General features: G+C 47.3%; 3 protein-coding genes across 3 annotated transcripts; 1 reads left to right on the top strand and 2 right to left on the bottom strand.

The window, feature by feature from the left end:
• Positions 1 to 32192: 32192 nt before the first annotated feature.
• On the bottom strand, positions 32193 to 38093 carry LOC119465722 (sodium/nucleoside cotransporter 2). The gene is made up of 2 exons (XM_049656825.1): positions 37807 to 38093; positions 32193 to 37710 (listed from the first exon to the last, which is right to left on the bottom strand). The coding sequence occupies exon 2, from the start codon at positions 37607 to 37609 to the stop codon at positions 35690 to 35692; it is 1920 nt and encodes a 639-aa protein (XP_049512782.1). The 5' UTR covers positions 37610 to 37710; positions 37807 to 38093; the 3' UTR covers positions 32193 to 35689.
• Positions 38094 to 41474: 3381 nt separating this feature from the next.
• On the top strand, positions 41475 to 44623 carry LOC119431567 (uncharacterized). Its single transcript, XM_037726192.2, has 7 exons — positions 41475 to 41712; positions 41805 to 41930; positions 42411 to 42570; positions 42741 to 42904; positions 43159 to 43367; positions 43627 to 43996; positions 44082 to 44623. Exons 1-7 carry the CDS (start codon positions 41513 to 41515, stop codon positions 44230 to 44232), a joined length of 1380 nt encoding a protein of 459 aa, XP_037582120.2. The 5' UTR covers positions 41475 to 41512; the 3' UTR covers positions 44233 to 44623.
• Positions 44624 to 46277: 1654 nt separating this feature from the next.
• LOC119466630 (uncharacterized) lies at positions 46278 to 47039 on the bottom strand. The gene is made up of 2 exons (XM_037727148.2): positions 46569 to 47039; positions 46278 to 46492 (listed from the first exon to the last, which is right to left on the bottom strand). Exons 1-2 carry the CDS (start codon positions 46693 to 46695, stop codon positions 46311 to 46313), a joined length of 309 nt encoding a protein of 102 aa, XP_037583076.1. The 5' UTR covers positions 46696 to 47039; the 3' UTR covers positions 46278 to 46310.
• Positions 47040 to 71942: the final 24903 nt, after the last annotated feature.

The following is a 71942-nucleotide window of genomic DNA, read 5'->3' on the forward strand; positions in this document are numbered from 1 at the left end:
TTCCTAAATGCTGATGCATATATATCTGAAACGTGACCTGACCAGGATAATTTAGAAGTAAGTGTAACACCTAAATACTTATAGCTCGTAAACTTTGCTAATTCTTGGTTGCAAAGAGTATAGGAATAAGAACTAGGCTGTAATTTACGGGTAACTGTTAATAAGACTGTTTTTTGCACGTTAAGTTCCACATCAGAAGCTAGACACCACTGCTCCTGCAATAAAACATGATCACTCTCACACAATATCTCCTTGTATATAGCACAGTCATCAGCAAAAAGCTGTAAACACACTGTATCAGACAAAAATTCAATGAGATCGTTCACATAAACTAAGAAAAGCAAGGGTACGAGTTCACTGCCCTGAGGCACACCGGAAGAAACAGGGAGCATATCAGACGCACGCTCTTCCACTACAACAAATTGTTTGCTGCCATGCAAGTATTCTTCAACCCATTTCACTAGGTAGCAGGGAAGGCCGGTTAATTTCAGCTTATGTATTAGTTTCGTACGCGGCACCTTGTCAAACGCCTTGCTAAATTCTATACAGTTTCGTGACATTTGTTCGTGGGCTGTCATTCTCAAAATTCCGAGGAATAACTTTGTAAAGAATGTCAGACAGGGTGTGAGCAACTTTAGTGATGAAATGGTGTGGCAATATCATCTGCATATATCTCATGTCATTAGCAGGGCGTGGCATGTGCATATATCTAAATTTATACGGAAATTTTCACTCACGGACAACTCCGCCAACGCCGACGCCGGCACCGGATTTTCTACCACACGGGGCCCTTAGCTATCGCGTTAAGAGGAAGTTTTAGCTTGGATGCCTTTATCTAAATACATGTAAAAGGAGAATTCGTTTTTTTCGGCAACCACCGCACAAAATTTGACGAGGTTTATTGCAGTTAAATGAAAAACTTAAGCTCTGGTGACTGTTGGTTTCGAAGTTTTAATTTTGGTCGTTAATTTTTTTATTAAAAATGGACAAAAATTGCATATTTGAGAAAAAGAAACTATCAAGTTTACAACTCTGTAACTCAGAAATGAAAAATGATATCGCAATTCTGTGCATTGCATCTAATTGTACATCTAAAGCGGACAAAATTGATATGATACACATGAATCCCCCAAAAATTTAGTAATATAGAAATACAGCTTTTGCAGAATCCTGCTCCACAACGTAACAAATTCACGTAAGGTATAAATTGACATATACAATTTGTCCGCTTTCAATGATGTAATGAATGCCGCTTACATAACCGTGATAGCTCCTGTTGATGCAGGGCTATTAATTTTTATACTTCGTGCTTCTACTTTTTTCGAACTTTCCAAATTTTGAAAATTAAAAAAAATTCAGGCCCTAAATCGAAATTCCGCTTCCAGCACTCACTAGAATTTAACGTTCTCTCGCAAGTGCAACAAATTTCATTAAATTCGGTCCAGGGGTTATCTCAGAAAAGCGTTTCTGCGTTTTACATGTATTTGAATAGGCCGTGTCGGAGTTGGGCCCGGGCTAAAGCTTCCTCATAAAACCATGAAAAAAAATTCACTGAGCTTCACGCGCCTACTCACATGCTGCTTAATTCTTGCAAGCCACTGCAAGATGTCACTAACTAGTCTGCGTCCGAAAAATGGGTCGGCGATTGTAACCTGCAGTAGGCCTCCAGTGGCTGCATTTATTTGCTTAGGCTTCAATGAGTGGTCATAAGCCTGCTTCGTGTAAACCCCGCCCCCGGTAAAAATTACGAGATAAAAAAAAATTCACGAATCTTACACTAGTAAATACGGTACCTTCTCACGCTTTGTTAAAGGGACACTAAAGGGAAAAAATGATTTCTTCTGTATCAGTAGATGGCCCTTCCACAATACCGAAAACGCCACTCTTACCGCGAGAAGCTGCTTGGTAAGCCAGAAAGAAACGAAAAACGGAGAAGGTGAGTGGCGATGCCACCTTGAAGTTCCCACACCAGCTCACCGTGACGTCATGGATTTTGACAGCGTCTTCTAGGTCCCAGTTAATTCTTTCGCGGTAAAGATTGACTATACATAGTGTTCTAAAGAAGCCCAAGACTGAATATGGCAAGTTTCGCGAACTTTTACTGAGCCAACATGGCCCAAATACGACAAATTACTTTAGAAATCGTGACGTCACACTGAAGTGCTGACGTTGGGGTTTCCGCGCAAAATTCAAAACAATTAACTTTGAGCTTCATTTTCTCTTCCAAAAATTGACCTATATTGCAGTGCAGTTAACGACAGCAGAGTTTTCGAAGAATACTTTATAAGTCTAAGTTCATTTCTTGTTTTGCTTTAGGGTCCCTTTTAGCGCAAAAAACTCGAAACTAGCTGTGTTGAATCTTTGGTTTCTTTGGAAAGCTAGGCAGTCATTATTAAACGATAGACAATTAGCTAGACCCATATAGGCCTTGTCATATTGAATTGTGGGGGTTTTAACGTCCCGAATCTGCATAGAGATTAGGAAAGGTGGAGTGCTCCGGATTAATTTCGACCTCCCGGGATTCTTTAATGCGCACCCAAGTCACGGTGTGCAGCCGTTTTTGCATTTCGACCCCCATCGGTATGCAACGGCCGGAGCCGGGAAACCAACCCGCTACCTCGCGCGTAGAAGCCACTGAGACACCGCAGTGGTTGTAGACGCGGTTTACAATACAATAGAGCGAGTTTCTAATGCAAATGAAGCCGATGGTATGTAGGAAAGTCACTGTAAGATAACAGGCACCATCCGATCGTTGGCACTGAGTGATAACGCCGAGGAAAACATTGCTGGGCGGACCACTAAGGCGCTGAGCCCATGGTATATAAGGTTAATTGCCTAGAGACACAAGTGTTTTGGCCGCGATAACCCGTGTTAGCTGGTGTGGGCTACCTTCGACGTAGTCATAGTAAGAACACACTTATATGTTAAGCCACATTCAATGTTCCGTTCAGAATTCGGCTAGCAATCCGGAGCCAAACGGTGGAGCAGCCTCGTGAAAAGAATTAGAAAGTTGATCCTGGGGCTGTATGAATGGCGCCTTGAAAGGGGTGGGAGTGGGTGATGGGGAGGGGGGGCTACACATTCTCGTGTCTCGCGCACGCGAGCGTATAACCTACCCCTCGTATGTCCAGATATTACGTCATCACAGGTGTTCGCATTGCGCAAAGCAACTCCTCTCTTCTAAGTAGAACGACAGGCGAAAAAAAACTGCCCCAGGAAGAGAACGAAAGGCGGAATAACACTGGAGAAAAATACGCACGCTGCAGGTACCAGATCTGCCCCTTCCTCAATGTCCTATTCAAGAGCGCCAGAAACACAATGGGGAATTCAGGCTCGAACGCGAATAGGAAGCCGTCTTTCTCTTTCTTCATCGCGTATAGCGACGGGTAACAAAGGCGACGCACGCACGAGAACGCACACCTTACCGCGTTTTAGGGGAGACTACAGAGAACAAAACTACGCGGTGAGGTGACGTGAGGGGGAGCTAGAAGCAGACAGAAGGGCGTATGGAAACCCGGGCGTATCAAACTTCAGGTGCGCGCGCGGCCGAAGCGAGCGGGAAAGGCTTCGCAACGCCCTCCATTTTCACTTTCGCTTTCTTTCCGAAGGCGTCTACCTGGATCGCTGTTCCGAACCAAAAGAAATGAGAGAGAAAAAAAACTAAGAAGATAGAACAAGAAAGGTGTATGTATACGAAGACGATATATGGGGTGGAGGAGCGTTCCTTTCGCCCGGAGGGGAGGGTTTGTTTATCCGGGCACCCGTTTCGCTGCCGGCTGCAAGAACGCCGGGAGTTAAGGGTGAGGGAGCAGTGACCTCCGATGAACGGATATCCGCTGCCAGACATCGCCCACCGTGACATCTTTCTCTTTCACTCGGGGAGTCGTTGGTTTAGATACAACGAAGCGTCGCCACCGAAAAAAAAAAAAGAAATAAAAGGAAGCCGGGCTACCGCCTCTGTGTCGTTTGGCATTCGGCACGCGCGAGCCAAGTTCCCGCTTCTTTTTGTATATACCATTTCCTTTCGTTTTGTTTTCTAGTCTTCCTCCGCGTCCTATACGGCTCGACTAGTTCTTTCACAGCGCTCTGGTGTTTTCGTTGAGTCTATAGTTCTTTTGTTTCCATATACCTCGTCCTTCTCTTTATCCACGTGTCTCTCTCCCCCTTTTTTTATGTCTCGGTTTGCTTCGTCTCCCGCCATACGTGACTTGGGTGCCAACCTACTGCCCGTTCTCTTCCTCTCACCTCGAGGCAAGCGGCAACACCTCCGATCTACGACACGGCGAGCAAGACGCCATCAACAGCGTAGGCGAGTCTGACGGCAGAGGAGCGCTATATGCGATTGTAATGAGGTTGGACGGTTTGCGACGGTGCAGGCGAGAATACTGGCAGTTGTGACAACGACACGGACCGGTAGAATAAGTGATCGCGTATTCATTGTACGTACGCACAGGGTCAATACTCCGTGGCATTAGATTATGCCTTTGATGGACAGGAATGCCGGCTCCTCCGGGGAACGGAGTCAGTGCTGACCGCGAAATATTGCATGTCCGCAACATCCTCTATATGCGCATCATGTGATTTCTCGTCTTCCCGTGAATAATTTTCTTTCGCGCGTGCCTAATCCTCTAATCACACGCGCTTTTGCCTCTTTCGCTGGAGTGCTTGCGTTCTACAAATTCACGGGCTCAGCAACAACTCGATAATTGTCCTTGGTTTCGGAGCCGCAGATCGGCATCATTGCTGGACATGAGGCTGTAGAATAGGCGGACCATACAGTCCGAGGACAGGCATCGTCACCACCCTATACCTACAAGCGACCCCTTAGCGACACTTGCGGTCATCAGGACTAGGATCCGGACCCGCTGTTTTCGACGCATTTCGAAGTTGCCTAATTCAAGAATGAATAGTAAGCATATTCACTCATGAATATGCAGATCGTTAGAGGACATGAGTACGAACTTCAGTGAGTGCAAGTCAATGTGAGTGTGAACACGGGGTGTTTGCTGGGGGGCGGATGGGTAGGGGTGATTATGAACGTTAGTGAGTGAGTGAGTGAGTGAGTGAGTGAGTGAGTGAGTGAGTGAGTGAGTGAGTGAGTGAGTGAGTGAGTGAGTGAGTGAGTGAGTATCTGCTTACTCTGGCGACCTATATTAGTAAACGAACAGCGCAAAGGCGGGCTAAGTCGGGCTCCTGTCAACCGACTGGCTAAATCACCGATTGTAGCCCGATCAGCAAAGATAGCTGCCCTGCAAATATTTATTTTGGACGCTGCGCACTTTTTGGCTTCACAAGGCGATGCTCATTGTCAAGTGCCTATTAGAGGTCAAACTGTAAGTGTGCTATTGATATCGTCGGTGGCCTTTGGATTTTTCTGATCACGTGTATTACTGAGACAGCAGTCGAAAGCTCCAAGTTGGGTTTTCTGTATCCGGTCGTTCTTTCCGTTACGCTATCGTCTTCATCGTAAGTGAGACCACACCTTCTCATGCTGAGCCTCGTCTTCCTGTGACAAAGAACATTTATGAATTACATTAATGAAATACCGGCGGTATTTAAGTGCCAAAACCACGCTCGATTATACCCGCCGTGATTGCTTAGTGGCTATAGGTGTTGGGCTGCTAAGCACGAGGTAGCGGGATCAAATCCCGGCAACGGCGGCCCCATTTCGAGGGGGGGCGAAATGCGGAAACACCCTTGTACTTAGATTTAGGTGCACGCTAAATAACCCTAGGTGGTCCAAATTTCCGGAGTCCCTCACTACGGCGTGCCTCATTATCAGATCGTGGTTTTGGCACGTAAAACCTGCGTAATATTTTTTTCTTTCGACGTCGTATAAGCTGTCCTACCCTGACGAAACTCAAAACTATGCCTCCCATCTTCACCAGCCCAGCAGCGGCAGTCAGGTGCGCGCATGCGCCACTAGTGCGTGACGACCGCGTTGGCAAACGCGCATGAAACGCCACTGATAAAGAAGCGTCGAGTGCGCGCGCTCGTAATATTCTAATTCTCGGGTGGTGTGAACGACACTTCACGCTCCGAGTGGTCGGCAGCCGGAGTGAACGCTGACACGTATGCGAGCCTACCTCCTGGATGATGTCTGCGCATGCGTCGCGTCCACTTGCGACGCTGCTCGGCACTCTGCCTCTAATGCAACGCAGTTCGCGATTATACACGAAAGAAACGCAGTAATTCCGGAAGTACTGAGTAGAGTAAAAGGTGGTTACCTGAAACGGTGTCTAGTGAGACTGCCATGCATTAAGCATGGGAAAATGACGGGGTCTTTAGACACGTCATCGCCGGTTTGCAGCGGCAACCTAATGTGAACTCGCAAGCAGTTTGCGGAAACCCCGGTGCTTTTAGGTGAAACAGGCCGGAGTGGCCCATTCCGTAGATGCGGGACTCAATAAAGTTGTAGCAGAAGAAAAAGCGTTGAGGATTACAGGAAGTACATTTAGGTTACATAAGCTTGCCCGGAAAAAGATAAACGGTATTTTGCACAGTCTGCTCGAATGATTGGTGGCATGACACGATACCAGGACACCGTTACGACGACAATTTGACGTCTACCACATATTTAATGATTATATGGTAGCATGATGCTTGATAACGAGGCAACTTATTCACTGCACACAAAACCACACGCCTTAGTAAGGAATTGTGCAGCAGGCTATATATATATATATATATATATATATATATATATATATATATATATATATATATATATATATATATATATAGTATAAGGCAAAGGAAAGACAGGGATATTAGCCAGAGTACATCTCCGGTTGGTTACCCTATTTGGAATGGAAAAGAGGCAGGGGCCAGGTGGGGTATTCTGTAAGAGTCCACCTAGTGGACTGTCCACTTCTGCTGTCGCCGATTGGCTCCAGCAGTACGAGCGAGCAGGAGACTGGCCTGCTCCTTCTCAATTTTGCTGCTCGAGCCACTCGCGGCAGCCGAAGTGGACAGTCCACTAGGCGGACTCTAACAGAATACCCCTCCTGGGTCACGAAATGACCTGCGAGACGTAGCCGTGAGTTCCATGATCTCCGAGGCCACGCTGGTGCACTTCTAGCTCTCAATGCCGCCGTCTTGAAACGAGCGAGTTGTATACCACGGACAGGGAACAAGGACACGACAAGGCGCAAGAAGAATCCACACACGTAGCGCCACGCAGCGAACTGCCAACAATCCCACACCGCCACTCTCAAAGCCGCCAGCACTTGCCGCGTGAATTTGAATTGCCTTCTTTTTCACTTCTCACTTATATAGCTTAGTTTTGCGTTACCACTAATGGTTTGCTCTGATTTCGCTGTAATGTGGTTGCTTTGCCTGCATCATAACTATCCGCCACGGTAGTCCAGTGGCTACGGCGTTGCGCTGCTGAGCTTGACGTCGTGGGTTCGATCCCGGCCGCTGCGGCCGCATTCTGAAGGGGGCGCGACGTGTAGACGTCGTGTACTGTGCACTGAACGTTAATGAATGCCAGGTGGTCAGAATTAATCCGGTGCCCTCACTATAACGAGCCTCATAAACAGATCGCGGTTTAGGCATGTGAAACATCAGAATAATTTTTTGCAATATAATTTATTGTGTGCCTGAAACCTCTTCTATAACATTGTTACAGTTCCCGCTTTCTAAAGCTTTTCTATATATTGTCCCCGAGTCTAAACTTTTGTACTCCACTCTTGCTTGGACCTAGAATATCGTCCTGCAGTATTCTGGAAATAGAAATAAATAAAAATAGCAAAAACGTGTTTCTCCTTCCCACTTTGAAGGTCGTAGGTAGCTCACGCAGTCATAATTGACTGTACGTTCCTGAAAGAAAGAGCCTCTAAAACAACACTGACGCATTAATGCGCCGTGTAAACGTGATACACCACCTGTTTTCCCAAAGTGAAGCTCTGTTCGCCTTTTGCCCGCCGTTTGGCGTTCGTAGTCATTTCCTCGCCTAGTTTATATAAAAGCAATTTGGTCAACTTCATATGTGCCACTGCGTACGTGCCGGAGTAAGCAACTCGGGCCACTAAGTGAGGGATGACGATGCGCCACGTAGGCTCCCATTCTCAGACGTCCATTCATGGGCAATCCCCCATAACCGCGGTATGTGCCATGGTTACACAAGGGATATAGAAGCCTTATATGAATTAGTATATTCATCGTATACTTTGTGCGTACACATCTCATCAACATTCGAACCACTACATGCATCTCACATTGCCTTTGCTGCCATGGCAGAGAGAGCTGTTACATGGGCGAGGCCGTGCACGTGTCAATCGCTATCGCTGCTGCGTCGCTAATTCAAAGGAGCTTCGTTTCATTTTCAATGCGAAAGCATTATATATGTCCCATATGAGACAGAAGAGCAGGGTTGTCCGCAACGAGTGGCCGGAAAGATCATCATCAGCGTCTTGTATGTTTGTATCTCAAGATTAAAGTTAGAACAAATTAGAGTAATGTGACTTAAGGTGGAGTAAAGTGGATAAAGGTGACATGATTGAAGGTGAGCAAAAGTGGATTAAGGTGGATGAAGGTGGACTAAAGGGGATTAAGGTGGAATAAAGTGGGTTAGGGAGGATTAAGATAAACAACGGTGGATTTAGCTAGATTAAGGTGGTTGGGAACCCGTACGGGTCCCGAAATGTATCTGTGTTATGTTTACTTTGACTTGGTAAGTGACCGCAATTCTGTCATCGTTAGGGTGGATTAAGGTGGAAAAAAGGTGGATTAAGGTGGAATAAAGTATATTAAGGTAGATTAAGGTTAATTAAGGTGGATTATAGTGGCTTTCGCAGTCAAATCACGTAAGGATACGTAAGTCACTGTCAATTTTTGCATTGGATCTAAGCTTTTTTTTCCTTTACTTTTGGTTTTTGTTCGAACAGAATTTTCATAAATTGTCCATGACAGGGTAGTGCTGTGCCACTTTCTAAGATGCACTTATGGAAGAAGCGCGGCCGTTACACGCGTGACAGATGGCAATATCCGGTGAGCTCAGAACACTCACGAATTAACTTTCCCGTTATTCACTTTTCGCCACATGTTGCAATTTCGAAATTGAAGTTGACCAATAGCGAAATTACAGTTTGCTTAAAATATATATACTAAAGCTATGGGCGTCCCAACTAAGCATTTTCCCGAAAGTGCGTGTCAAGCACTTCGGTGTGAGTGTGAGGTTCATGCATTTTATAGCATAATTTAAGGTGGAATATCTCGCAAGTGGCGATAGTTTAGGTATTTCTCAAAACATCACATTACTGATCGTCAGAAACGTCAGTGATCGTAATCGGCGACGCGTGCTCAACTAGCACCATTTCCCGCGGTTTCACGGGCGCCGTGTCACGACTGGAGGCGATGCTATGAAAGAACTCGTGCCTCGCGCACCTTCTCGAGTCTGTTCCTGCTCATGGTGCTATCGCTGACCTGACACAATGGTGATAGGCGCCGCGTGCGTCGAGAAATACCCGACGTAACGGGATCGAGATACGTTCAACGCGTCAATCCCGATGGCCGATCACGTGGTTGATCGTACCGCTGGCTCTCGAAGTGGGCGGGGATGACGGGCTAAGTTGAGAGCCGACGAGACGCGCACCGAAGACGTCTTCCACGAAAGTCTCGCCAGAGATTGCGGCCGCGGTTGGCTATTGAACGGAGCACGCAGGGCGCGGAATCCTTGAAAACGCTTCTGCGTTGCCGACTGGCTTATGTAAAAGGGTGGAAAACTCAACGTCCGCGTTCCCACACTTCCCTCGAGCTGCGCACGTGTCGTCCGCACCCTCTGCGAGGATGCACTCGGCTTCTGTGTCGGTTGGTACAAGAGCGACAACTTCATCGGGCCGACTGATATGGATGCACGACAGTCTTGTTCCTGTAACTTTTCACGCCAGGACACCTAGAGCATGCTCACGCATCCAGTAGCACATTCGCTTTAGAAACCGGCAATCGACTACAGGTCCGCGCTCCATGTCTCCGATAGTGTGGGGATGTCCGTTCAAGACATCACGTGATCTGCTTCTATGTCGGGAACATGCTGCTTCTATGCCGAGGCTGTGGACAGAAGCGTTTGGTTTCCAGAGTTGCGACTGACTTCCGTACTTCGGATGCTTCTGTTGCCGCATTGTTCACTTTTTGCCTCTGGTTACCCGGGCCTCCATGACACTGCTAGAGTGGCTAGTGGCCTAGTGTGTAGTGGCCTATTGTGTAGTGTGGTAGTGGCTAGTGCGTAATGGGCTTGTGTCTACTCGTCAGGGGAGCAGCCAGGACCCGAAAGGCGCGCAAAAGAGGCAAAGAAAAAGAAGGGCTCTCAGAACAGGGGTACGCGAACAGAATCCACAGGACTTGACTAAGGCCTCTCTGGTTGACGCCAAATGCTTGCCGAAAGATACAGAAAGCCTGTAGAAAGGAATAAATTGTTCGCAGTATCAAGCAACCGAAATTTACTTCTGGCGCCGCTCGGAAACCGACTCGGGTATAATAGCGCCCTTCTCATGAGAAGGCACGACCACAAACAAAGCTCGTCCTTTGATTCACGTCACTTTGCTCGAATTCCACGCGTGTTGCGTCGTCGTCATCTCGCCCGTGCCCGGGGTTGTCATGCCTGCGCGTCTGCTAGCGTGTGCAGACGACATACATCGTCGCGTCCCTCTCAGCGGGTGGGCCGTCTCCTCCTAATGGTCCTCCATCCCCCTGCTTTTTTCTGTGTGCTCCGGCGGAAGGCATACACACGACGCCCAAACCGCGCGCGCGTTCGCATTCTTTTCCACCGGCGCGGCGCCTTTCCCGCCCGCGGTGACTTCTGTCGTCATATTTCCTTCGCCGTCTCCGTTCTTTGTTTGTCTGTGATTTCGCTATAACGAGGGCTCTTCGTATTGGCGGTTTCGTGACGTTCGTTCCTTGTTGTGTGCGTTGCTTCCTGACGAGTTCGCTTGCGCAGGATGTGCTGAGCCGGTCACGTGAAAGAAAGGCGCTATTGAAAATCGTCTCCGGCAGAAACGGCGTTTTTTTTACGCAACACTCGGAAATACGAAAGGGCGTGGTGGACACTCCGTGGCGGCCGCACCTTCCGGGCATTCTTGGGCTTCGTGATGAACATTCGGTACATTGTGGACTGACATATTCTGCAAGGTTCTTGCGTGTTGTTCAAGATTGCCCACGTTCTTGCAAATGCGTGGGCTGCATAGGAGTTTTGAGGTATACCAATTCAATCTCTTTCCTTGCAATGCTATATGACATCAAGAAGTCAACTGAACTCCTGACTGGTCTCTGGTCTTCTCCACAAAGGTTACAGTAAGTCATAAGCTCGTGATATGTATATATAAACGCAATATAATAATTAATCAAGTCAGAAAGTAAAAAAAAAGGGAAGAACTACTGTATGATGATACAAATGCATGCGAAACGGTAAGCCACAAATATGAGACCAAATTCACAAAGCTTTCCGTTCGTAAGAAATCTTTGCGTTTGGCCAGCCCTCTTCACTAATGATTTGCCCAGCATGAACGTTGTCTGAAAGTTTCTCTTACTAAGCGTAAAAGCTTTTTTTTGTGAATACAGGTCCTGGATCTTAAGCTGAGGCGGTATCTGACACTTTATTTACGCAAATAAACCTGAAGTGTGCCGCATGCAGTGAACAGAATATGCGATAAACTGCAGCGTATGACAATGAGGCATATTGCTTCTACAATATTGATTATCAAACTGTGTTGCTATGAAATAAAATATGCTATACGTAAGACACGACACTGAACTATTTAGAATATGAGTAGCTTTAACGTTGATATCACGACCTTCTCTTTGTGCTGCATAATGACTGCTGGCGGGCTTTATTGGCCTAAGGACATAATGCGGCAAACAGCGCAAACACGGACTAAGAAGAGAAGCGGACAAACACGCGCGCTGTGTTGTCAGTTTGTTCGCGCTGTTTGCAGCACTACCTCTTCCTTGTCTATTTCAAATGTACAATACCTATTTTTTTTATTAATTATATGGACACTTCAACCGGATTTCTGCCGTCGCCGTCGCCGTCGTCGTCGCCGTCGCCGTGAGGTTCCCTATAGATAAAATCTTCGCCGCGCGCCGTATGCCCGAGCGGAAGCGTGCGGGGACGCGCGCTATCACGGAGAGAGAACGCACTCAATCTCCCACGCGCAAGCAAGGAAGCGGGAAGCGAGCGCCAGAGGCAGCGGAAGGGGGGGGGGGGGGGGGCACTTCTCTGCCAACAACCGCGCTCGTCACTCGTCGCTCGCGCGCACCGTCTCTTATCTCCACACGGCTCTGACCTTTATGCGCCGTACATTCGCCCGCAGCGGCGTATGCTTGCTGCCAATGCGCCGTACATTCGCCCGCAGCGGCGTATGCTTGCTGCCACCGTTTTGACAGTCGTTGTCTGCAGTCATTCAGTGTGATCTATTCGTGTTTGTTTGTGCGCGCTCACACCACGCTTGTTCATTCAGTTAGTAATAGTCGGGCCACATTTTCCAACGCACGCTACACATGCAATGCTGCCCGGATCGGCAGTGCAGCGCTACCGGTGTGTCCCTTCGCACGCGCTGCCCACGGGAAGCGCTTCTCATCAACACCACTGTTTCACACGCGCCTTCTCGTGGTCATCCAGTCTCTCTTCATGTCGGTCTACTTACGCCGCAGCACACCTGCTTACTTAAAGCTCATGTTTACTACAATTCATATTGCTACCAAAGCCGCTCACGTTACTTCGTATGACATTCCTGTGTTGCTGTCGCATTCATTGCTTCGCCCTTAAGGCGAAACTGTGACATTTTTTTTAGGTTTTGGGCTACAGAGTTGAAACTAGTGTTGAACTATAAGTGTAGTGGCAGAAAGAAGAAGGGCAAGAAGCGGCCTTAATGGTGGTACAATCATGTCTCGTTAATATGGACGCTCGCGTTTCCCAGGAAAATGGTCTTTAATGCGAGTCATCCATAATAACAAATGGGCAAAAAATAAATAAACAATCATGAAGGTACAAGCATAAGGAAAACAACTACAGTTTATTCAGCCAAAAAATAAGTAAGCAAGGGTTTGAACTGATGACTTCGACCCTATTTTGGTGTCCAGGACGCCACAACACGTCAGCTATACTCGAAGCGCATCTTCGCGACAAAGGTGAAAAGATGGGGCGAAGTGTGGGTGGGAAGGGCCTTGTAATTGCCCTTAAAGCCCTTCTTCCTGGCCATGGTGTTGCTATCAGCAGGTACGTACTTCGTGCCCTGTTCAACTTTTCTAACGCAGACAACGATCCGTCTGCGCGTCTGTCTTCTTTCCTTCTTGTCCTCACCTATGCTCTGCTGCTATCGAAATTGTGAAGCAGTGTCCATAATAACGAGACAAAAATGCATGCATTTTCCAATTTCTTCCCCGGAAAGGCCGTCCGTATAGTTTGGACTACGAGCTTCTATGTGTTTACGGGGCAGAAATGCTTGGCCACCTGACAAGTCGTGCTGCTTTGTTTGTCAACGTTTGTCTGATTTCTGGTGGCGCGCTGTTTGCGAAGTCTGTTTCATCGTTGTTCAACGTGCTCAGTTCAAAGTAGTGGGTTGCAACCGCCAGATAATTGTTTACGTAAGCTGCCATTGTGCGACTGTGCTGGCCGACGGGCTTGGTGTCCGACGGTGCGACCAGCCCTCAAAACCCAAAGCTTTCTTCGGCCTGCGAAGAAATGATATTCTGTGAAGGGGTAAGATTTGGACACCCGTATGGCTGACGTTTTTTTGCATCGCTTATTGCGCTGAAAGCTCGAAACGCCCATAGAGCCGAATTGCGGGGCATTTGAAAATACAGCTCTAATGGTAGGCCACAAAAAACAAATTTTGTGCCTTGGAATAGGGACCCCAACCATCGTGCCTTCTTTTATTTATTTTCAATAAACGTTTTTACTCACTCACTCACCCTCTTGAACAACGAAAATGACGTCACTTCTGTTTTTAACGGAAATAGCTTCGCATTATTTTTGTTCGACCAGAAATGTCATCTCGTAACATAGATGGCGCTGAGTCCGAGGAACCACCGATGAGCCGCCATGTTTTGAACTTGTGGGCTTCTATGGAAGCTTCGCTACCAAATGTGTATAGTTACCTTGGGCGCACTGCTAAGCGGCAAACCTTATTTTACGTGCGCCCCAGTGACACGGGCCAACCACTAGCGACGAAAAACGGCCGCTTTGCCATTACGAACTTTGTAGCGGCCACTGTGGTCGCGTTTGGACGGAAGTTCAAGCGTCGGTTCAACGGAGGAGCAAAGCGCGTCGTCCTCCGTTACCAAGGCGCCTAGACAAATGCAGATTTTAAAAAGCGAAAGCCAACTGTCTCGTCGCGCATTGAACCTACTGAAACTACTGAACCTACTGAACCGGCTTTTAGTAACGTGCTAGCGCATGTGCAAGTATTAAATCCCCAGCAAGAGTCCTCATATTTCTCTCTCGCAACTCACGCATACGCACAAGGGTCAGGCATACGTGAGAAAGAAGCTCTCGTTTCATTTTGTAGTTGACTCCAATTCGTACAAAGCTATAGACATGCAATATTCTGCCAGGAGGTACTCTACTAAAGAAATCACCATCTATAAGTGTGCGCGTAAAACGCTCACTATGTTTGCGGTTTCCCCGGTTCTGCATCAGCGAAACATTAGGTCAAGGTGCGGCTTCCTACCCACAATTCTGATCCATGTGGTGAACCATGTTGCCATAAAAATTGAGCCAGCACCTCTACGCACTTGTTCTCGCTTTAATTAACTTTCTCGTTCAGCGGAAACGGTTTCTTAGGTGCAACGAGTACGTCTTATATTTTTACTATGTGATACGCTTCCGTTGCCCGTACATGACTTTCTTCGTCGACTTCACAAGCGCAGCCGTAGCTTGCACAGAGAGTGACTTGATCACACCGTTGCGGCCTACACAGATTCTGGCTATTCTGCTCAGAGGTCCGCCAGCTACTGTGCCTGAGCATTTCAAGTTCCCGCCACAGGACTGCGAAGGCATCGTATATACAAGCGTCAACGTCATCAACGCGCTTCTGGCGTATGCTCCTGAAAGATGCGGAAACATCGCAAATGTAGGACACGTTAGTCACGTATCTGCCAAGCAAGTGGGAACACACACACACGCTCAAACACATACGAGGCTGGGTGCATGGTTTTTGCCTCAAGGACATCGCGGCGGTCGTGTTGGGGGCGGTGCTATACAACCAAAACATGAAACCGCTTTACAAATATTTCGCAAACCTGCGGTGGCAGAGCCTCAAACCCTGCACGAAGGAGAGGGACAAAAAAAGAAACAAACACACGTACACAACAAGACATTCGCCTTGCTTCTTTTTTTACAACGTCGAAAGCACACACTGGGACGACCGCTGGCGTACATAGGTATGCATCTTTAGTGTCGCGTTTCTCCCCTCTGTCAGCCATGTTTTTCCTCGATGTCGAAACGTGTGTAGAGATCCTCCTCTTTTTACGGTCTTTCGCGAAGCCGCTCGCACGGTGGCTGGCTCGCTTACCTCGTAGGCATGTTATACGACTAACACGTGCCGTTGCCACACTGTCGAGAAAGCACTGAGACTACTCGGTCTGCTCCCGGACTGGGCTTTTCCGCGAACGTGGAGAGAGGGGGGCTATGCAGTCACGGTCGGGAAATCGTCGCTCGGATGCGTGTCTGTAAGACCATTTCCTTAAGTGATGTGCGTGTGGCTCGGGTCTGTTGGGCCGGTCGTAAAGGGATTGGCTCGAATGTATTGGAGCAGGAATGTTTGCCCGAGGAACGTCACCGCGAGCTTCCTCCTAACGGCCTGCTATAGCGGTTGTCTCTCCTCGTGTTTCTCTTTGTGCACGGCAAGGCGAGAAACGTTCTGCGCGCCCATCTGAGTGTATACGATAATAAGATCGGCGCGGCAGTAAACCACGTGACGCTTGCGCGCGCCGGCGGCTTTTCCAGGCTGCAACCGGCTCGAAAGGGATAAGACAGCGTCTTGCTATTCTGGTGTCAACGCGCGCGCTGCACGTGAGCGCGTGCGTTGGTCGTGTTGTCTGCACATTTCTTATAATAGGTGCCATGGTCTGTTTGCCCGCTGCCACAACTTCCTCGATTTCGAGATGCGATGCCATCTGCGAACGTACATTATCGAGTCGCTTAGCTGAGCGCCGACTGTCTCTGAGAGAGTGAAGAGAAACAAACATCGGGGAGATATTGCAGCTGTGTGCGAACATTTGAAATTTTTACTACCACTCAAGTCGACACTGCAGAACATGGGAGCGGAATACGCAGTGCACACGGAACCATCAGTAGAACGAGCCTTACCTTCCTCCCTTATTGTGCGACCGCCGCAGTTGCACCGACTATCTACGTGACAAAATCTTTGGCACATCTTTCAAATATGAAAGAACCGTGAACTGTTGCTAAAAAAATGCATCTCACCCTCCGCAAGAGAGAGAGAGAAAGAAAGAAAGGAAAGACAAGGAGGTTAGCCAGTGTAAATACCGGCTTGCTACCCTGTACTGGGTAAAGGAGTAAAGGGAATAAAAGGTGATAGAAGAAAAACAAATGAAGTAAAAAAAAATTTGCGCAATAACGCGACCCTACGCGCTACAACGTTCAAAGCCGGTCGCACAATTCACAAGCCCTTAAGAACTTCAGCAGAGCCCTTAAGGCCTTGAGTGCCGAAGCCCGTCTAGACCAGTGTCATAAAACTTTTTCCTCTGTGAGGGGGCGATTGTCCAGTTTTTCAAGCGCAGTCGCGAGCACTTTTCTTGCCACATTGTAGCGGGGACAGTCACAGAGTAGGTGCTTGATTGTCTCCTCGCGGCCACAGTTGTCGCAAGCAGGGCTGTCAGCCATTCCAATGCGGAAGGAATAGGCGTTCGTGAATGCGACGCCGAGCCACAGGCGGCACAGAAGTGTTGCTTCCGCTCATGGTAACCCTGGTGGAAGTCGGAGTTGCAGACGTGGATCCAATCTGTGGAGGCGTGCGTTGCTGAAGTCACTGGTGTTCCACAGAGTCTGCGTAAGCTCGCGTGCGAGGGAACGAAGTTTTGTGGCTGCGTCTGTTCTCGACAGTGGTATCGATACAATAGGGCCGATCGGGCAGCGTCATCCGCACTGTGATTTCCCGAAATTCCGCAGTGACCCGGTATCCACTGGTAGATGATGTTGTGCCCCTTGTTGGTAGCGTGATGGTGAAGTAGTCGGATGTCTGCGACTAATTGTGCGTCAAGTGTCCGTGGTTGAAAGGGGACAGCAGGCACTGGCCCGCCGCAAGTCTTCTAATTAAACTCATGGCAGAAAGCTGGAATAGTTGGCTGGCTTTTAATTGAAATAATGAGACAGTTATCAAAAGCCTCAGGTAACATGAAGCGAGAGGATATGGGCTGTCCTCTATAGCGACAGCCAATGACATCGCCAAGTGGTTGCAAGAGTATATTTAAATGGTTGGAATCAGCTAGCGCAAGACAGGGGTAATGGGGGATCGCAGGGAGAGACCTTTGTCCTGCAGTGGACATAAATATAAGCTGATGATGATGATGATTTCAATGGTGGTTGCCAGCGCGGCGTTGTTTGGATTGTGGAGTTGTGGCGCGCGTCGGCAGGGTACCCTCGGGTGCCTCGATGTCCTCCTCGCCCGCCGCTCCGTCACCCTAGGAAAAAGTGGTGTGGCGCCCTGTCACGAGTGACGTCACGGCCAGGACGCCGCTCGCTGCCGCTCGCTCCCTTCGGCGCGTTCATGACAGGCGTCATTTAGACCAAGTCAAGCGTGGAATTTAACTCAAGATGCATTTATGAATACGGGGCTTAGTCACAGCAGATGTTACATTTTACGCAGAACAGCAACCTTGCCATTTGGTGTGAACATTGTAAATGCGCATTTAAGACGCATACTGCCTGCAAACCTTCCAACGAGCTTCTATTGGTGTGGTGAATTGTTCTAGTAAATGCAGGCACTATATTAGTGCGTAACTGGAAGAGTTAGCACGCATTTTTTACGAATTACTTGCTACAAACGCCTCCGTTCTCCGCACATACGCTCAGAAAAAGCGTTGTTCATTGCTCTTAGTAGGTTAGCGCGTCATATACAGGGTGTTTTAACTATCATGCGCCAAGATTTAAAAAAAAGAGCAATTGCATTACTCGAGGAAAACCTAGTGCATCCAATACAGTGGCATAGCCTCCAGTAATTTTTTTGTTACCGAGATTTAATTAGGTAATTGTAATTAATTATAATATCTAACTCAAGAAGTACTGCCCTTATTATCGAGGTGTCAATGAGAAAATTCTAGAACAACATGAAAAACTTCTGATACAGCTTTTTGGTGTTTAATACGGGCTACATTAAAGTGTTTTTCCGAGCTTGAAAGAAGCCCGCGAATATACGCAAAGTGCCTCGAGCGGCCAGTCGCGCGGCAATTTTGCGTGTATTCGCGGGCTTCTTTCACGCTCGGAAAAACCCTCTTATGTAGCACGTATTGAGCAACAGAAAGCTGTATCGGGAGTTTTAACAGCGGAGAGCTGTTCTTAGTCGAGCGAGAGCCGTCGATAACGGCGCCGTCACGCAGGAGCAGAGCCGGAGAGGTCACGTGACTCGGGAGGGCTCCTCTCCTCCCGATCGCCGGGAGGAGAGAAGCCGACCAATCGGAGCGTGCGCCGGGCAGGAGGAGGAGAGCTGCCGGGGTATAATTATAGTGATCTAGATGAACCTGACACACTCTCACATACGAACGTCTTTCGTATGTACAGTACGTGCGGCAAATTACTGCACTGGGGCTCTCGCCGTACTTCATCAGCACAGTCTTCTCAACGCCGACAGTCTTTTTCTCACTGTCCAACGAAGCCAAAACAAGCCCAACACCATCATAGTTCAGAAACGTGAGCAGTGCCCAATGCTCAGTGGGTTTGGGAATTTCACTCAGCACAAAGGCGCGATTTTCAGCGCCGTCAACTATGTCCACAGTTTCACTGGTCTGCAGGTCGTCCTCTTGCAGGCACCGCCTTTTTGTCTGGTCGGCATGGAGTTGTAAGGCAGCCCTTTTCCTTGTGGGCCGTTCGCGTGATGGATTCTTCGAAAGGTACATAGGGAGATTAGGCAGAATCGTGGGCACGGCTTCTGTCGAGAGAGAGGGCTTTCCGCGTGGTGTACGTACCTCTTTACCTTCGATCACGTGTACGTAATCTCTCAGTACACACTTTCCTTCAAAATGAAGCTCGCATACGGCGTCAGTGGCATCCAGCGGCTTGTCCTTGCGGTGTAGATTCCGCTCCCATGTCAGGCGCATTTCTTCATCCTCGGGGACACTGAACAGAGACAACTTCGGGTCATCTTTCACTCTGCTGAACTCAGTCTTACAACCAGGCGCAAAGGAATAGTTCTTTCGCCGAGGTATCCCTATCTCATAATTCAGTATTTCAGTCAACTCAACGCGCACACGCCACCAACAACTACAATCACACGTCGGCGCCTGTCCGAACGCGTGCGGCGGGGATGCGGCTTCAGGTGAAAGGCGCAGTGGCGCCACCACACGGCGCACGAATATTTCCGTGTGTTTCGCCTCGCCGGCGCTGCCCCTACCCGCTCTCCCTCGACCCACTACCCCTATCTAGTTCACTATAGTATAATAGCGGGTGTTTGCGCCGCGCACTCTTCGCACGATGGATGCCGCTCGGCGCGAGCGTCCTCCACAGCGATCACAAGGTCGTGCTTGCAAAGGGCAAAAAAAAAAAAAAAAAAAAAAGAAAAGAAAAAGAAAAAAAAAAAAAAACAGCAGCCGACGTCACACCTACGAAAACCCAAGCAATGGGAGGGATTAAACAGTGAATAAAAGCGTTTTCTACCCTACCTTGATGTTAATGTCTCACTAATAAAATGCAGCCAGTTCCGCGAAGTGAAATCTGTGGAAACAGTGGAGATGTGGTCGTTCCTTCGGTCTAAAACGAAGGCTACGACAGTGAAAAAATAAATAAATAAATAAACATACGCGACAATCGCAGAAACAGAACGACCACAGCTCCGCTGTTTCGACAGATTTCACTTCGTGGAACTGGCTGCATTTTTTTCATGTTGCTCTACAATTTTCTCATTGACACTTTTCATCCAATTATACTATCTGAGAAGTTCAATAATTAATTAGGCCTAATTATGTAATTAGGCGGAACTGGAAAAAGTAATCTCAGTCGCCAGCAATGGGACGAAGTCTGCAATGCCACTGACGGCCCACTCCACAATGGCCAGACGTGGAAACTCCTCAGATACCTCCTCGATGACACTAAAAGCAAATCTCACTAGAAGGATAACCTCCAGAAACTCCTCCATAGCGAATCGGCGATAGCCGGCAGGCGCGCGGTGGCAGATACGCTCAGTGACAAGTACCTCCCTCAACGCCCGACTACCCACCACAGCGATTACACGGGGAGCGATAATCCTCAGCTAGACGAGGAGTTCAGGGATGTGCAAATCAGGAAAGCCTCACATGACCTCAACGGGAAGTCAGCCCCCTGGTCCCGACAAGGTAACCAACAAAATACTCAGGAACCTCGACGACAGCTCGATCACCAAGCTGACAAGCTACATTAACGAATGCTGAACTCGGGGCAGCATTCCCGCACAATGGAAGACATCCAAGGTGGTCCTTATCCCCAAGCCAGGCAAACAAACAAGCCTCAACAACCTACGACCGATATCTCTCACATCATGCGTCGGCAAGGTAATGAAACATGCGTTGCTCAACCGCATTAATAATCACCTTGAAGACACCGGAGCCTAACCACGCAGCATGATCGGCTTCCGGGCTCATCTGTCAACGCAGGACGCTATGCTCCAGATCAAGAACCAAGTCTTAGAAGACAGAACCAGAAACACCAAAGCTATCTTCGCCCTAAACCTGGAAAAGGCTTTTGCCATCGTCAGCTATGCTCGCCCAGATACAAAGCCTAAACCTAAGGGAGAGGTCCCACAATTATATAGGGGACTTCCTGACAAACCGCAAGGCTGCCTTAGTGGTGGGCGACAGTCGAAACTGTAGAGCGGACGCTGGGCAGTGAGGGGACTCCCCAAGGATCTGTTATCACCCCAATGCTCTTCAACCTCGTTATGCTGGGCCTTCCATCGAAACTCCAAGAAGTTGACGATATCCAGCACTCCATCTACGCGTCCGATATCACCATATGCACAACGAAGGGCAGCGACGGCTAGATAGAAACAAGACTGCAAGAAGCAATAACCAAAGTCGAGGACTACCTCAAAGACACGGATCTCCGTTGCTCACCCTGCAAATCGGAACTACTCCAATATCGTGCTACCCTGAAAGGCCGTCCGCCGAAGGGATACAACCATGGCAGACGCTACGTAGAAATCGAACTACGTACGCAAGACGGAGGAATCATTCCAAAAGTCACCAGGATTAAAGTGCTCGGAATGATTATAGAGACGAATGGTGTCAACGGGGAAACCGTCGGGAAATTAACATCCAAAGTGTTCAACGCCATGCGCCTAATCAGGAGGATCACGAACCAAACAACTGGGGTGATGGAGGAAAGCATCATCCGCCTCATACACTCTTTTGTGATCAGCCACATTGCGTATGTGGCAAGCTTCCATACCTGGACCATGGCCGAACGAAACGAGATCAACGCCCTTATACGAAAATTCTACAAGGCAGCACTGGGCCTCCCCGAGTCCGCGAGTGCGGGCCTACTGTTGCAACTGGGGGTGCACAATACCCTTGAGGAAATTGCCGAGGCCAAGATAATATCTCAATTGGAGCGACTCACTATCACCGAAGCTGGGCGAAGTATCCTCGCCAAACTAGGGTTCACTTACCACACCCAGCATGGCCCGAAAGTTCAGCTCCCGCGTCAGGTCTGGGACAGCATCCGGGTCCAGAATATACCACGAAACGTCCACCCAGCATGCAACCAAGGTCGAAGGAAAGCCAGAGCGACGGCCCGATGCGCTCTTATGACAAGGGGGAGGATGTGCGGTTCGTCGACGCCGCGGCATACCCAAATCGACAGACCTTTTCCCCCGTAGTCATAGACACTAACTATCAGATCAAAACGGCTGCATCATTAGCTCCGAATACCCGGAGGTGGCAGAGGAAGTGGCAATTGCCCTAGCCCTAGCCGACTAGAACGCTCAAATCGTCCTCAGCGACTCTCAAACAGCCATCCGGTGCTTTTGGGTTGTCTTGGTTCTTGCAAAGCAAGCATAGCGGTCTTACGAACCTCCTCCAAGAAACGCACCCATAGAAAGCCGGACGCCTGGCCGGGTTGGTGCTTGTACCCATCTTATTAGCCGGTGGGTGTCCGGCGGTTGGGATCGAGCCACACACCTCCCGCAGCCGAGCCGGGCGTCCTACTCACTCAGCCCCGGCTGCGGTGCAGCCATCCGTAATTTCGCCAAAGGCAGGATATCTGCTTCAGCGTACAACATTATCGAGGATTTAGATAGACACAAAGACCACAGCACTCTCGTATGGTTGCTCGCACACTTTACTTCGGAGGAACAAACACCCCCCAACCTCAGCGAGGTAGCGCACAATCTCGCGCGCGACATGACCGACTACGCGAATTCGGCCAACAGCGGGGGAGGACGGGCTGAGCGAGACCGTATGACTAGATGCAATGATATCACCAAAATGTATTTGAACTCGAGAAGAACGCTTCCACCACCTCACGCCGAGCTTAACAGGGCGCAGGCAGTCACTTGGCGCCAGCTACAGACGAATTCTAACCCCAACCCAGTCCAGTTAAACAGGATCTTACCAGAGGTATACACCACAAATATATGCGAGATCTGCAGATTGGCCCCGGCCACGATAAATCACATGTTAGGGGATGTTATAGGTGATAAGACAGTCACTACACCCCAGACTCTTCCGTCAAGGTGGACCGCCGTTCTGCGCAGTTCCAGCCTTGACGGCCAGCTTTGGGCCGTCCAGCAGGCCCGCGAATCTGCGCTGAGGCAAAACCTCACCGTCCCCACGGGGGAGATCTAGGCCCGATCGCGTTAAACCCTGCAGGACCAAGTAAAAGTTGTTCATCACCACCATCTCCAAGCGACGGCAAACAACATTACCTTGTTTCGGTCCATCTACGTGGCATTTGCATATTTTAAAATCTTTGTGCATGATAGTTGGGACACCCTGTATACTTCACGAATACCTGGACAGAAATCGCCACCAATAACTATTTTAAGGTTAAGAGAAAGTTTTAGACTCGGGCCAAGTCAAATTTTCCTATTCAAATACATGTAAAACGGTAAAATTCTTTCATGAGACAGCCGCTAACCTATTTGAATCAAATTTGTTGGATTTGAGAGAGAGAGTTGGAACTTTAGCAACTCTAGGAAGCATAATGTTGATTTAGGACCCGGAATGTTTTACAAAAGTGGCCGAGAATTGATAAGTAAGATTCTATCTGATCTCTATAGTTTGCCACTTTCATGTTTTGTCGTTTCTTTATTAGGTCCTTTGTTACTTGGGAGAGCTTACCTACTGGTTGCCTTGGTGCCTTACCTCCCACTTCAATTGCTGCTTCTGAGATCAGCCTAGTTACGGTTTCATTCATTATCTCTATGTTGTCTTCATCTTCCTGTTCTAAAGCTGTATATTTGTTTGCGAGCACCAGCCTGAATTGGTCTGCTTTTACCCTTACTGCGTCTAGGTTGGTCCTGTTTCTTCTTGACTAATTTTACTCGCTCTCTCTTCAAGTTGAGAGAAATCCTAGACCTCACTAACCTATGGTCACTGCACTTTACCCTACCTAACACTACCTAAACAATCTATAGATGGGCTTAAAATGCCTGAAGTAGGCACATAATGCTAATCGCATTAAAAAACATTGAGATATTGCAGCGATGTACGATTATAAGAATACGTTTTAAATAAACGCACACCTTGACGAGGTGCAAAGAGGTTTAAAAAAATTGCTGGACTGGAGATGACGTCTCAAATGTGAAGCCGGACAGCCGCCGTCTTACCATAGGCACGAAAAAGCGTTAGCGAATAGCGGGAATTATACGATGCACTTACTTCCTGTTCCATGCTATTTAGGAGGATTTAATTTTGCCATACAGATATTGTTCGGCGTGTTTCTTTCTGTCACTGGTTTCAAAACGAAGCATAAACGTCTTGCTAAAGTTTATGCTAAATCATGATATCAGTACACAACCAAAGTTAACGCTTTAACGAGAAACCCCAAGCATATATGAGGAAAGCTTGGAGGACGCTTAAGCTTCGCCTTTAAGAGTGGAACTGCTTGTCACGCTTCCCGGCAGCTGCAGCTTACATAACCGTAATGTTTACCGGGAAACAATGGCGGCGAACGCTATGCACGTAGGCGAGTTTTCTGGTAGAAACGCGGCTTCTTGCATGGGCCGATCCGGAAGGTTGTGCATAGCTGTGCAAAAAAAAAAAAACAAAAAAAAAAAAAATAGAATAAAGAAACACCAACAACATTATTTTCAGGTTTCTGTTATTGTTTCGCACTTTAGTTATTTCAGTCTGAGGAGACAACATAATATACATGCGCTGTCGGCGTTCTGTTTCATGACATTTGTTAGTGCGCTGTCAGTCTCAAAATTTCGAGGAATTACTTTGCCAAGAATGTAAGACAAGGTATGAGCAATTTCAGTGATAGAATGGTGTGGCAATTTAAACCAAATATACCGCATGTCATATAGCAAGGCGCGGCTTATACATATACCTAAGTACGGACAACGCCGCTGCTGTTTCTGCGACACGGGGCTCTTAATCGCTATCACGTTAAAATGAAATGAGCTGAGAAGCAGCTCCTAGGTTCGCAGCCCTCTTTCAGGGTAGAAGTATAGGCAAACTCTAGCTTCACCTATGCTGGCACGAAACTGCGGGGGCTGCCACTCCAGCAATCTTTTACAGCGGAGCTGTTAGAACCTCGCTATAATGATCATTCCGTCGTCCGCACCTTCGCCGAGCTGGGGGAGAGAGAGATGAGAGAGAGCGAAAGCAGAGTTTAAAAATAGCATCGCGCAGCAAGCGGATGCGAGGTGGAGAGGAGGAGTGAGGCAAGTGGTAGTGGGACGCGTAGGGCTGCTGCCGACGCCGACCGCGTTTCCCCGCGTTCGCGCCGATCGCGCCCGGAGTCCGTGACTGCAGCCGATGCCTCTGGCGTCGGCTCGGCAGGTTTCGACCAGAGAACTGGACACTCGTCGCTTTCAAAAGACTGAAGCGAGAGGTTGTTAATCTTAGAATTCTCAATCTGCACTGGCATGCCAACAAATTATGCGTGGCTCTGTTATCGCGAACACCAGTGACAAGCGGAGAGGGGGGAAGCCCAGCAGAAGTTATACCGAGTACACAGTGTGCTTTGCCACTACTTTACTAGGCTTTCCCCAGCTTCGTTGGTCTCTGGTGTTCGCGATTGCAAAACCACGCAAAATTGTTTACTGTTTTCTAATAGGCCTACACAAAGGGAAGTTTATTGGACATCTCAACTGTGCTCAAGTACTCAATTACACAGGTACTACATTACATGAATAACGTTGGATACAGAGAATACACAATACAGGGAAGCTTACAAAGACATATTTAGAAAATATAAATTTTATACAATGACTAGGATGGGGTAATAGAGTAATAGAACACATAAAACTTCGTGTTCGTAATTAATACGGAACAATTGGATAGTGTAGAGTGCCTTTTTGGACGTAAAAGAATCTAGTGTGCCACCGCCTGTGGAATTATTCCTCACCACCCTCTTCCAATACCTCAATGAGATATTTCCACGCTAGTTGTCTTATTTTTTGCAGTGCCGGATAGGCAGCCTTCACAGGTTGTCGACGCACTTCCGTCAGGCTTCTCCTTTTCCAAATAACAAACATGGTGCAAATGTAAACTAAGTGCTCAAAGGTACTCATTCGTTTCACCCTTTCTAGGCCATGAATGTGGAACGTCCTCTTAACTAATTTCCATATTGTTTTTGCCGGTGGGCATTCGAATAGAGCGTGCTGTGCTGTTTCATCAGATTTGCAATTGGGGCAGCGCTTATTTGGGACGATGCCCATCTTGTGAAGGCGGTCCCTTGTTGGAAGCGCTTTCCATCGGCGTTTCCAGTCAAAGTCCTGTACTTCCTTGGGAAGAGGATGTTGTGTCCAGTGCTTCCAGTGTTTCCGACTAGTCTTCAACATTTATTCAATGCTAAGTTGTTTAGTCGTGATCTCCTCAATAATTCTAGATACTGAGGATTCAGTGACCTGTGCGTCTGGACACTCAGCGAGAATCATTTTTAGGGTCAAAGCTGCCGTACGATAAAAGCATGCCGGTTTTTCAGAGAGCGGGCCTGTACTGTGTTTTCCTGTTAGGAACTCATAATATGTACTTGACATATATGTCAAGAGACATCTTCCTACATAGTCTGGAAGTTTAGAGAGTGATATCACTGTTTTTAACGCCAAAATTTTCCCTGAATTGGTAATGTGAGGTAGACTTAGACCTCCAGCTTTTGGTGGTAACTGGAGGAGGTGCCTCTTTATCGGTGGTGGTGCGTTCCCCCAAAGGAAGGAGTTTAGTTGCTTATTTAGCTGAGCTGCGACCTTGTTGGGCAAGATTCCAACTCTAGAAGCATAATGTGCGTATGCGCAAACTTTTGTTTTAACTGCTAGAGCCTTAGATTGTAGAGACATCTCAGTGTATTGAAGCAATTCTATAGCTGTGCTTGCTTTCTGAACAGCTAACTGCCATGTGGGATATGCCACACCATCACCATTAAAGAAAACACCTAGTATTTTAACAGTTTGCACAATTGTAATGGCACCCAGGGCTTGTGAGGGAAACGGACCAAAAAGTAAACATTTACTTTTCTGTTCGTTTATGAGAGCTCCTGATAGTGCTGCATATTCCTCAAAGATTCTTCTGAAGTAGTAAAGGCTGCTTTCGTCACGAAGGAATAGTGATATATCATCTGCATATGCAGACACTCGTACTTCTTCCTGGCCTGTCATAGGAAAACCTCTTATTTGTTTGCTAGCTATTATTTTTCTTATTAGTGGTTCCAATGAAATGATAAAAAGAACCGGTCCTAATGGGCAACCCTGACGGACCCCTTTATAGATGTTGAAGTTCGGCGTGATGCTTCCGTTGACGATTATGTCACTTGATAGATTACTATAAAGAAGCTGAATGGAATGGATGAAGTCTGGTGGCAATTTAAGTAGTTCAAGGATTTGAAAGAGGTACCTTTGTTGAACTCTGTCAAATGATTTTTCTTGGTCTAATGAAATGAACGCTCCGCCGATGCGTTTGAGTTGAGCATATTCAAAGACATCTCTGATTAGCGTGAGATTGGCAAAAATGGAACGTCCAGGGACAGCACAGGCTTGGCAGGGGGAGATTATGATCGGTAAAACTGGGCTCAGTCTAGAGTGAACAATGGTTGCTACCAGCTTATAATCTGTATTCAACAGGGTTATTGGACGCCACGATTTTGGACTACTCGGAGGAGATCCCTCCTTTAGAATGAGAGCGATTCGGCCTCTCCCGAACGACGCAGGTTTCATTCCTTCTTCGAAGAACATTTTGATCATCAAGAATAAGGATTCGCCGATTGTGTCAAAAAATATGGAGTAGAACTTGGTGGTCAAACCGTCGCAGCCAGGGGCAGTTTTTTGACTCATTTCTTTTAGACAGTGCTTAACCTCATCAATAGTGACGCCTCCATGCAAGTCAGAGAGTGACTCAACGTCTGGTTCTGGTAGGTCTTTGCATAAATCTATTACTCTCTGTGTCCAGTCATCAGAATCATCCGGATCATCTGCCTCAAATTGCCTCTTGAAGTGATTGTAAATCACTGACGCAATTTCTCCTGGGTCAGTTGTGGTGCTTCTGTTTGCTAGTTCGATTTCGAATATTCTCATTCTTCCGTTTCCAACACATGTAGGGTGATTTACGATCGCGTCTTGCAATTGGTGGTCTCTTGTTTTCCTGCTTGTTTTTTCCTGCACCAGTCTGTTGTACTTAAATTGCAAGGTTTCCAAGTATTCATTTGTGCAGGCAGTCAATGAGTCTGCCCATCGGATTATTTGAATTCTACGGAGTAACTCATTAAGTTTTGCAGAAATCCTCCGATGTCTTGCCTTTCCTTCTTCCTGTCGAATTTGCTTCCATGTGGCCTTCAAGGCATCCCAGCTGGCTGGGGTCATCTCTGAAATGCCTTCTACAGTACGTGAAAGGGCGTTTCGTATGTTCTGGATACTTTCTTCATCCTGTAGAAGCGCGTTGTCCAGCCTCCAACTTTGATCTATATGAATTCGGCCTGGATGTCCATGCATCGAGATCACTACAGGGCAATGATCCGATCTACCCTTTAGGAGGTCGGGTAGAGGCACAACCTCGCATGACAGTAGCGAGGATAAGAGTAAATCAGGAAGGTAAACTCTGTCAATTCTACTGGCTGTTCGTGATCCTATTCTAGTCGGTCCAAAAAGGTCTTTGTGGAGGAAGACCCATGCATCAGATAGAAGGAGGTGCTTTAATATTTTCTCAAGTTCTCTTGCATAATAAGTGGAGCGGCCCTGACCAGGACCCCTCACATCTCTGTTCGAGTCAATAATGCAGTTGAAGTCTCCTAAAATAACATGGGGAATAGGCTCAAGTAGACAAGGGTGCAGGTCATTGTAGAAATTATTAGTGTTTGAACGAGTTACGGGTGCATAAATCTGCGAGTTTTTCTACCGTCAATATAGAGGTCTATCATGAGCGTACGACCGTTGACACCAAATACACAGTGAGCCTTCTCCCTAAACCTTCCTGATACAAAGATTATCCCCACACCACAGGCTCTTGAATGAGTTAATGAAAAGAAGGCAGCAACGTTAAAATCTTGCTGAAAATTAGTAACCTCCAAAGGAGTTCTGAAATTGGTTTCCTGAATGAACAGGACGTCCAAGCCGAGGTGTCTCGCGAAATTGAGAATCAATTCCTGCTTTTTTTCCCCCTAAAGCCTCTTACATTAAAAGTTGCAAATTTTAAGATACTCATTTAAGCGTCATGGTGAGGGGTGGGGAGGTACACATTAGTGTGTACACTTGGAGTTAGGGGGACTACTCCTGCATGTCGCCATCACTAGATGATGACGGTTCAGTATGTTTCGGAGAACGCTTCCGTGCTTTCTTTGAGTGTTTGCGACGAGTCGCGTCGCTGTCAGTGCTGGTTTCTGGTTTTGAATGTCGGGGCTGGCTGTCATCTCGTTCTTTCTGTGAAGTGCGATCCCTTTCCAAGCTTTGTTCTCTCTCGTGTGCCCTCCTATTTGATCTCGAACGCCGCCTGTCTTTAGTTTTCTTGGGGGCATCTTCAGAAGGCCCGTCTAAGTCCGGGTTTCCACGTGGTTTCAAATAAATTGAAGATACGATTGAGCCAAAAATGACACAAGCAGTACAAGCGTGCGCGAACAGCCCCACCTCTATGCTTTATCTTGCAACCGCTGCTGTGGTACTGACTGTGGCCTGGTCAAAATTCTTGGCAAATCTTTCATATTTTACAAAAGTGTAAATTGTTACACAAGGAAAGTAACACATCGCGCCCGCCGCAAGTCTTCTAGTTGAAGTAATCAAAAACAGTAATCGTAAGCCCGGAATGACATTTCTGGGCTCATGAATCGAGAGGTTATGCAATGTTCTCCAGCGATTGCTCGTGCCATTGCGTGGGTGATGATAGGTTATACATGATGATTATTATGAAGAGCGGCACATACCGAGTGACAAATACCTAGACATGACCCATAGCCAGTGGCCCAGTGACCCAAGTTGGCGTACGAGAGGTTAGGCGCAGACGTACACACACACACACACACACACACACACACACACACACACACACACACACACACACACACACACACACGCACACGCACACGCACACGCACACGCACACACATGCATACATACATACATACATACATACATACATACATACACACACACATACGTGCCACACATACATACATACATACATACATACATACACACACATACGTGCCACACATACATACATACATACATACATACATACATACATACATACATACATACCGCAAAGTGAATGAAATTTCCAAGGAATGCTAATCGCATTAATAGATATCAAGGTTTAAGTTTGTCAGCTGCTGCGACTTCCGCGATTTAGAGATGGGATGCCGTCCGTGAACCTGCATTACTGAATCGCCTATAGCTGAACGTCGACTCTCTTTGAGAGAGCAGAAAGAATAAACGTTCAAGATATGTCGCAGCGGTGTGCGAATATTCGAATTTTCCAATCTGAATCGAGTTGCCGGTGCAATTTGATTCGTGTTGGATTTGAACATTGCAAATTCGAAATTGTAGAATATTTGTTTTCGTTCGAATATGTAGAATTAGGAGAGTTATAGGAGCCTTGAGGAAGAAATACGGATACACCGGATTATTCTGCTGCAGGATAGCTGTGGTTGCTTCATAGGGGCACCATTTTACGCGTAAGATACAGGGAGACAAATTTCGAGCCATACAGATAAGAATGTCTCGCTTTTATGCAGCCTACGATTTTGATCTAGTTTAACCGATTCAATTTACTATTTGGCCAGTCTCAGCACGCTTACACCTCTTTAAAGCTATCCGTTGGGCTCTCATATCTCACTCATCTCTGCCAATGGACACGATAATCTACCTACATCTGGAGATGGGCTGTCCCCTTCTTAGCGCCAGATGACTAAAAACACTTGTTTGATATTTGCAAGCTCTCTAATTAACCAGACGTGCAGTTGTGAACGACATTACATGCATGTAGCGAATGGAATTGAGCCTTGTTTTTTGTTTTTACTCAACGGACTCTGAGCAAGCTTTGGCCAGAAATAATAATTAAAGAAAATCGATATTTCATTAGACATCCGGAAATTGCTTTTTTTTCACAAATATTTGGGTTCGATTCGACCCGGGAATTTCCCTATTCAAACATCTCTCTTGAAAAGTATCAGGTTTAACCCGGCCTGTATTTTTTACGCACATCTAGGGGACGGGAGCGCAATAACCCAGAAGGTGGGCTTAAGATGAAGTAGAAGTGGCTGCAATGTATACACTTTCTAAGCACGCTTCGGGAACATATAAACTGCGGGCCGCCATTACCGGCACCAAGCTACATTGTAGGTTGGCGACGTTACTGTACCCGCAAGCTGGTCAGAACTGAGTGCAGTTGGGACAATGCAGCACCACTTGCAAAGGCGGGACGTTTCGAGACTAAATCAGAACGCGTAGCCTTAAGCTAGGAGAGAAGCGCCAAAAGGGGCAGTGGAACACTGTCATGCGCTGGTACCGGAACCGTGCCAAAGGAGGACAATACACGGTTTTGCACTTCTTTGTTTGTTGCAATGATCACCGTTGCCATGGGAACGTGCTCGGTTACGTACGGTCATGCACGGGCTTTCGCCTTTAAAGCGAGAAACGTGAGGTCAGTGGGCTTCTCCACAAGTAAAATCCCGCTGTGGGGAAGCCAGCGTTGACGAATGCTCTTTAGCGAGCTTCTCTTGCACGCAACCACAATCCATTGACGAGCGTCGCTGGTACTGCTCGTGGCGGTAAGGACAGCTGTCGCATGACGCCGGATGATGATGACGATGATGCTGACAGTTTAAACTTTCAATCTTTAAACTTTAACTGCTGTCACTTTCAAGGGGTTAATGGGACGACAATTTTAGGGTTCTGTTTTGACAGCCAACTGCAGTGGCAAAAACACACCCGTGAAACTACACTGGCTATTATGTGTAAAAGAATTCCAGTACTTTATAAGCTACGTCATGTCTTCCCATTACATACACTTCGGACTCTCAGTGCTAACTTCATACGTTCGCATACTACGTACGCAATTGCCATTTACGGACTCACGTACACCATCACCTTATTGCCCATTATCGTTGCGCGACATACTACGCTTCGAGCTATGCCCTACTTGAAAAGAATGGACTCGCTTATATTCGCTTACCTCATGCTTAACATATTACTTGTAAAAGATTGCATTCATCATCATGTTCTCGTTTTGCTTCGCTGGACATCTACTTTTGCAGGGCAGGGATGACAAGTCATTTCCCATGTGGCGCCCCCACCTCAATAGGTGCTTGGGGCGCCACATGGCAAATGACCACCATGGGAGCGGCCCAGACATCAGTTTTTTTCCTTGCTCACGTTGGTTTCGACGGGAATTCAGGGCGCAGGCTCCTTTCCCAAGCGCATCACCCCCGAAGAAAGCCGAACGCCAGGCCGGGGCACGCTTGTACCCATTTGAACCAGTGGGTGCCCAGCGGCGGTGGGAATCTTGTTTTCAAAACGCAATAATTCTAGTTATCTAAAGGACTGTCTGCAAGGCATTTGTCAGAAATGTAGTTTGCAATGCACAGAAGCGCACTTAGGAGAGAAAACTGTCGACAGACTACAATACCATTTCGGCGCAAGATATCGCAAAGCGTAAATGTTAGTATTTCATTCAGATAGTGTTTCAGTAGGCATCGCTGCAAAGCCGTCACATCAATAATGACGACGTCGCCTCTGTTACCCGATGGCGTTGCCTTTCAGCAGCGCTGTGTTCATTCTTGGCATATAGAGATCGAGAGAACGTATGCGCTCAGCGCACTAAGTTGTAGCTGTAAGCTAAGCTAAGCTAAGCTAAGCTAAGCTAAGCTAAGCTGGCTGTTGCGGTCAACATCTGCAGCATTCCGAGCTACAATCTTTCTCTTTCTTAAACAAGTAAGGAAAAGTTTGACCTTTGTAAGTCAAGAGGCTAGTGCGTCCGGCTGGCGATCTCACGGACCTGAGCTCGGTCGACAAAGGAGCAACTAGGCTACACTTGTTTCAAAGAGCGGCATGTGACTTTCTCAGTGAGCTCACTGCCGTTGACAAAAAGCGCGATGAATCTCAAGGAAAATAAATTACAGAAAGAACAACAAAGACAAGGACAACAATAACTTATATTCTTTTTTACATCCTTGCGACTTGAAAAGTAGCCGTCAGCATTGCATGGTGACTAAATCTCCTTGTTTTCCTGGAGTTTCCAGTTTGAGTAAACAACAACAACACGACAACGACAACAAAAATGACAACGACAATAACAGCTGCTTTCCTCTCAGTAACAAAGGCAGTATGAATTGTACAGGACAACAAAAGCCAGTGCATGACAGCCGGGAACGGTGGGAAGATACATACGAAAGTTTGTCAGAAGGGTTTGTCGGGAACATTGTTGAATCAGTTGCCGCCACGACCGTCAAACGCAAACTTTGCGATGACGTGCCGTCCACGATGTACAAGATAGTTCACGCGATTGTGGAAGATCACACACACACACGCTTTTGCGTAGGCACCATCGTAGGCAAGCCGAGGTTTCCAGCAAACGGTCGAGTATTTTCACCGGTCTCAGACATGTCTTTTGGTCATCGTCTGGTGAACGGTATCGTCAAAATGAGTGGCCCCCGCGTCGATACGATGGTCTTGATTGCGCCTGAGTCGAACAAAGCACCGAACCAGGCTACCTTGAACTGAATAGGTCTGCAATTCGCTTTGCATGACAATGTGGTCCGGCGGCCTAGACACTGTCTTTCAGTCTCTGTAGAGTGTTCGAGCTTATATTATAGGAAGCACCAACAAATGTATAAGTACTTTTTTTGGCCCCATTGCCATCTTCTTCCATATGGTCACACACTCCTATTCTTTTAAAGAGATATAGCTTTTTATTTGTTATTCATGTTATTCGCCGACAGGGCGTTATACGAAAAGATGCGGGACATATCCGTGGACGGAAGCTTATGCGCCTAGGCGAAAAATCGATATATTAATTAGATTCTGCGGTTTTACGCGCCAGAACCACGATACGATTATGAGGCACGCCGTTGTTGGGGGCTCCCGATTAATTCATGAGCAGTAACAATAAACAGAACAGCTTCGCACTACAAAGCGCACTGGTTGTAACTGTTCACAGTATGTTTGCACATAACTACACACACAAAAAAAGAAGCTAGCATTTCGTGATGCCTCATTGAGGTAAGTGCTACAATTTGCTGAACCATACCTGCATAAAACAGAAACTATGATCGTCTATACCTTCTTCGAAATGAAATAAACTAATTTTTACTCATCGTGAAGATGTCAAGATGGACGTGACGGATTACATAGATGAACATCGCACCAGGAATACCAGTAGGCACCTTGAAATGAAGCGCGTTATGCTGGGTGCAGAGTTGATATATAGGTGAGGCTCCCTCGAGAGCTTCATCATAATTTGACGCACCGGTGCATTAAGTGATAACGACATGAAATGCCTGTCCGACGCATTTTTAGCGCAGCGTCGGCGACTCAGTTTTAGGGTGAGCGATGACCGCACTGAAACTTAGGTTCGAACGGGTTCTGCGGTGTTGAAAGCGAGCGCATAACGGTGCACATGCTAGGTCACGGGAAAAAACAGCACCGTGACCTTGCGTTGGGTAACAAGGTGCTTTAGCTCGGGGCCGAACACCGATTACCCTTTTCAAGTAGATGTGAAGCGCCCAACTACTTTTGTCACACAACAGTTGGACCGCTTTCAACGAAATTCGTTGCACTTTAAGACTAACTGCAACGCAATTTTGGACCGCGTAAGCAGCCTAGATTGAAATAGCGCAGGTCTAGGTCCGCTTACCTGGAAAACTTGATGTTTCACATGTGAATCGGCACAACGTGGCGAAAACAGACGTTTTAGGCATCGAAAACAGACGACAAAAACACCGCCATTACCGCTCGCCGGAAGTGACGCAGAACCCGGAACGCTGTGAAAGTGCGCAGCGCCAGGGCATAATCTCCGAGGCCGGGGTAAATATCTCGGATGCAACTTTCTGGGATTTCTCTAATATCGCTTAACCACCAGATACCTGCATCATCGCTCATTGAGCTACTTGAAGTCCTCTAATAACGATATTAGACAACTGCCAGCCCTAGATATTTGCCATGGTTCCATCATAGCAATACTACTCATATATAGCCAATTTCACCAGTGGGAAATTTCGTAGCAGTTGACCTTTAAGGGAAAGGCTAGATCCTACCGAATGCAGCGAGAAAATTTTGATTTGGAGCCATCAGATGTATTTAAAGGTAAAAAAAAGAGAAAATTGAAAAGAAAGTACGAAGCATGTAATTTTCAATGTAGCAGCTTTGTGCCATAAACGGATATCACGATTCTGTGAACTGTATATTTCAGGACGTTCGAAGTGGTAAAATAAGTTACATTAGCTCTCAGATTACGTCTTATCTTTATATCGTTTGCGAAGGCGTTGGAACACAGGTAGTATTCCCAAATAATTAATATACTTCACAGCAGCGCAAAATGTTCACCTAATTTTTTTTGCATTAAGAGCCAGCTCACAGATGCTGCTTAGCGTCTTTGTTGCTGAGTTACACACTTGTGAACTTGACGTCACAGTCTTGAAAACTTAAAAGAATTTTTGAGCAACTTGTCAAGAAACGAACTGACGGCCTAAAAAAATTAAAAAGAAGGCCCCCTGCTATCGGCATATATTACTTTCTTTTTTTTTCAATGCAAGAAATATCACTAAAGTCTGTGCAGTAAATGTCCATTAAAACGAGTTATTCATTCAAGTGTATCTAGATGGGAGTTTCCGAGTTAAAGCTCTGAAGTCGGCCGCATAAAATACGTTAAAAATACGCTCCACGTGGTTGCTGTGTTAGGGGATGAGGCTTCCGGCCACACAGGCAGTGAGGAAGCAGGCGGCCGATCCTGCAGCCAGGGCTCGGAAGGAGAGGGCGGCCAAGTCACCCTTACGCTCAGGGGCCAAGGCGCCGAGCCCACCGATGGAGATGCCGATGGAACCGAGGTTAGAGAACCCGCACAGGGCGTACGTGGCTATCACCGTCGATCGCTCGTCGAGTTCGTGGACGACGGTGGCGAGCCGCGCGTAGGCGATGAATTCGTTCGCGAACGTCTTGATGCCGATCAGTTCGCCGACCGTGCCGCAGTCCTTCCAGGGGACGCCCATGATGAAAGCCAACGGAGTGAACACCTTGGACAGCAGCCACTCGAAGGTGAGGTAGTCCAGGGTGACGATGGAGCCGAACCACTGGAGCGTGCTGTTGAGGAAGGCCAGGAAGGCCAGGAAGCCGACCAGGTTGGCCACGATGCTGCCAATCATGGCCAGCCCCAAGGATGTCCCGTTGGAAGCCGCCTCCAAGACGTTTCGCTCTTCGCTCTTCGGCATCTCGATGTTCTCGCGCTGCGTATGGCTTTCTTCGGTCTCCGGGTACAGCAGCTTGGAGTAGGCCAACGCAGCTGGCGCGCTCATGATGGACGCCGTCATCAGGTGGGCGGGGCTGACGCCGAAACGAATGTAGGCGGCCATGACACTGCCGGCGATGGTGGCGAAGCCACCGGTCATTACGGTGTGCAGCTCCGACTGCGTCATCTTTGACAGGAACGGCCGAACCACCAGCGGAGCCTCGGTCATTCCCAGGAAGATGTTGGCGGCTGCGGTCATCGACTCGCACACGGTGGTGCCGATGGTGAATTGCAAAAAACTACCGACTATGAGTACAAGCCGCTGCATGATGCCGTAAAAGTACAGAATGTTCACGAAAAAGCTGAAGAAAAGTATCACAGGGAGCGCCTGGAACATGAAAACGCCGGGCAACGACTTGATGGTGTCGACGAGCGGCGCGGTGACGTTTGTGGCGTTGGTGACGTTTTGCGCCATGTCCTGCTTGGGTAAGGCGAAGTCTCCGAGCGCTTCGGTCAGGTTCCACCCAGAGGCGAGGTGTCCGAAGACGAAATAGGATCCGTTGTTTGTGTAGTCCAGGAAGTTCTTTACCTTGTCGGCGATGCATTGCAGCGCGTCCCTGCCGTGGGGCCAGCGTAGCACGGCGAGCCCGAGTAGGAACTGGAGGAGCAGTCCCCACATCACCTGGTACCAGTTCACCCTAAGGCGGGACTTGGAGAAGGCGAAGCCGAGTAAGATGAGCACGACGATTCCCGCGAGGGAGATGAGTCGGTGGATGTCGTTGATCGAGTCGTACACTATGAACGACAGTAGACACAGCCACAGCAACAACCACAAGCACGGCCGCAACCAGCGGCGTTTCTCCCGCGTAGTCTCGATACAGTCGCTAAGGCTCTGCCACGCGTCACGAACCACGCCGACGCTCCCCAACAGCGTGGTAGCGGCGCCCCACAGAACGAAGACGTAGACGATGACCGTGATCACCGTGAGGAACTTGACGTCGTGACAGAAGTCGGGCGTGCTGCTCCACGTCAGCGCGATGCCCGCCGCCAGGTAAGCGTGGAACAGCAAAGCCGCGGCCACCTTGGCGAAGAAAGGCAGCCGGTTCTTCCAGGAGGTCTTCTCGGAGAACGGCGCCGCCTGTCGCTGATCCGAGGGCGTTGGAGAGCCGGCAGCAGCCGAGTTCGAGCCGGGGGACACCGCGGGTTGCATTTCCGTAGCGTCCACGCAGCCTTCGTCGAAGAACGCCGGGTTGACCTCCCCCTTCGACAGTTTGGCCGGGAACAGGTCAGGCACGGGGGCTTCCGACGCCGCCAGCTTACCGCTTCTTCTGGGCGGCATGATGTCCAGGCTGCGCTGCCACGGACGGGCCATCGAAGATGGCCAGATTCCGCGGCAGCTCTTGGAAATCGCGAACGACGAAGCGCGCTGTGGCCGAAGGTACGCGTCCGATCGCTCCGCGCCTAGCTCGACGTCTGGGAGAAAGAAAAAAAGAAAGCCCGCGTTGGGAGAGTATACGCGCGACTGACGCAAACCGCTTCTTGTTTCGCACGCCTCCTGTTTCTGCGTACCTTTAGCCTCGTCTCGGGAGCAGGTTTCGAGGCACGGAGCGAGCGGTTACAGCGGAGCGGCAGTCGAGGTCGCGCGAGCGCCGAGGCAGCTGCAGGAACAGCGCAGCGTTATTGCCGTCGGGTCGTCCAACCGCGTAAGGCCCCGCGGCAACTGAAAAGGGGCACGGACGGCGGAATTCACATTCATTCCGCGCGCGTCGGCTAAGCTGAGCGGAAAGCGCGCGCGCCGACGCCGCCGTGCCCGCCGGATGAGTGAAGCACGCATGTGCGCTCACGATAGCTGCGCTGCTGGGAAGATTGCGGCCAGTTTCGAAATAGAAAATGAGGAACAATGGCAGCGATATAGCTGGCGCCATGGATACGCGTTCGTTGTATCTAGATTTATATCAGTTGGGGTCGACATTGGCAGTTGCGCGCGAACGGGGTAATATGTTACGTAAGGGTTGTTTTCGTCCGATGCCTTCCTTCCCTTATCACTTGTTCCGTTATGAGTGGCAGACCCCTGCGATAGCATCGATAGCATCGATAGCAAACCCCTTCGCTTAGGATTGCGCGGCCTCGTGGGGGCTGATGAAGAAGGACTAAAAGAATGAAAAAAAAAAAAATTGAAAGAATGTTCCAAATCGTATCTATATAAGCACTAAAGATATCGCAGTACCTTTATGCGCGAGCATTGATGTCGCCGTAACCCACTGATCTGTGTCGTAACCTCCCGCCGCTCCAATCTGCGTTCCTCTAAACCGACGTGTATTCTTGAAACCTGGACACCGCCGGTAGCGCTTACTTCTATTCTAATATCCTTCTGGGACTCTAAGACAGCCCTGAAGCGCAACTGATTTTCAAGTCGGTTCTTGCTATCGACTGCTATTCTGCGAACGCGGAAAAAACCGAATACTTTTGTTCGAAATTTGAACTGTAGAGGCCTCACATAAAAAGCTGCCATGAATGACAGCTTTACGGAGTCGTCCCCCCTTTACTTGCAGAGAGGCAGCGCAACAAAAAAGCGACAATATAGTTTCTTTATATAATATACCTAGTGCACATTATATAAAAAATACATACATAATGCATAGAACATAATAATCGAAATTGTGGGCACGCCAGCAGCGAATTACATAAATTAGCATAATAATTACATAGGTAACACAAATAAACATACACACACCACTGTGTGTATGCTGATATTGTATGTTAAGGTTCCCGTCATTACTAAATGACGCGTTTTCTTCAGCGTTCACCTGCGAAGACGTCACTACATGCCCTGACTGGTTTGTGCGATCCGACGGCAGCATGTCTGCAATTGTTATTAATGAGTCGGGCATTCTTACCTTACTGAACAGACTAAAGACTTGATCTGCCGGCTTCACCTGACGTATGAATGCAACATACTAAATGTAGAAAAAAGCAACATAAAGATTCAAGTAATACAAGTCAATCTCACACAGAGAACAGCACGAACAGCCGCGATGATAAATAAAAAAATAATTAGTACTACGCCGTATAAAAATGTAAGGGGTGGTGTGACAACACAAAATTTATGGATGTTAGAAAAGGCAGACTGTAAATGTTTATGCAGTAAATGTTGCGTATTTATCGAAAATCAATGCCTATTGTTCTGCTCCGTAACGTATTTAATTGTCTAGGAAGTACATTTTGTAGCGTTTGAATGCAGTATGGTGTTCTTAATTTTGCAACCACCCATTGTTCGACATTGCGTGTATATATATATATATATATATATATATATATATATATATATATATATATATATATATATATATATTATCTTGTAGGTTCGCGAGTTGTCGCTAAAAATGCGCTTGATTCTTTGTTTCTTGTTTAAAGACTTTGCAAAGGCGATAGTTGTACATATTGAAAACAGGCATTATATTGTGTTTAATGAAGACGTTCCGAGTATCGAAGCTTGACGGCACATTTTTTCATAGCACGTAAAAAATGTGTTTTTAAAAGTTTTGCCTAGTTTGTCTAAATTCTCTTCAGTCGTATAGCCCCATAACCGGTGGCAGTAGTTCAGCCTAAAGTTAAACAAGGCGTTGCATATTAACATAATGGCAGTACACTTTAGTATTTGACGATTTCGGTATGTTAATCCAATGATTTGTGTCAGTTTGTTTCCGGCAAGATTTGCCTGCTCATCCCACGACATGTTTTCTTAAAAGAAACCCCTAAAGTTCTTAAAAATAATTTTCCCTAAAGTTTGCAGAATTTTTTTCTGTAAGAAAAAAATACTGTAAACGTTATAAAGTAAATGAAGCTAGAATAGAGTGGAATTGTTTTTCTTCGGGGCAGAGCCTTTTCTTTGAGCTAGGACGACGGCAGCTTTCGTTTCCTTAATTTTTATGTACCGGTTATTTTTTTGTTACCACTTAAATAGTTTAATCAGCGATAAGTTAGCGCGGTCTATAATTTAGTCTGCACGTATCTCTGTGAAAAATAAGCTAGTATCGTCCGCGTAGGTTAAATATTTATCGGTAGCAGCGGTTGAAATTGTATCGTTAAGATGTATATTAAAAAAAAATTCAGAGCCCTTCCACTACTGTGAAGATGGAAGCCAGCGAAGCTGTGACGTCTGCTGTAGTGAATTTATATATTATCCTTATTGACTATATTGAGCGTCTTCGGCATGTTCGTAAAAGAGCAAGGACACCGGCGTCTTGTTCTCGCCTGGCGCGATGGCCAAGTAGTGCGTTTGCTGCAACAAGACTGCCCCATCGTCATAGACTAGCGCATGAGCCACAGCGTTCATATCCGCGGCACACTGCACGGCATCATCAGGATCCTGGAAGACGTGGTTAAACGAGCATCCGTCACATAGCGAGTTCGAGGGGCAACTACTGATAACAGCGCTATAGCGCGATCTCTACGTCACGAGACAAAGAGGCACAACGATTGGTGGGACGTGCCCCCACCGAGTATCGCGACACTTGTGAAAGAGGCATCGGTGGTGGCAAGGGGTATAACAATGGACCACCCACCATCCGTTTTGACACTTGTGCTAAGGCACAACTGGCGGGAAACCGCAACGCGCATGGAACCAAACCCCGCCGCGCATTTAGCCACAGAAATTGCTGATGATGATAGTTTTTTAACACGAAAGTGTTTTATGCCGGGGTCCACCAAGACTTTACTGACGTATTTCCGTCACGGAAATACGTCAGCACGTATTTCCGTCACGTATTTCCGACACGTATTTCCGTCACGGAAATACGGTTTCCGTCACGGAAATACGTCATAGAACATAATGCAAAGAAAGAAACCAGAAGAAAAAGTTCCACAAACATGCAAAATTTGGAAATCGAACCCACGACCTCTCGGTCCGCGACGATAGGTCGCCGAGCGTTTAACCCATTGCGCCACAAACGCATTTGCAGAGAGCTACACAGACGCGCCTTATATATCTAACCAACGCCTCCTCTAGAAAGATGCCTGCGGCGTCGCTCGCTTAAGGTACGTCCACACTAGCGACAAAAACGCGCGCGACACGCCGCGCGCGGCAAGCGCCCGCGCGGCAGACGCGCCCGGGCAAGTCCACATTCGCGTTTTGCGGCACGCGACAACGGCGCGTGGAGTCCCGCGTTGTCTCGTTCCATTCGATACTTCTCGTGACAACACGCTCTCCCTTCTGCCGATTTCGTGTCATTGAAGTGTCTGTGTTTCTTTGCGCCACTGCCGGTCACGCTCAGGCATGTCGGATACGGACGAGGAGCTACTGGTGACTGTGAACACTATAATACTTATTTGTTCTTTACTTGTGCGACGTCGACGTGCCAGACAGCGGACGAGAAAGTTTTGGGTGCGCCCTATATGGCGGTACAGGGACACTGAGAGCCAGGCGCACACTCTGCTTCCCCGCCTGCGCGCGAGAGACGAAAGATACTTCAGAGAGTAAGTGATCCGATAACTACTTCTTCATTCAATTCAGTGCTTGCAACCTGCATATCGTAGAGGCTCACAAAAGATTGTGCCGTTTCTTGTAGCTACCTGCGAATGCCGCCGAGTGTCTTCGACACTTTGCTCGGTCTCGTGCGGCCCCTGATTGAGCGGCAGGTGACACCGTTCCGCGATCCCATTTCTGGTCATGATCGACTAGCAATGACGATACGGTAAGATTTATTTAAACCCTATTTCTTTCTGTGACGCGGGAATACCGAATATCTATGCTACACTTGTACTGACACCTAAATGAAATCTTATTTACGCGCGGGAAACTTAGCGCACAGCGCATAGTTTCATTGCGAGATCGACGCACCGAAATGCCTCTGTACCGTGCATTGGTGCACGCTCAAGAACCGTAGGCGACCAAAAATGCCCCCCCCCCCCCTTTTCTGCACGCTTGCACACACTTACTTATGGCGTGCCACATTATCAGTTCGTTGTTCTAGCACGTCAAGCCCGAGTTTATCTTCATTCAGTGTTTTCGGTTGTGCAAAAATGAACAGGCCAGTCCGTAATTATTTACTTAGCTGTTTATGTTATTATTGAAACTATATTTGCATTTTTAGTGTGGAATACCCAGAAAATATTTTGTAGAGCACAGTACTGAGTGTTAATTTCAAAATAAAAGTTTAAATGATTTTTTACAGGTTCCTTGCGAATGGAGACACCTTCAGGAGCTTATCCTACAATTTTCTAACAGGGAGGTCAACAGCATGTGAAATTGTCAGACAAACAACTTCCGCCCTTTGGGACGCTCTTCAGTCAACGTATTTAAGATTTCCAGCAACTTCCCAGGAGTGGCTAAAGGTAAGCAGAGAAGCGGTGTAATTTATGTTGTCTGGAATCTGAGCAACCAAGGTATAGCAGTGCTTTCTAAGGATACCGTGCAATAGTTCAATATGACACCATTCTGTATTATGAGTTTGTGCTGGTCGAGTGCGTAATATGGGTGATAAATTTGGCTTTGCTATTTTCAGATCGCTGCAGACATGGAAGAATTTTGGCACTTTCCCAATTGCATAGGTAGCATCGACGGCAAACATGTGCACATCCAATGCCCAGACAACTCAGGATCGAGGAATTTAAATTATAAGAAAACATTCAGTGTTGTCCTCCTTGCTGTGTGTGATGCACATTACAAGTAAGTGAATTCTGTCAATGCTTTGAACTTTACTGTGTTGATTTCCTCAGCTTGCACTCAAAAGGTCTCATGTTACCACAGCAAGCTCAACTGTCAGTGTGCTCTAATTTGCAACAGACGCCTTTGCGAACTTTGTGTGTTTATTATAAACTTAGAATAACGAATGTAGTACATAATTCCGTAGACAACTGCAAAATAAATAGAGAATGTACAGGGGTGTGTTCTTCATTGTACTAATGTGTGTCTACTTCTAGGTTCACCTATGTAGACATTGGCCATTACGGCGGTGAAGGTGACAGCGGTATATTTCAGCGATCTCCTCTACTAGAAGTGCTGGAAAAGGGTTTGTTGGGCATTCCTCAGCCAAGGAGCATTGGCTCAATAGGTCCCATTCCATACCACATGGTTGGCGATGAAGCTTTTCCGCTGAAGCCATTCATGATGAGGCCCTATCCAAGACGAGGTCAGTTGGAAGTTATTTTCACTGCATATCTCTGCCTTTAACACACTATTTATGCTGCTTTTCTAGTAAATTATGGTGTTCTGCTCCTTTTTTATAATGTTAATTAAAGCTACATTGAACTCTGTATGTAAATTGCAACGCTTTCAATTGACATAAATCAATGAGATATAAGCGTACACCATAGATAACACTGGTTTAGCTACTTAGCACGTGGCCAAATGACGAATGGCCTGTGATGTACTGTTTCCCTTTTTGTCAGATCTGCAGAAGTTCAGGAATGACCCAGCTCAGCGGCAAGAGTACCTGAAAAGGGCAACGTTCAACTATCGCTTGAGCCGAGCAAGACGGTTGATTGAAAATGCCTTCGGAATCATGTCAAGCAGATGGAGAATTTTGCGGCGACCGTTTCGTGCATCGGAGGAAACGACACAAAATATTGTGAAGTCATGCGTTGTATTGCACAACTTCCTGCTGAGTTCGCCGCAATCGCGATCTGCATACAGCCCTCCGGGTTTCACTGATCATGAGGACTGGGAAGGCAACATCGTAGAAGGATCCTGGAGAGCTGGCAGTGACAGCCTGCCGGGCATGGGGGATCTCGTCACTATGTCTGGATATCATTCAGCAAGGTAAACTATCTCGCAAGTGAAAGCATGCACAATCAAGATTCCCTTGTTGGGCCGCTGATGGTGTTGCATTTTGTTGCTTTTGCAGGACAGCTATGGATATGCGCAACCACTTGGCAACCTACTTTATGAATGAAGGACGAGTGCCATGGCAGGAGAGGATAGTGACCCGCGCGGGAATAGAGGTAATGATGCAGTTTTTGAATCATTTGCTCAAAACATATGTTGCAGGCGCATAAATTCACAATAATGCTGCACAAATTGGAGTGCGTTCTTTATTGCTGGAACATAGCTCAATATACACGTATTCACTCGGGAAGCTCCATCTCGGCCTCAAAAATAAGGGAATGAATTTTAAACAGTATTTCAGAACGTTTTCTTGGCGGAAGCTTGCGCAGTTTTGTGGCCATCCAAGTGGCCGCCTCCTGGCATTCATCTGGTGGGCTTTGGGCACTGGGAACTGCAAGCTCCCTTGCGCTCTGAATTCTACTTAATGTGGTGCTGCAGCTCCCCAACGCTTCTTGAACAGCCTGTTCAAATGTGTCATTCTTTCTTCTTTTACTGTAATGACAACGCCGCAGTTTTAGTGAACAGTTACACAGACGTAAAATATTTTGCAGGAAAAATGAACAGCAGAGCTACCGAGACTGTGGTGCCACGGAAAGTCGCGCTTGGGAAGGCTGCGCTGGTGGCTTCGCTGGTGGCTGCACTCGGTTGGTGCCACTGCTGGACCTTGGTGGCGCATGAAAAGAAAATTATCATCTGTTAGGAGAGGTACAACGTAGCATACCTTGAGACAAGCTCACCCGGAAGATGCTTCAGCCTCACTCAGTGTTGGACTGAGCAAGCTGAAATACATAGAGAATGTGTTTCGATAAGACAACAGGATATGAAGCGTCCAGTATGTGGTGCACAGCATTTTACTGCCAGCAAGACAATTTATGCTATACATTATTATCCGTCTTTGTAAGTAATAAAATATTTCATTTAGCAAGTGTGTTTCATGGATGTGTGTTCTACGATTGATCATTCATAATAAATTCACAAGTACCCACCCACAGCTCTCCTCGTCGTCCGAGTGGCATATACGTGTTCTCCCGGAGCATCTGCATTAACATCAACAAATAATAAACAGAAGTACACAGACGTGTTAGATGGTAGTGCAAACAAAATGTGACAAAGCATACATTTCATCCAGCAGTTCTTCAGCAGGCGATGGGCTGGGCCAACTGCATATAAGATTTATTTATGCTGAATCAATATTTGTCAGAGTACCTCATGCAGTTCCAAGTACGTAAACAAAGAAACAAAATACCAATCGCCTGCAGCACTACTAGTTGGGAGTGCCTCTTCGGCCTGCTGCAGGTGTCTGTGAGGGCAGGAATCAGTGTGTAAACACCTAATTTAAGTCTTCAAGGACATCGTTAAATATAGGATTACTACCTACCCATTTTGTAGCAGTGGGATATTCGTGGTTAATCTGAAAAGCAACCATACATCGAGTATTGTATTCCACGATACACGCACATAGGTTAGCATTTCTCAATTATGCAGCTATATCTAAATAATAAAACCTGTTCTGCATCGTACAGTAAAACCCCCGAGCAACAAAATAAGGAAACGAAAAAATGACAGTAATTTAGTAACTGCTTCGATAATGTCGGCTATGCGAGAGCAGCGAATTAGGAGTTTGCAAGCACGGGATATCGCAGCCATCAGACGAGGGCAGGAAAATATTGAAAATTGGAGTGATAGGTAAAAATGCAGTCACTAAATGCTGCAACATGAAGAAAGGCGGCGGGCATGGCCGGCAGAAAACAAAACCGCGAGCTGTTATTCAACCGCGTTTAATATTTCTACGTGAAAATGATATGTATGAATGTGTTCTAGGATCAAAACTCCTTATTTAACGAAGAAATACAGAAATACGTCCGGCCGTGCGCTGCACGAATTCGCTTCGTGCACGGCGGGCGTCGGACACATGCCTCTTCGAAGTATTGAACAACACAGCACCATTTTTGAGCATGATAAGAGAGCGGCCGTATTCAGAAATTAATTTCGCGACTGGACTTGGTCTACAAAAGATTAAGAATCGCCTGTAATGAACATGTCCGAGAGGGTCATTTCGTTTCCTTCGGCGCGTCAGCCGTTCACGTGAGCCACGGCAAAACTAAGTCGCATTTCTGAACACGGTAGTACATGTACCCGTGCACTAGCGAGCATACATTTACGCAGGGAGCAAATATTCCAATATATGCATCAGATCAGTTCCCCGTGTGAGCGGGAACAGAGGTGAACGACACTTCACAAGTGCACCTTACTTTTCCGCGTAGTACGGTGTGCTCCGCAGGATGCTGTCGACAATATCAAAGTACGTCCACTCGGTCTTCACTTTCCCGTCCTTGCCGGGAGCACCACTCTTGCAGGCCTTCTTTTTTTCAAGGGCTATTTTGAGCCAGCGGTCGCGGAAGTTTTTAAATTTCCCCGCTGCCTGCTCGCCTGCATGGTATACACAAACACAATGACATGCTCGCACATGTTCCGCAACATTCAGAAAATTTCACCAATTACTCACCTGTCATGCCAAACTGCTGTCCAATAATGTGCCAGCGGTTGGCGCGCAGATCCTTGTCTTTAAAATCGCCGTTCGACTTGTCATACAGGCACGGATATCCCCGAACTGTTTCCAAAAAAGCCTCCATTGCCAGGCGACTTCTTCGTCGACGTCTCGATGGCGGTGTGGGAAGGCTTAACAAAAACAGCCCCCTTGACTGGAAATGGCCTCTGAGATTTTACGGCGTGTTTGTCACTGTTCGATCTCAGAGCCCATACATTATGATTCTACGCTTGTGCGACAGATGGCGCCACAACAGCGCGGCGCGCTTCTGATTGGTGCTCGTTTCGCGGCTGCCGCGAAAAAATGGGTCTCGCACCCATTCGCGCGTTTGCCGCGCGTTGCTGCCGCTTTTCGTGAATCTTGCCGCGCGCGACAGCACCGCTTGCCGCGCGCGGCGTGTCGCGCGCGTTTTTGTCGCTAGTGTGGACGTACCTTTACCCATTGTAGCCGTCGCGCCTTGAGTTGCGGTGGGTTGTCGAGAGATGGCGCCAGCATCTACCCTATCTCCGCAGGGGGTTGGGGTGGTGCGGTGTCACGGCGGTAGCGGCGTCGGCGGCCGTGCGGTGGTGTGCGCATGCGCGCATGTGTGTTGCAAGCGATCACCGCTACGATCACTAGCTTCTACCTCAAGTGGAAAGGAGGAAAATGGGAAAGGTAAGGGCAGCAGGTTTTTGGCGCACGCGGCAGGCATCTTTCTAGAGGAGGCGTTGATCTAACACTCCTCCGTGTACCCGCGCTCTTGCTCGGGGCGGTGCCGCCGCCTACGAGCAGAAAAGAGAAGTACTGCATTATGACACTAACGCGCACCGACAGTGAACGCTTCGGTGGTCTCAGCACTACGACGCCTCGATGCCAGCATTCGAAGGGACGCTGGCATCAAGAAGCACTACCAACGCCACTTAGGTGGCGTTCACCGTACTCAGCACAGCGGAGCGTGGCCTCCGCAATTAGCTCTGAAAATGTTTCTGAAGTTGATCGCGGAGGCTGCAATTACGACGCGCTGTACGCGCTGATTTGACTCGGTGACGATTCAGTTACGTGCTTTGTCTTGCGCGTTGTATTAGTGTGTCAGTTACGTGCTTCGTCTTTCGCGTTGTGCTAGCGTGTGCAGCGTAGTGCAGCTTCCATATGCACGACGGTTGCTCATGGTCATCGACGTTGGTAGTCGTGATGGAGGAGACGTGCCACCAGGCGTCAGCGTGGGTGCATCAACGCCTAAGGGCGCTTTAGCCACAAAACACCAATAGACATTATATATCAATGTGCAATAAACATTACACTACTTTAATAAACATTACACGTTTCACTTTCGTGTTCTATACCGATTCCTATATAAGAGGGATCAACCACATTTTTTTTCTACACGCGGACACGATTCTGGGGAACCTAGCCCTTAACAGCTTCGCTGTAAAAGCAAAGACCAAGAATACTTACTACCTTGGAGCACTCCGCAATGCACTGATAGTCTCTCGGGGGAAAAAATCCATCCAAATTGATATTTTCTGATTCAACTGATTAAACCTGATTTAACCTGCAGCCTTTCCACCCTAATCATAACGTTCTATTTTCCCAAGAAACAGTTCGTGATGAATATACTGAAAGGCTATTGTGAAATCGATGAAGATGTCGAAGTATCAACTTTCCAGGCGTCTGTTCGCGTCAGAATATACTCTTCTTTAGCGAGTAGAACGAATTCTGCGCTCAGGACCTCTACGGAAACCGTATTGAGATTCAAACAGTACGTTGTGCTTGTTGTGCAAACTCAGTAACTTGTTTACCAATTACTTTCTCCAGAACTCTTAAAGGAACAGGAAGCGCTGCCATCGGGGCTAATAGTTAATCATGTCATCCTTGCTGTCGTTTGGTGTACTATTATGTACACTCGCGCAACTTGCATCTTACGGGGAAAGGTACCTTGACTTCGACAAAGGTTAAAAATGTATGCAAGGCACGGTGAAAAAAGCTGTCAAGCATATTTTATATTCTTTACTAAAAGCTCATCGATATCTTAGGAGGCGCTGCTGATTGCGCTTCCGATTTTATTTAATACATCATTTTCGATGATCAGCCTCAAGAATATGGAGTTGTTTATATAGACGAGATAGCCGAGTTCAATTTCAGATGTCCTTCGGTTAGCAAAGTTCAAAAAGTATACTTTAAAATCATCCGCGAGTTCTTTCGCTGATAATGCAGCTACATTATATTTTAAACGAAATGTCTTTACTATTTGCAAGGTTGCTCGGTAACAGCCAGTTACGTGTTTCTTTCTTTTTTTGCATAAGATATCTGAGCACTCGTACGATGAGCTAAAAGATCACATCAATTAACGATGACGAAGTTTGCGTCCCTTTCGTTAGGATACTAATTCTACTTTGTTCCAGCGCAAAAGGACGAAGACGTAGACGAAGTACACAAGACGAGCGCTGGTTTGTATCATACTGCAATACATTCCTAAAACCATTCACTCCTAGTTATTTTTCTAGCTTGAAGTTTATAGTGCCGCTGTTAAGTAAGTTAATATTTAGGTTTGGCCCACACAAATAACTTTAAAGTCGTTATCGTTTACAAAACAACAACAACAGCATATCAAGTCGATCCAAAAAGCCTGCTATCTTGCCACTGGCTGGGCGATCGAAAACAGCGAATAGAGTGATCTAAAACTGGTTCGCGAGCTGTTCGTAGTCATTTGATGTCTTAGAAAAGTTCGCACGTATTTCACACTTCAACGTATCGTTCATAAGCACGCGCACTCCCCCCCCCCCCCCCCCCCCCGGAGTTTATGTTATCACGTGGAATTGAAGATATTGGCGGCGGCTTCTCCGTCCTATAGATTATCGACCAGGAGCTGGAGCAGCGTGGTTTCAGCGTCACTCGCTTCCACTTTGTTCAGTCTATAATTTGAATATTTTGAAATACATCGTTTGATTACATATCTACAAACATTGACTAACATTGAAAAACTTGAACTAGGTCGAAGCATCCAGGACTGGGAAAGTGTGACGGTTGTGTTCAAGTGCTATTTCTATTCGCACTCGTGATCTGTCAAGCGCCTTTCCACCCACGTTATCACCGTTATCAGCCAGCCGCGCACGGTATATGTCGGCCTGGGCTGCAATGCTGTAAATCCCCAACGGAAACAGGTTTGTCACGTTCGCGCGTGCACCACCCGGCGAAATATTTATGACGAGAGAATTGACATCGCCCGAGTGACGTGCTTGCTCTGCTTAGCCACGGCCGCTGGATAAAAAAAGGGTACTTTTTTTATCCAGTGGCCGTGGCTTAGCTTCCTTATCGATGCTCACAAGTGGTCTTTTTATGTTTGGAAGCGCGACTTATCACTTATCGCGTTGCCTGCTGTCAACGACGCGCTTACGCGTAGTGTTCTACAGTCGCTATTTCTTGTCAATTCTCTACGACGTTGACAGCCACATAAGGAGAACAACGATGGATTAAAGTAGCAGCGTCTTCTCTAACAGTGTCCGTCTAATTCTATCCGCATCTTTCAAGACACGGCACTATATTCTATACTCGAACTTTAGCCGCTATATAACCCTGTCTGAGTGCTTCATTACACTTCAAATGTTGAGTAGGCCTCTCTATAGTGAGCTGTCTGAAAAAAAAATGAAAAAAAGAAACTGCAGTCAGGCAAGAATGAAAAATCACCGCTCAAGCACTTCGTACAGATGGTTAACCAGCGAAGCTGAAACGTGCAGCCCCGGTGATTATCACTGGGTAAGCCTTCCTCAATTATTGGTTCCCTCTTTGTGCTTCTTAAAGTGGTTGCACACACGTTCGGCTGCAACGGAGAGCATGACGTCACTGACGGTATGCCCGCAGTCCACCGTTCTCGCATTGCCGCTTGCGATTCTTCAAAATTAAATAGCTTCAAAGTTAAATCTGTCCGTCACGTACGTAAGACAAAGAGTGGCTCATACCCCCTTAAGCAATGGCTCACACCCTCGTAAACGCGGCCTACCCATTACGACGACAGCAGAGATGCGAAATTTTACGCTCGAATGATGAGCGGCTACATAGCCAGCTGTGAAAGAAGACGACGACGCTCGACCCATTGCTGTTGACGATAGTTTCTGCGTACAGGCGATAGACGGACGAATCGGCTAGCCATATACAGCTTCGCTGAAAAAGTATCAACGTAAGGAAAAATATCCACTAGCGTTGCACACGCACGGACACGGACAAACGTCGCAAGAACGCGTATAGTGGCCCCACAGGCACCAGCACAGTGAAGCATATTCGGGTACCTGAGACAGTCAACCATCACGAAGGAAGGTGATGACAAGCCCTCTCATGTACTGTACGCACATGCAACGTCCATATTTGCACATAACCCTGGGATACTATTCTGGACATTGTCGAATTCATCCGTACCGTCAAATTTGCCATCTCGTCAGCTATAGTTGGCCTACTGTACTTCTCCGGCCTCTATGATACGCCGGGAAAGCCGCCATTGAAGTATCCGACAATATGGCGCTATTGGATAATGTACAGAATATCAGCCCTGGTCGCGGAACGGACAACACGGTCTCAACACTACCTGTGAAATAAAATGTACGAGATGAGAGCGACGGAGTGCAATGTTGGAGAACGCCGTAGCTTGACATTTACTCTCGAGTGCATATGCACAGCCGCTCAGCAGCAGCTCTAGTGTGCTCATGGCGTGCGTGCGTGCAAATGACGCTGATGCCGGCGGCAGAAGACACAACACTGCCCTGTTGGTTTCGCCACCGAGCCGATTATCGGAGCTTCACGGTGCGTCCATGACGCTTCGTCGTTTCTGCAGCCAAACGCACTCCGCGTCTCTGGATACCCCATAACCCACCACGCACGAAGTACGCATGCGCCGTCGATAGTGGGACAACACGACGTCGGCGGCTGCGCCTACGGCGTGGATCCGCCTCGAGTTCCTGTGTAATTGCCATCGCATTAAAATCAATAAAATCGCGAACAGCGCTCACCGGATATGTCTCTGCTTATTGGGGCGTGCACACCGAACAACGCATTTCGGCTGCACTGATAGTGGAGGTCTATGAAAGATGTCTAAATGGTCACGTAGGCGAACCCGCTGCTGGTCATATCGATGGCATTTAATGATGAAATGCTCCACTTCAGCAACGGGGTTGTCGCCTTCTTATTCTGTACACGTGTGTCTAGTGCTATGTGATATGTTCCTATTGCTTTGTTTTCTTATCACATCTGAAGCGGGGTCTTACACCACTTTGGTTTCAAAGCGCGACCAATCGAGTTACCTCCGCCCATTGATACGGCTGTGGTATGTTGAAATTGCGTTGTTATCGCCGGATCTGCGAGTGGCTACATCGCTACGCTTCCAGCCCCTCGCGAACATTCGTCGTACTATGGCACGGTTATCGCCCGAAGCTCACGCAATAAAAGATTCATTGTGATTGTTTTTAGGCGTTCCCAGTTTTTCAATTACTACAACGTAACAATGTGTTGTTGGAAATTCAAGAAAGCAACACTGTTTTATTAATAAAATTTCTGCGACAAGGTTGTCAACCATTTTTTTCAAGAAAGACACTACGTGGCGGCTGAGAAAAATCTTGCTTTACTTCTTCTTTCTGGGGTTTTACGTTCCAAAACCAGTTCTGATTATGAGGCACGCCGTGGTGGAGGGCTCCGGATTAATTTTGACCACCTGGGGTTCTTTAAGGTGCACTACAACGCAAGCACACGGGCGCTTTGGCATTTCGCCTCCATCGAAATGCGGCCGCCGTGGCCGGGATTCGATCCCGCGACCTCGTGCTCAGCAGCGCAAAGCCTTAGCTAACTGAGCCACCGCGGCGGGTAATCTTACATTACCCTATACGCGGCCTCATGATTGACCCTTCGTTGGACCCTATATACTGACCAGCTTCTTGTTGAACTACCTAAGTATATGATTGAAAACAACAAGAAAGTTAATAATGTCACGTAGTAGTGACGGTGAAGAAAAGAGTCGCAAAACTGTGAATGACGAAACGGACTTTTTATTGGGCGAACCTGTGCCCACAAGTTGCACTCAAAGGACAACGATAGCGGCGAACACAGTCGGCGATCGTCGAAATCTGAGGTGCGATCTTGTACGCGTTCCAAAATGGAACGGAGGCGGTCCGTTCCATCGAGCCGCACACGATTGGTCAATTTGATCGTCACGGTTCAAATTGACCAATCGTGTGCGGCTCGATGGAACGGACCGCCTCCGTTCCATTTTGGAACGCGCAGAAGATTGCGCCCTAGATTAATCCCTGGTGCCCGTGTGTCTTCCTGAAAGTACTAGACAATTCGCGTCGCTCACACAATCAGATTACATAAGTGTTGGTGATAACAGACAACGGATAGAAGCATCGATAACGTTCGAGAAACTCCCGATACGTGCAGTGCATCCTGTGCCTAGCGATAACGTTTAACGTTTGTTAGCCAGTGAAAAGCGGTCACCCGTGAAAGATAAGCAAGTACACGTGTCAATAATAAGTAGCAGGCTGTTGAAACAAACCACCGCAAATGTCATACAGGGTGTTTTCTTTAGACAATACAGATTTTTTTAAATAAAAAAAGCTATATAAGCGTAGCGAATGTGGCGTTTTCAAGCGAAGCTTGTATTGGCTCACAAGTTTCGGTGGCGTTGTCGTGGTCACGCAAAAAACTCGGCTGCTCCTAGAGTAGAGTAGCTGTCCCAGCTGCGCCGGTGGCCGATCACGCGACGCGCGCGGCCAACCAGGATAGTTAGGTGTGTCGCAGGGAGGGAAAGGGAAGGAAAGAGGGTCGGAGCGCGCTCCGCCGGGCTTCCCACGCCTAAGAACAGTCTCGGCGACCGGTTGGGAAGGCGACGCGTGGTGCGTTCCGCCGAGGAGCAGGCTGCGTTTGAGCAACGGCGCCGCGAACTCGCTCGGGAAAGGGCTCGTGGTCGACGTGCCAATTTTAGCGTGAGGGCTTCCGAAGTCCCGGTGAAACGTCAGCCAAGAGCCGCGGACTCCCGAGTTGCCGGAGCGCGATGTTGAGGCCAAAGGTCAGCGTCGTCTTGCCCTCCAGGAACCCGACAACGGTGTTGCACCCCTCGGCAACGCTAGCGCCAACTTTCCCGGTGCGACGGCCAGGTTTCAATGCGAGTTTCTGAACAGGAACTACGGAGCCAGTTGCAGTACGTGTGACCGGTTGTTGTTCTAGCACAACGTGGTACTCGTCAGTGCAATTCGTTCCGAGGAACACCGAAGAAACACACGACATGCTTCGCTTACCCCAATTTCCCGGTAGGGAAAGGGTTGGTCATATTTTTTTGCAGAGGAGTTTCTAGGCGAGGTGGACATACGTTGCCGCTAATAAGAGGAGCGTCAGAAGAGTAATAAAATTATTTAGCTTGCTTATTACTGCTTTATGGACAGTTTAAATGGCGAAATTGAAGGCAGTCACAATTTAATGCACGCTCATTTTTGAAATATCTTGAAAGTCCATTTAATTCGATACATTTATCGAATTTTAATGGTCAATCCAGACAGTATCGAAACCGAGCGCCGCGGGAGAGCCGAAAAGGCGGCTACGACAAGCGCGAGCAAGTTTAAAACTGAACGTGTCGGCCAGCTGCAGCAGCGCTATACTGATACGGCAAGCTTTGCCTGGCAAGCATGTGCATCTGTATGCCGGGTCAGGATTTTTCGCGTTATACCGTCATTCACACTCCGCCCTGCACTTCAGTTCAGGGCGTTGCCATATGCCGCACAGCGGGAGCGCTCAGTCTCGATATAGCCTCGATTGAATTTAGGAATTCGTTGGTGAATATCTCGAGTTTTATGCGATCTTCAAGATTTGGAAAAGATGAGTGTCGATGAAAATGTCACGGCCTCCAAATTTGCGATCGAGACGACTGCTTCCAAGGAACTAAAAGGAAATCTAATAACTAATTTTTGTGAATTAGTCTTCTGAAGCTAACTTTATTAACGGCAAAATGTGGCGCTTAGGAACTCGTCTGCAAAAACACCATGTTCCCTGCGCTCCTTACTTCGTTGAACAATCTGTATGGTCCACACACACAAAAAACACACCCTATAAACTGAAAAAAAAAGTGCTAAACCAATCTTTCTGAAAATTACGTCACATGTATAGTTATCAGCAGTGTATTGTGGCTAAAGTTCCCACATTGGAGATATCGCGTTTGGTTTTGTTCGAATCTGGAAGCTGCAATTGCTTCTGAAGTACTGTTTTGAGAATTGCTGTGGCAAAAATTTGCATGGCCACTTTTTGAGTATGTTAACAAAGGAGAAGGCCAAATGAGGGATTATTAGCTGTTTATATTAAAGCTTCTGCAGTACTGCAGGAACGTAACGAACATACCACGAAGCAGAATTACTTGATAAATAATTCTTAAAACTCAAGCAAATATTCTGTTTAGTATATTGCTTTTTGGATGGAGTGTAATATGCTGTATATTCAATGAACGCCCACATAGACAGTTCCAGTCAATCACAGCAAAAGCTGATTTAAAAGGACAGTGTTCAGGTTTTCACGTTAATTTTCTCTTGCGTTTATTGTTTTGGCGTCGCTCTTGCTGGAGACGGTCCTTTTTGTCTGAGCGTTAGAGGTGCAGTAGATGTAATACTACGCTTTGGGCCAACGTGGACGTATTTCTGAACGTTTCTCTTTCATTAGTATGTCTTTATCTCTCCTATTTCTTGTCAAGAATGATGCTTTTGACTCCGGCTTTCTCGTCACTGGCAAAATGAGGAAGGCAGCGTTTTCCACTCTTGTTCAGTTCTTCTTGGATTAGGCAACGAGTGAGCATTGTGGTGCTGAAATATGGACAGCTTTGTTTATGTGTCTACATTAACAACGGACGTTACTACCGGCTGCAGGTAGAAGGCCTTTTTTGAAGGCCGTCGCTTTTTAAAGAAAAATGGCTGAAAATTGCAAAATGTCTTAAAATTTCTAAGATCTTGTTTGTAGCTTTGTAACTCGGTATTACTATTCTGTACACTGCACCTACCCAGACATCTAAACAGGACAAAATACTTGCACTATATGCCACACCAAAATTTGCTACTTCCTTGTGTGTGGTACGTTTGCAAAACGCTCGTAATCATTGTAATAATCTCAAGTAAGCTGATATTTGATACATCACATTTGTCCACTTGAGATGTTCTAGCAGATGCTCTGACAGACGTGTCTAATGCAGTTTACAGAACAGTGATATCTATTTTCACCGCATAGTTATGAAATTGTAAACATCGTGCTTAATTTAACTTTCTGATTTTCGACAATTTTTGTGAAAAACAGGTTATGATAGCTACATTCAGTAGAACTAGTCTTTTTTTATAAATTCAACCAACTTCATTCGAATTGGTGCAGCCGTTGTCAGTGAGGGAATTCCTGCGTGTTACGGGTGTTCGAAAAGAGAACTTGGAGTTGGCTCCGAGTTAAAGCTTCCTCTTCGCCCAACGGTAAACAGCTTTCAATAGTCGCAAGAACTGTGTGTCTATAAAAGGAGCGTCCCTCAAGGTTGGACAAAATTATACACGAGACTTATACTGCCTTATTGTACTGCAAATCCTTGAGTAGGTTTACAAAAAATATGTACTGCAGATACACATTGTTTGAACGTTGTATATACATATCTGTTCTACGTAATATGTACACATTCGTCGATTGACAGCGAGTACAATTCTCCAGATTTTGTGCGTTTCCTCAATTTCCTATGGTTTACATCTGAAGTCAGTAAAATATACGAGGGCAGGGCGAAATACCCCACATTCCACCTAAAAATCTCTCGGATGGCCCTACAGGGCCCTACCAAGCAGCGAAAATGCCGAAAGTAACCTATCGTAGGGTGATTACCCTGCAGATGCAACACTGCTGTGCGGAACTCGCATAAACGTGGTTTGCGTATTATGTGAACTGTGAATTAACGCTGCAAGTTGCTCTTCTTTAGACCTTCAGTGGATTTTCATGGTAGAATAATAACAGTTTTGGTTATGGAGGGATATAACTACGAGTACGGTGCTATACAGTCTACAGAAAACTTTGCTACCATTCTCGAAATGTTATATAACACTTAGGGACATAACGGAAACCTATCTCCAAAAGCCCGCAGATCTGTCTTTTACATGAAACACAACACGTTTTGCCCAGGCGGCCGCGTTTCGATCGGCGAAGGGGGAGAGGGGGGGGGGGAGGCTGTGACAAGGTATAACACTCGTATACTTCGATTTGGGTGCTCGTTAAAGAACCACGGGGGGTAAAAAATAATCCAGAGCGATTCACTACGGCGTGCCTCATAATCATGTCGTGATTTTGGCACGTAAAGGCGCCCGAGAATTTAATATTATTTAACAACACATTTCCTTGAAATCTGTGTGTCTGTTCAGAGCTTGTGCACGTTTCACATACATTTAGAACAGGGAGGAAAAACAAAAATTTCAATAGCAATCCGAAGGCTTTACATGAGTTAGGCTTTGGTGCTAGCTCGTTTGGGCGCCCGTGTTATACGAAGGAAAGCAGGCCGCGATGGTTGTTGGCTGGCGAGGTAGTGCTTCCGTGTTGCTGTTATCGCTTGCGCTTTGCAGCTGTACAGCGATGATGACGTAGACGACGCGTGAGTTTTCAGAGTGCGGTAGTCCACAGATTCAAACCAGCTGCTGCGCCTTTTTTTTTGTTCAAACAGCTGTGTTTTTCATTTCATTCCTTGTAATGACGTCAGAGCAGCTGTTGGTGGCTATAGAAAGGGCCACAAGACACGGCACTGCCGCCACCCCGACGTATCAAACGCGATCGACGCCGATCGAGTAGACAATGAAGTGGGTTACGAAAGACAATCACCCGCATTCTGAAACGATCGTCGACTCGAAGATCTTCTTTTACTCCGCGGAATTGGGCACAGCGGCGCCCTCTGACTGAAAAAAGTCGCAGTTTCGCTCGAAAGGTGAAGCATCAATTGCGATAGCAAATTAGTAGAGAGCTATACGGAGTAAGAATAGTAGTTTTATCGGCTGTACAAACTTGGACACATTCGCTTGCTAACTGAATTAACAATAATGGTGTCAGCGCGCACCAGCAAGCATGAATAGATCATACTCGATGACCGCAGACAACCGCGGTCAAAACGCTGGCGTGAGCAAGCGCGCCAGCAGCAGCGAGCCAAGGTTCGTGCGGTCTATCGCTTAACGGAAACTGAGCGGCGAAAGCACCGCGCATACAAAGTCAGGAGATGTGTGCAGATTGCCTTCAAGATACGGTGCGCGCGACCGCCCGCAGCCGCACCCCCTCCCTCCCGCGCTGCCTTCCCGCTTTCCTCCTTTCGCGTGCGACATTGAGTCGCCAGTTCCCCTTGCTCGCGGTTGCAAGATAGGCAGTTGGTGCCGCAGCACAACGTCGTCCCCCCCCCCCTCCCTTCCTCCCTCCCATCCCCCCACGGCCTTTCGCGCGACGTAAGACGTCGCGTTTGCTCTCCGCCGTGCGTTCGCTCTCCGTGAAAGCGCGCGTCCCTCGAACGCTTTCACTCGCACCTACAGCATACGGCGCGCAGCGACGATTTTATCGCCCTTGGACTTTATACGGAACCTCACGGCGACGGCGACAGCGACGGCGATGGCAGAAATCCGCTTGGAGTGTCCATATAATTGCTATCTCAATAAAATATATTACGCTTCTCAAGAATTATCGTTGAGTGGCAACGCATGGGAGAAACGTACAGCAGTGACCATTTACATCGAGGGGAGGCGCTGCCATTCACTTTATAGGGTCGATATGGATTGCTGAGTGGAGGAACGTTATAGAATACGTGGTGTATATGAACTTCATATGCGTGTACCCGGTGAAAGTGGGTCGAGTTAAAATTCGGTCTGAGAGAGCCCGACGTGACCGCGTTCACGTGAACTCCCTTGTTAAGGTTCCTCGACAAGTGCGACACGTAGCGTCGAGGGAAGACTTCAGAGCGTTCGCACAGACCTTGTTTACACAGTGCTTGTCATTGCCTTGTACTGTTACCATTCCCGCCGACGGCACAAAAGAACGATGTCATCTCAGTGCAAGTCCCAGTGCTGGCTGGTCCGACCCGTCGGTATTTACATGTGGCCTGGAAATTGGTCGGTCTTGTTCAACCCACCCTGAGCTATAGCCCGACTCGACGCTCGCTTAAAGGGACACAAACCGAAACAATCAATCAGTTTAGGCTGATAAGGTATTCTTTGAAAACTCTGCTGTCGTTAATTTCGCGATGAGAGGTTGATTATTAGAAGAGAAAAATAAACGTCAAAGTTGATTTTGTTTTTATATTTCGCGCCGAAAGCCGTACGTCTGTGCGCCAGTGCGACGTCACGAATTTCAATGTAATATTTCGTATTTTGGCGGCGTTGGTTCTGTAAAGCTTCCGGAGACTTGCCGTATTCAGTCTTTGGCTCCTTTAGAACACCATCTAGTCTATCTTTACCGCTAAAATATTAACTAGGCCCTAGAAGACGCTGTCAAAATTCGTGACTTCATGGCGGCCTGGTGCGGGAACTTCAAAGAGGCGTTGCCACCCGTCTTTTGTTATTGCGTTTTTTTCTGGCCCACCAAGCGTCTTATCGTGGTAAGAGACGAGTGGGGGTTCTGGCATTGTGGAAGGGTGATTTTCTAATGCGGAAGAACTCATTTTACTATTTAGTCTCTCTTTAACGTGACCTTGATGGTGTTAAGAGGAACTTTACGAACGCTTGTGACTGACTCTGCGAATGACTGACTCTAATATTTTTCTTCTCTCCTTATCTGTTCTTCCCCTTTCCCCCTCCCTAAGAGTAGGGTAGCAAACCGGGTACGTCTTTGCTTAACCTCCCTACCTTTCCCTCTTCGTTTTTCTCTCTCTATCTCCACAGGACAATTCCAGCCCGACATCGACTCGACCCACTTCGATCGGGTTCGTATAAACGCCCTGAGCATAGTTTCACAGCTGCACAACTGAATGGAAATGTGGCACTGAAGATTATTTTCTTGCTCCGTGGAAACAATGTGCAGTACATGCATTTTTTGCACGATTGGACATATGTGGAAACCTCTAGAAAGGACATTCCCAACTTCAGTCATGTTTTTTATTCATTTGGCTGGTCTTTGTTTTTCGTGTTCTACGATCAACACTGAATGATTTCCTTAGTAACTTCCAGCGCATAACTAAATCACACTTTTAAGTATGTATGCCACCAATTCTAAATGTTGTTTGCTAATAGCAGTCCCCACGCATAAGTAATCTTTCTACATGGCAAACAAGTACTTTATTTTGTAATGTTTAGAATATACTAGTTTAGTATGAGGGACTCGTTGAGACTAATTCGATTTACAACATCCTTGTAAATGGTGCTTAAGGACCATTTACAAGGATGTTGTAAATCGGCTTACATTTTTAACCAATGAATTTGGCGCGAAAGAGAGCTGAGAAGGAGAAAACTTCCTTTATCCCCATCAACAATTCGATTTTACCCCAGAAGGGTGAAGGCGTTAGCCATTGGAACGGTGTTATATACGGGGTGGTCATATTTAAGTTTCTCGGAATTAAAAAAAATTGCTTGTGGCCGATAGCATAATTTTTGTCCTTGAGCTGGATTATTCGACCAAGCGGGCATTACTAGCACGAGAAAGCGATTCGCATACTCAATGAATTAACAAGAAGTCATTAATTAACTTCTTAATTAATTACTTTAGAGCACATAATGCAATTTACGAATCATAGCCGGTGAATTTTCATGACGTATCAACTTGAATATCCAGGATGACACCAGTGTCCAGATATTGTTTCCCTAAGTATGGGACGATATACATGGGCATTCCAGTTACTTTTGTGCTTTAATGCATAACAGAACGTTTTGGTAAAGAAGTAAGTGGAACAGTAGCCCAGTTTTACGGCTAGTTTGATGGCGCATATATTCAAACTGGTGTCGGTATGGAAATTAATTCCAAGTGAATACGCCATGAAAACTCACCGACTACAATTCGCCAATTGCATTATGTGCCGTAGAGTAAATATAATCAAGGATTTTAGTGAACTTTTGTTAATTAGTTGAATAGGTGTTTCGATTTCTTGCGCAAGTAATCAATAATTTCTCTGAATAATTCAGCTCAATTAAGGATTAGAATTATGGTGTATGCCAACAGGTGATTTATAAATATTGCGTAAAACTTAAATATGACCACCCCGTATAGTGCGTATACTATAATGTATCTTATATCGTTAAGCAATATTTACACCAAGCAATATTTACACTCATAAGAGTATTGGGAAGAAGGTGAGGACTTTCGCCGCGAGCGATGCTACGAAAAATGATAGCGAAACGTTAAAAGAGAGGAAGACAGTGGTGTGGAGGAGAATTGCAACGGGGGTATAGCTGAAATTCTAGTTGAGATTAGGAGAAATCAGGGGAGTTGGGCAGGTCACACGGGATGCGTAGGCCAGATAACTGGTTGTTTATTGGAGTTACAGAATGCGTGCCAAGGAAAAGGGAGTGCAGTCGAGGACGGCACAAAACTAGGTGGCTTGTGGAAACTAGAAACTTTGCAGGCATAAGACGGTGTCAGCTGGCGGAAGGGAGGCTTGACTGTTGATCGCTGGCAGAGGCCTTCGTCTTGCTGTGGAACTAAATAGGACGATGATAATAATTATGATGATTATTATTATGATGGTTTTAAAATGTTTAAGTGTGCAAGTAATAATAACGAGAGGAAACCGAGCAAGTTGGTAGGCCTGTCCGTTCTTACCATAAGTTTTCGCACCGGGAGATGATGCCGCCAGCGTTTTTTTTTTTTTTTTTTCACATGAGAAAAGTATAAATGTATATTACATGCAGCGGATTGTCACAAAGATGAATAAAAATGTGGTAACATGTTGTAAACACAACAAATATTCGGAACACCAAATGGCCTAATAGAGGAATGAAGACAGCTTAAATCTGTCACACACACTACATATGACTAAAAGACAAAAGTTCACACTTGTTCCGTCCTCCTAGCTGATGCACTGTAATACACTTCCCTAGCCAATTCACTAAGCCCCCTCCCCTTGCGTCCAGGTGCATCCTCGGAGAGTATCAGCCAGCATACGCGAAGGTCATGTTACTGCGTTACATGCACTTAAGGAACCTGCCTTATAATTAACCTACCTTTCTCAAAAACTGTCGTTTCACTACCCGACTCCGTTTTACATTTGTATATACGAAATGCTGCTGAGTAAGAAGAGATGATGAATATCTTCTAGATATATCTTCTGAACTTGCGGGAATATGCCTGCGCTGCAGTCTTATGTCCCTGCGAAGTGTATCTACCGTAGATATTGATACAACCTAGGGTATAGCCTTGTATAGTATATTGTAATGTATATACACTGTGCTTCCATGATATGTACATGTATGTGAACTACAAGTGACTGCTCTATAATTTTAGTTTTTGTAGCGTGAGCCGCACTGGCCGATCGAGGTTGAGGGGTTTCGCGTGGCTCCTGGAGAGCCACGCTGCACATGCGCGAGGAGCAGTGACGTCACACGGCGCACAGCTGGCGCGCCAGGCGTTTGCCCGGCGTTTGCGCTGGGCGTTTGCCAGTGTGGCATAGCCATGGAGAAGGAGAGAGAAATTGCTGCTCAGCGGCGCAGAAGAGCGGAGAAGCTTAACTCATCGGATCCCGAAGTAGTTGCCTGGCAATGAGCGGTTGAGCGTAGGAAGAACGAACAGCAGGAGGCTAAACGTGCTGCGGAGACACTGGAGCGAAGGGAGGAACGTCTAGCAAAGCGGCGTCGCCAGGAGGCTGAGCGACGTACCCGACCATCTCAGCAGCAGCAACAACAAGACGCCGTCGATGACGTCAAGGCTCGCCGATTGACGGACTATAGGATGAAACTTAGCGAAAGCGCCAGTGTGACTCGGACCTTCGAGATGGACTTCGTAAACAATCCGTTTGGATATGTGTGCGACGTGTGTGAAAGACTGAGGCACATGAAAGACTTGACGCCGGTAAATAGTGTCATGCGTGAAACATTGAGTTTAGTGGCGCCACCTGAGTGGGGTGAAACCGTGGCGCGGGTTTGCACAACGTGCAAGAACTTTCTCGTTAAGCAGAAGATTCCACTCTTTAGCGTTACCAATGGGTATCGTTACCCGCCCATGCCACCAGGTCTACCGGTCCTGAACGATGTGGCCGACTTAGCTTACGCTACGTATATCCTGGCACAGCCGAGCAAAGCCACTGCTAACATTTTTTTCCCTCTTGTCACATAGAATGTTACAATACTTGCTATACAAACTGTCTTTGTTGCGTCGAACGAAGTGTACTTTATGTAAACTATATACGTTTGCAAGTTGCAACTTTTATTTACTCTTTATTTTAGTATTGTATCTCGTTTGCTTACTTGTTGGTTTTGCCGGTTTATCTTTACTATGTACTGTTTGTCTAAGCGAAAAGGAGTAGCAGGCATCACCCGTGATGGCAACCTCTCCTACAGTCACATTTAGTTAAAAAATATGCTTGTATATCCAGATGTGGAAGTAAGGACACTTGAGTGCCGTTGACTCCATATGTAAAAATAGTATGGGGTCGGGTGCCTCCTTCCTGGTGCGATTTTATGATAAATTTATTTTTCATACAATACTTGTGCTTGCCATGGTCTTTGATTGCCGCGTTCGTATAGCACCGGGTCATGTGGTCTGTCCCGTTCACTGACATTCGGCATATTATTGCGATAGCAATTATATGGACACTCAAAAGCAGATTTCTGCCGTCGGCGTCGCCGTCGCCGTCACCGTGAGGTTCCGTATGACGTCATTTGGAGATGAAATCGTCGCCGAACGCTGTATGTGCGAGTGAAAGGGCGCGAGGGGCGCGTCTTTCACGGGGAGTGAACGCACGGCGGAGAACAAACGCGCGTTCTGCGCCGTGCTCGCTTAAGGGCTGCAGAAGTAGGCGTCTCTTTTCTCCTTTACAATCACCATATATGTAGAGCAAACGCGCCTTCTTCAGACGCGCGAGAGGCCGTGGGGGAGGGGGAGGGAAGGGAGGCGACGTTTAGCTGCGGCACCAAGTGCCTATTTATATCAGAGGCTCCAGCAACAGTCACCAACGCCGCACGCATTTTGAGCTAACGCGGGCAAAACGCCGATGGCGTCGACAACAGTTCTGCGTGTTGTTGCTACCAAAGCCGCTCACCTTACTTCGTATGACATTGCTGTGTTGCTATCGCATTCATTGCTTCGCCCTTAGGGCGAAACTGTGACATTTTTTCTGTATATCTACATTTCTTTTACTTTCTGCGAACGAGTTCACTTTTCTTCCTTTTTTTTTTGCAGGCATCTCTTTTTTTTCTGCGAATATAGATGCAGATTTGATTTATGCATGTCTTCCGTGCAACATTTCGCCTGCTGCTGTGTCTTTGCTGTGTCTGAAGGTTCTAACCTTTCTCTATTTTGTTCTGAATATTGCCCGGTCCCTCCGTCCCCTTTGCCATTTTTACGTAAAACTCCGACAGCGCCTTTTAGGTGAAACTAGGTTCCTATCATGATGATGATGATGATGACCTAGTTTAAGATGTAGGTCAACCGACAGGCGTAACAGTAACCCTACACGTGCAGATTGACCACAGAATAACTAATCCTTTTTTTTTTTCTCACAAGCACTACGGGGGCTGCATTTCTTCCGAAATACAACGACGGTGTATTGTTCCAGCCATACCGCACTTTACGTATACTGCGTGGCATGGCCGAACCCCTGGATACACGCTGTAAAGATGCACCACAAGGCGGCGTTGATTTCACGTTTGCGAGTGTGCGTTTGTATATAGTATGCGTGCATGTCCGTGTACCCGTGCGTTACCCGGGCGCCGTGATCGCTATCCATTATACAACCTGCCACGCTATCGCTTCCGGTGGCTTACGTAAGGCTTTGCACGTCCGCTAATGGGAAAACCTCACGCGTGGAAAGGGTCTCGTGCCGAAGCAGGCTAGCCTGCAAGCAGTCTTCTCCGCCCAGCTTGGGGCTGGTCTCCGCCACGCCGGAACTGATGCACAACTCACGCACGAAAAAGAAGAAAAAAAGTGAGAAGGAAAAGTAAGCTTGATTACTACAGTTTCCGCTACCATTCGCTCCTCCTATATTGCTATCCGACTTACAGCAGCCTATTTTTTTTTTCTTAGCAACGAAGTTTGCTTAAAAAATACATATTGACCAACAAAGAGCAATAAAAGACTCGTGACTTAACACCCCCTGGGGCCCGTTTGAAACGGGAGGAAGGGAAAAAAAAAGCTTTCTTTCTTGCTTCGTAGATTTCACGAGGCTCGCTCGTTCGCCAAATGTCCTTAGCGTTCGTGACGGACGCACGTGACTCATGAATGGACTATAGGGGGAGTGCCCGGCGGAGACAAAACCCCTGCACCGGAACCGGAACCGAGGGAGGCCGGAAGTTTCACAAGGCAGGCGTGCCGGATGTCGTAAGGCACGTGCGTTTAGCTTCTTAGGAGCTTCTCGGCTTGGCGTGCAGGAGCGGGGATTTTCGGCCCGCGATCCACGCGGAACCAATTTCCTTCGGTATACTCGGGATATCCGCTTAATACATTCGAGAAAGTAACGAGTTGTGCGCGTTGTGATACACGAATTTTATAGCGCTCCCGTATCATACCGCGGATGTAACCACAGCGGCCACGGTAAGTGTTAAGCATAAGTGACCGGCGACCTGACCGACAAAATCGCGACACGTGTCACGGCTGTGCAGAAATATAGAGTTAGCACAACTCGCAGGGAGAGCAGCGCAGCTGCTCCTGTTGGTGCTGGAAGTTAAAGGAGCATGATGACATGATATTTTCGATTTATCATTTTCGTGCCTTGGTTGAACTTCATCGAAACTCTGGAAAAAAAAAAAAAAACTGTGGCTCCAATTCACGCTGTGAATGTGGTTGGACAGCGAAGCTGTAAACGACACCCACAACGATGACCCATTGTGACGTCACTTGAATTATTCGCAGACGTCATTAGCGTACATTATACGGTTTGCACTTCACACGAGGGTTGCGAATGACGTCAACCTCTTTCGAGGCAGCTGCAAATCTAATCGTTACCGGAACTCGTCGGAGGGTGTTCCCATTCTTCACACGCGCCTTATCATCCATCGTGTGGTTTTGATGCTTGTTTCGTGGTTTTTCTTTTGCAAACGAGTGCTGAGCTGTATGCTCTATGCCTGATTTCAGAGGAGATATGCTGTTTGTATACAATCTTTAGCCTAGCGTCTTTTGCTTACGCCAACGACACGAAAACTTTCTTGGCTGGTAGAAGTATACAGCTTCGCTGTAAAGTATACCGGTGGATCCTCGGCCTGAGCGCCACGAATAATGTTTGAATACTTGCTTTTCAAGGAACCGGTTTTGGTTTCGTTTTCCAGGAGGTGTATGTGTCAGGACGCCATGACACGGGAGTTGGCCACGTGGAAGCATTGCATCATGACGTTCTGTCACTCGTACGGCTCGCTCGGCCATTTGCAACGCTGCTACGTTGGGCAGCGCAACGAACGAGTCGACGACCAAGCGAACCGGACGACCCATCTTTAATGTCGCGCAATTATTACGTTTATGCACTATTCCGCTCACAAGATAAGCCGAAATGCAAACGACAAATAAGGCGGATGCAGAGTGTGAGGCGCCTACGTATCGACGTTACGTCGTTTCCAGTTGAACGGCATGACATGTTGAACGGAGAGAAGACGTCATAGCTCAATTTAGGCAATCCTTTCTTTGGAGGCTGACAGACGCCGATGGGTTTCCTTCCGTCTTCCCACCATGGAAATGCGATGCCTGAAAACACCACTGACACGTTCCTCATCCCACGAGCGCTTTGAGCCGCATTCAGCGCACTGCCAAACTTTGCTGTCATTTTCAATGCTATCGCCTGCAGGCGAAAGTGACAATTCTTAAACGAAACGCATCTTTGGCTGCTTCTCGACGTTCATCTTCACCAGGGCCTGACGGCATCACCTATGCAGCTCTTGTCCATCTTGGACGGGAGGCCAGGCAAGAGCTGTTGAATTACTACAACCGCTCATGGCGTGACGGAATTGTTCCTCTGCAATGGAAAATAAGTCGGCTTGTACCGCTACTAAAAACAGGGAAGTCGCCTTTAGACCTGACATCATATCGCCCTATTGCCCTGGCAAGTTGCGTAGGTAAAGTAATGGAAAAAATGATCCTTACACGCTTAGAATGGTACCTTGGACGCCACAGTATATACCCTGACTCAATGACAGGCTTTCGGCGAGGCAGGTCTTCAATAGACAATGTTATCGACCTGACAACGTACATACAGCAAAAAAAAAAAAAAAATGTCTCAAGCGCATATCAGTGGCGCTCTTTCTTGATGTGAAAGGGGCGTACGATAATGTCACACATGAAGCGATCCTTGAATCACTGGAGGCTGTCGGAATCGGTGGCCGTATGTTTCAATGGATCAGAGAGTATTTGACCAGAAGGTCCTTCTATGTGCAGACCGAAAATGGCCCCTCTGCCAACTATTATACCTACTGCGGCGTCCCACAGGGCAGGATATTGAGCCCTATTCTGTTTAACCTAGCTATGATTGGCCTTGCTGAACTATTACCCAATACAATACACCTGTCGATCTACGCCGACGATATTTGTCTTTGGTCTTCTGCGGTGACTCGTCTTCAAGTGCGCGCAAGAATTCAGCGGGCAGCCACCCTAACTTGTTCCTATCTCCGAAAACAAGGCCTTACTATGTCCATCGAAAAATGTGCGCTCATTGCCTTTACGCGCAAACCCATGTCACCGTACCCTGTTTCTCTCAATGGCCAGGCTATTACATACCAGAAGTCTCACCGCTTCTTAGGTGTGATTATTGACAGGAACCTTTCATGGAGCCCCCACTGCATCTACCTGAAGCGGAGACTAATTTCAATTATACATATAATGAAGTTCCTGTGTGGAAAAACTTGGGGAACGTCGGTACGGTCCATGCTGCAGCTGTACAGAACACTGTTTCTGGGCTTTTTACGATACAGCTTGCCGGTTTTGGCGAACACATGCAAAACAAATATTCGTACCCTCCAAAGTTTGCAAGGCCAGGCTCTGCGGACATGTCTTGGACTTCCACGATGCGCCTCGACTCATGCAACAATCGTGATTGCTAGAGACTACTTGATTCCAACATACATCACGGTTGACAATCTCAGAGCACACATTCGACACCTGTGTCGCGTACCCAGTCATCACATTGCTGTTTTGCCAGCACAAAGACCTCAGGCCACGTTTTCGAAACTTGTTGCGACACATCAAGGCTGCCTTCCATCGGGATTTACACCAGCAGCAAGACCACTGTCACCCCCGTGGTGTCTACGGCAGCCACAAGTACACCTCACGATTCCGGGAATTACGAACAAGCTCAGTCATTCCACGGTAGCTCTACGACAGTTGACATTGTCATTGCTGAACGATACATATGAGTTAAGAACGCAGGTTTACACCGATGGATCTGTCTCAGCCACCAGCTCCACAGGCGCTTTTATCATCCCGACCTTACAAGTCACAAGGAAGTTCAAAGTGTCCCACATAACGACTTCTACGGCTACAGAACTTGCCGCTCTACGTGCTGCAGTTAATTACATTGTAGAAACACCACCTCGAAAGTGGGTCATTTTTTGTGACTCCAAGGCAGCCCTTCAGAGTCTGCAGTCAGCATTACGACGCAAGACACATGAACAACTGGTGTTTGAGACCAGAGAGGTTCTCCACAAGCCCTCATGAACGGACATGACATCATCTTTCAATGGCTGCCGGGGCACTGTGGCATCGTCGGTAATGACCTTGCCGATGATGCCGCCCGGTCAGCCCATAAGGAAACCCTGACTGTTCCTGTACCCTTATCGAGAACAGACGCTGCGAGGGGTCTTCGTTTACTCGCTCAAACCGAGACAGAAACGTCATGGAGCAGCCCTATTTTTACGAACTGTCATCTCCAACGGCTGGATCCTACAACGAGGCTACAAATTCCATCGAACTTCCCCCGCCGTGATGCAACTTTACTTTGCCGCCTCTGGTTAGGAGTGGCTTTTACGAAAGCATACTCATTCCTTCTGGGCATGTCCGACAAACCAATCTGTGACTCGTGCAACTGTGAGGAGACGGTGGAACACGTGTTGTGTTTTTGTCATCTTTATGAGACCGAACGTGACCTTCTCCGGAGTGTGTTAGACCGATTAGACAGCAGACCGTTTTCAGAGACAAAGATTCTTGGACCGTGGCCCCACGCGTCGCAGGCTTACAAAGCGACGCGGGCATTGTTACAGTTCATGAAGTCGACTGGCCTCAGTGACCGATTGCGAAGTGTTGGACAACCGCACGTGTTTATACTGCGAGTGCTTTCTTCCCTCTCTCTCCTTTCTTTTCATCCCTTTAAACCCCTTCCCCCGTGTAGGGTAGCAAACCGGACGTGCTTCTGGTTAACCTCCCTGCCTTTCCTTCTTTTTTTTCCTCCTCCTCCTCCTCCTTAAACGAAAGAAAAGCAATAAAATCTGAACGGAAATTTTTAGCAGAAGCTTTCGCCCAGTTTCGCCCGAAGAACAGAGCATTGACTGCGATAACAAGGTCTCGCGTAACTCTTGCACTCCCCGGACGCTGTTCTAATTATGCGCGGATGAAACACGTTGGCATGACAAAGCGTGCAAGGCTAGGGAGCCTACACAAGGCAACTCCTTCTGGGCAGAAGAAACATCGCCCTAGCAGTTGCCGGGCGTCTCACAACGCTCGCGTGATGAGGATGGCCATCAGTGGCGCTGCAGGCGTCTATCAGACGGGGGCACGCGATGAGAGGAACCGTCGGCGCTATAGTCAGCGCCCAGTGAAACATTAGATAACGTTGGCTTGACGTTAACTAACCGAACCGCTCAGACCAGTGCATACACACAGCAGCTCAGCAGGAACGCCAGCGCGCATATAGTGTGTGTGTTCGCAAACGCTCGTGCCAGCAGCAGGCGTTGCCATAACGTAGCCCTGGCTTCGCCATTGAGGGGACTGAGCTTATAGCGTGAATGGTGTGCCCACTTCGTTCGGTCATTTGAAAAAGCTATTGAAAATCTATAGAAGGCACAGCGCCCGCAGGCACAGGGTAACCGTGGTTGAACGCGATTGGCTGAAACGTCGCCGGTGACGCTCGGACGTCATGCTGTGAGGATTTTTGCCTTTGCGTGTCGCCCACGATAGATTTGCTTAAGGTTTGGTTAGGTTAGGTTAGCGTAAACGGCGTTAGGTGGCGCGGCGTACTCTCACAGTGGTTGCAAAGGGCGTCGATCGTCGCCGGCGGTGTTTCAGCCAATCAGGTTCAACCGCGGTTGCTAAGGCGCTGTGCCTTCTATAGATTTTCAGTATACGCTTCCCGGCTCGCACGTGGAGGGTAAGAGGGCATTCTGATACGGAAATTGCGTTCGGCTGCAAAAATTCTATAATTCTAAGCCTTCTATAATTTCAACATACGCAGCCGGGAATTAATGCGCCGTCGATAGTCAGACAGCACGACAACGGTGCACTCTAACAACGGCGACGGCAGTGACGTGTTTGCGCCTCGAGCGTCGGTTTAAGTGCTATCGGTTACCTGTGCTGCTTTGATAAATGAAGCGGCCATTCATGGTTATTTGCTTTCACACGACGGTAACCTTTCAATCGGGTCGAGGTAATATGTGAAACAACCTTCATACTCTCTGCAGCTGTTTGTCCGATCTTTGCAAACCATTTCAGCTCAGTTCACTTCAGTTCAGTTTATTACCTTAAAAGTCCCCCGTATAGGGGCATTACATAAGGGGTGGGTTTTCATAAAATCGCACAAACATCGAGATAAATAATCATTTAACAAAATGGTCTGTGACAAGTTCTATAAACGAAGATGGGCAGGCGGTAGTAGCGATGTTGTGTGGGAAGGCCATTCCAGTCTGTCTCGGTTCGGAAGAAAAAGGAGGCAGTGAAGGTGGTTGTCCGAGCATGTGGGTGCGCTACTTGAAGTGGGTGGCTGGTGCGATGAGATATGCGTGCTGCTGCTCTGATGTAAGGTGGTTGATTAAGGGAAGAAAAGAAGAACTTGTGGTACAGGGAAAGATTGAAAATGCGACGTCGACATGAAAGCTTTGATAGGCCGGATTCTGATTTCAGAAATGAAACGCTGACGTCATATGAGTATGAGGTATGAATGAGTCTAACAGCACACTCTTGAACTGATTCTAATGCGTCGATGAGATATGCTTGATGCGGGTTCCAGATGGCTGAAGCGTTTTCTAGTTTCGGCCTAACAAGTGACTTATAAGCTAGTAATTTTACGTCTGGTGGAACGTTCCGTAGGTTCCGTTTTAGAAAGCCTAAGGTTTTGTTAGCTGCGGAGATAATGTTAGTGACATGTGCGCGCCAAGACAAATCATGAGATATGGTTACACCTAGATACTTATAAGATTGCACTGGTTCTAGCGGCATGCCATTAATTGTGTATGGGAAAAAAATGTCACAGTTTCGCCCTAAGGGCGAAGCAATGAATGCGATAGCAACACAGCAATGTCATACGAAGTAAGGTGAGCGGCTTTGGTAGCAATATGAATTGTAGTAAACATGAACTGATTAAGTAAGCAGGTGTGCTGCTGCGTAAGTAGACCGACATGAAGAGAGACTCGATGACCACGAGAAGGCGCGTGTGAAACGGTGGTGTTGATGAGAAGCGCTTCCCGTGGGCAGCGCGTGCGAAGGGACACACCTGTAGCGCTGCACTGCCGATCCGGGCAGCATTGCATGTGTAGCGTGCGTTGGAAAATGTGGCCCGACTATTACTAACTGAATGAACGAGCGTTGTTGTCGTTAAGGGTCATCAGCGAATTGCTACACCATTCTAAGACACTATTAAGATCATTCTGGAGAACAGTTTGGTCAAAGGAGCTATTAATAGTGCGGTAGATGACGCAGTCGTCTGCAAACATGCGTATATGCGTATATGTATGTTCGTAAAGTAGTCCGCTTGTCGGACCGGAGTTTTCGTTTTTGCTTCATTCACGCACATTCATCATCCGTAAATAAATCTAGCCTTAATTCCTTAATTCTTCTTGCTCGCCACTTGGCCCAGTTAGCCAAGCCTTTGTTGGTGTTTATTCTTTTTACACGAGCGCTACACGCTCAATGCATGTCAGATATTAGACAGCTTTTTAACGCTCACGTTCACTGTCCGAACCGCTCCAAACCGGCATAACCCTTACAATTCGCGCATATCTGCTGACCACGTGCGCACGAACAGCGCATCGCCGCCTGCGTTCCGCTGCCGCGAGCCAGTTAAGCTGACCTTGATGGTGCTTCTTTGTCTTT

The sequence above is a fragment of the Dermacentor silvarum genome, chromosome 10, assembly GCF_013339745.2.
Source record: "Dermacentor silvarum isolate Dsil-2018 chromosome 10, BIME_Dsil_1.4, whole genome shotgun sequence".
Lineage (NCBI taxonomy): Eukaryota > Metazoa > Arthropoda > Arachnida > Ixodida > Ixodidae > Dermacentor > Dermacentor silvarum.

Coding starts and splice junctions, on each gene's coding strand:
- LOC119431567 (XM_037726192.2), top strand. CDS start 41,513: ATGTCGGATACGGACGAGGAGCTACTGGTGACTGTGAACACTATAATA. Junction 41,713..41,804: donor GACGAAAGATACTTCAGAGA/GTAAGTGATCCG, acceptor CGTTTCTTGTAG/CTACCTGCGAATGCCGCCGA. Junction 41,931..42,410: donor CGACTAGCAATGACGATACG/GTAAGATTTATT, acceptor GATTTTTTACAG/GTTCCTTGCGAATGGAGACA.
- LOC119466630 (XM_037727148.2), bottom strand. CDS start 46,695: ATGGAGGCTTTTTTGGAAACAGTTCGGGGATATCCGTGCCTGTATGAC. Junction 46,493..46,568: donor ACAGCAGTTTGGCATGACAG/GTGAGTAATTGG, acceptor TATACCATGCAG/GCGAGCAGGCAGCGGGGAAA.
- LOC119465722 (XM_049656825.1), bottom strand. CDS start 37,609: ATGGCCCGTCCGTGGCAGCGCAGCCTGGACATCATGCCGCCCAGAAGA.